A 72,089-nucleotide genomic window follows, 5' to 3' on the forward strand; every position below is an offset into this window, starting at 1 on the left:
TCTGATCTTTGACAAACCTGAGAAAAACAAGCAATGGGGAAAGGATTCCCTATTTAATAAATGGTGCTGGGAAAACTGGCTAGCCATATGTAGAAAGCTGAAACTGGATCCCTTCCTTACCCCTTATACAAAAATTAATTCAAGATGGATTAAAGACTTAAATGTTAGACCTAAAACCATAAAACCATAAAAACCCTAGAAGAAAACCTAGGCATTACCATTCAGGACATAGGCATGGGCAAGGACTTCATGTCTAAAACACCCAAAGCAATGGCAACAAAAGCCAAAATTGACAAATGGGATCTAATTAAACTAAAGAGCTTCTGCACAGCAAAAGAAACTACCATCAGAGTGAACAGGCAACCTACAAAATGGGAGAAAATTTTCGCAACCTACTCATCTGACAAAGGGCTAATATCCAGAATCTACAATGAACTCAAACAAATTTACAAGAAAAAAACAAACAACCCCATCAAAAAGTGGGCAAAGGATATGAACAGACACTTCTCAAAAGAAGACATTTATGCAGCCAAAAGACACATGAAAAAATGCTCATCATCACTGGCCATCAGAGAAATGCAAATCAAAACCACAATGAGATACCATCTCACACCAGTTAGAATGGCAATCATTAAAAAGTCAGGAAACAACAGGTGCTGGAGAGGATGTGGAGAAATGGGAACACTTTTAGACTGTTGGTGGGACTGTAAACTAGTTCAACCCTTGTGGAAGTCAGTGTGGCGATTCCTCAGGGATGTAGAACTAGAAATACCATTTGACCCAGCCATCCCATTACTGGGTATGGGTATACCCAAAGGACTATAAATCATGCTGCTATAAAGACACATGCACACATATGTTTATTGCGGCCCAGTCCTTTTTTAAGTTGTTCTTTAAATTGTAAAGAGCACCTTACCAGCTTCTTGATATGGCTTCTGCTCCAAGAATCTCCTGTTTTATCAGTAGGGATAAGTCATGCTTTTCACACTATCCGCACTATGAAGAGTGCCTTCCAAAAGCATATGCTTAAATAATGTTCAGCAAATAAAGGAGTCAGTGAGGCTTTCTTGTATTCAGAGTTAATTTCTGCTACTTTTTTGAATATGCCAAGCCAAGCAAGGGATACATATTTAATTTTTAAGAACAAGAAAATAAAGGGTATGAGGAGATGCAAATATTAGCCATCCTTCATTTTGTTCAACTATTGAACTGCTGAGTACTTTCACATTTTAAAGAAAATTCCTATTATAATACCACACTATCCTGTTACAGATCACAAAATAAGAGAAGGTTTTCCCATCTTTTTAACAAAATATAAAATTCTTACTTTTAAGTCAGATAAATGGCAATACGTAAATAATATTAATAAACGAAGATTCTGAAACCAATTAAACCTGCTATTAAAATAAAAGCATTTGAAAATAACCAAAAGAAAAACAGGTAAATCTATAAACCACCCACATGAAACAGAAATGCAGAGAACGCTGTTTTCTCTCCAGCTCCACCTGGGCCCTTCACTATGTAGGACCTCAACTGCCTTCTTCAAACACAAAGGGAAGAAACTACCCCAGACTTCATTCAGGACAGGAGAAGTTGCTGGACATGAAACTGAAGCTTGCACTGGGCATGGCAGTGGCATCATCTGTGGTGGAAATTATGGCCTGGGCTCTCTCTTCCACATCTTTCAAAGCATCCTTGTACCAGGATGGAAAGGAAATAGGGATACTATTGTATAGCTTGGCCAAAAACTCTAGTACTTTCTGCTTGGTGCTTTCTGAATGGGCTCTTGGACCCCACAGGAATTCATAACGTGGAGGAGAACTGTTGGGCACCTCCCAATACTCCAGGTAATGTTCCTGCACCCAAACTTTAGTGAGGAGCTCCCTGGGCTCCCCATAGACGAAGTGCTCCCTCCCAGCATACACCCCTATTGCCTTCAGCACTTCCCAGATGACCTCCTCAGGGGCACAGCTGCCCGTTATGAAGATCACACTCAGAATAAGAATCAGGAGGCAGTTCTCAGGCCTGCCCGTGTCATCACTACCCTCATCGGCGAGGTCTACTGTGTTTGCAAACACATAGAAATGGTCAGGGCCCACTTCTATCAGGGAAAGGCCAAAAAGAAGCTCTATGAACTCACAGGCTTTCTCGAGTATCACAGGAAAGTAGTCTTTGTACTTGGTGATGACAATCGTCAGCATCTCTGACTCTGTTATAGGCTCCTTTGTTTGATATTTGAGGAGCAGGAACTCCACTCACTCGGCCACCTTTTCATCTAGTGTATATGTGAAAAAGAACTCACTGTCTGGCAGGCCAGGACAGGTCCTGCATCCTCCTCTTTTTGGCTGCTGGACTCTTCATTCATTGGGCTGCATGAAACAGAGGAAGAGCAGGAGCTCAGAGGATTCTGGGGAGGACATTGGGAAGGACCCTGTGGAGGACTCTTGGGAGTGCTCTGGAGAAGACTTGACATCCCAGCAGAGTGCACCTCCTCCTCCTCAGGGCCACCAAGAATCAGAGAAGAGGATGAGGAGGAGGAAGAGGAGGAAAATACTAAGTAGAAAGTAGAAGAGGAAATGGAGGCTTCCTCCTCTTCCTCATCTGTGGGATCCTGTGCATCTATCCAATCCTCTATTACAACTGGGTACTGGGAGTCTTCCGCAAAGTTGGGGAATGGAACGCTTGGAAAGAGAGGCATAACGACTTCTTCAGGAGCAGCAGGTAAACATATCAACAGGGATACGGATGATGGGATCCAACAGGCCTGTGGAAGAGAGTGACGCTGTGCGTGGCCTCAGCTGATAAACTCACCCATGATGGCTCTGCCAAAGGCCGACTTACAGCTCCTCTTCTCTTAAGGTCGTGCTTCAGGGCCTCACAGGTCGCCTGTCTTCCTAGAGAGATTGTCCCCTGGGCACCTGTAAGAGGATGTGAGAAATCACCTCAGGGTACAGCTGAAAGGCGGAGCCTGAGGCACCAGGAATGACAGTAGGTGGTTACGGCTGGGTGCTGAAGAGTCTCCTCTGTTTGTAGGGGTAGAGCCTTTGTAACAAAGTTAGGGTGTGCACTCACCTTGACTCCTGGCACTTCCTGGGCCTCCCCTGCTGTGCTGACTTTAGGAAGTGCAACTCAGACCCAGGTCTTCACATCCTGGTTCCTGGAGCACCTGCAAGAGGAAGTGAGGGAGCCCCTCAGGCTAAAGACTGCAAGCAGAGCCTTGGGTCTCCCAGGGCTGACAGCTGGGGCTGGCCAGACTCACAGAGCTCCATCGTTCTGGGCTGCATGGCTCCCTCAGAATTTAATTAGCAACCTCACAGCTTCTTAGACAGGGCCAGACCCCCACCACTCTGCTGGTCTGAGGCAAAACCTCAGAGCAAATTCCACATCCCTGAGAGCAGTGGGAGGTGGTGCGGTGGCAGCCTCTGCCAACTGCCAAGCGGAGGCAGCTCCCCTGCTGACTTGCCATGGGACCCCCAGACCAAGGCCTCCCCCCTCCCCTCCACCCCTCACCCAGAAATGAGAGGGCTGCGGCTCAGCCTGAGCTGACTGGGGAGCTCTAAGAGGGCTGATACGACGAGCAGGGTGGGAATCTCCAGGAATCTGTCCTCTGAGGTGGGGGTTCCCCGACTCTTCCTCAAAGTCTTCCTATTTATTCCCTAGAGGGCCGGCACCTCCTCCCTTCTTCTATCGTGAGGACCCCTCAGCCCCCAGCGGCCATTTTCCTCTCTGGGACCTACAAGTCCCACGGCAGGGGCAGCACCCGCTACGGTTTCTTCTCTCTGTGGTGGGAGTTCGCTCAGTTCTTCCTCAGGGCCCTTACCTTGAGGATTGGCCAGGTCTAAGACTTCTCTCTGCTGAACTGAGACGAGCCTCCTCACAAAGTGCCTCATGTCCTTCGGACTCACAAAATGCAAGTCGGGAAAGCACATCCAGGAACCCTGCCGGGGTTGACCAGAGCTGACAGCAGGGGCAGCGTGTGGCGGGGCCTCCACTCTGCAGAGGAGCCAACCCCCACGTGTCAGTCTCCTTCCACCCTTTCCTGACCACTTCCTGGTCGCCCTCCACCCCTTCCTGCTCACTCCCTAAGCCTTGCTGACCTCTTCCCTCCCACCTCCCCAGTCCCTGACACCCTCCTCCTGCCCCTTTTCCCAGGGCTGACAGCAGGGAGTGTCTCTTTGCAGCCTGGGCCTCCCCTCCCTGGTGGGAGGTCATCGTCCTTCCACAGAGTTCTCTTCTTGATTGTTGGCCAGTCCTGGAGCTTCTCCATCTGCTTAACTGAAGCTGCTCTCCTCAGAGAAAACCTCCCCTCCGGCTGACTCCCAAAGTGGAAGTCAGAAAATTGTACATTTGGGGACCCTGATGGGCTCCTCCAGAGCTGGCAGCAGGCACAGGGACAGGACAGGGGGCACTACTAGTCATGGGTGTTCTCTTCCTGCCTTCCTGAGAGGCTGTGCCTGGACTCCTGATACTGCCTGGGATGCCTGACCCTGTGCATCTGAGTCTTTCACCTCCATATAAGCCCCTCCAATCCCTGAGACCTGCAAGGTGCAAGAGAGGGAGAATCACATCCATCCACAGTGGTATAAGACCTCCCATGCCCAACGCAGGGCTCCACTGCTCCTGTCTGAAATGGAGTAGGAAGGCCCCTCAGTCTTCCTCAAGGTATTAGTTCTTAAGGGGCCTCCACTCCCTCCCTCACCTGTCCAGACAGCAACATTTGTTCCTTCAGCCGCTAAAATCCATTCCAAATTTTTCCACTTTACTGCTGAGTGTGAAGTTAACATCATCGCTCCCATAGCCTATGTTAAAGGCTTCATTATTGTTGCTTCTTTTCCTATCCTTGTTTCTGAAAAAACCATTGTCTTTTCAGCAGCCCGTGATCCTTTTGAAAACCAATACGTGATTTTCGTTTTAAATACACACATCAGATTTAACTAGAATGTGAAGTTATATGTATTTTGGAAAATGCATGGAGTCCCATATCTACCAACCAAGTATCATACTGACCAGTTCCATCTGCCTAAAATTCTCCTGTGCATCCCGTTTGAAGTCAATCACTGCACTCCACAAAGCTCCTGGCAACTCTCTTCCGTTTTCAGTTCCTGTAGTTTTAACTCTTCCAATTTGTCATATGACTAGGTTCATAAGATACTGACTTAACAGTGCGCCTGTACTCTTCTTTATCACAACTAGCAAGGAATGAGAATTTCTGTTATCCTATATCCTCTCTTACATTTAGTATTTTAGATTTTCAGGTTTTAGCCATTCTCATAAGCATGTATTGGAATCTTCTTTGGTTTTCGTTTGCATCTTCCTAATGACATATGAAATTTGTCATCTTTTTATATGCTTTTTTTCCCATTGGTATAGCCTCTTTGGTAAAGTGTCTATTCAAATCATTTGCATCTTTTTGTAGATGAATAAACTTCATTTTGAGAGCATTGCTAATCCAAAAATACAAAGAGAAAACTTCATCAAATTTAGAGTTCTTGTATCTACACCACCGCCCTGCCCTGCTTGCTGTACACACACACAAAGTGTCTCTTTTTATTTATATTTTGTGTTATTATGACATGTTTGCTGCAACTGATGGAACTGTATTACCTCATTATTAAGTCCACGGTTTATGTCAGGACTCACTCTTAACGCTGAGGATACTATAGATTTTGATAAGGGTGTAATGGCAAGTATGCATCATTAGAGTATTACACAGAATTGTTTCAGCATCTTAGATCTCCTGTGTGTTCCACCTAATGATCAATCCCCCGTACACCAACACCAACCATCAGCTCCTGGAAAGCAGTCATATTTTTAGTGTATTCATCGTTGCCTGTTCCAGAATATGATATGATTGAAATTGTACATTATGTAGCCTTTTTAGAATGTTCTTCTTTCACTTAGCAATAGGCTTTCACGATTCCTCCAGGTCCATCCCACTAACAACCACTGAAAGTTCCTGTTGCTCAACATGCATGTCAACGTTTGATGTTGCAGTGTTTTGGATGTCAGCCGTTCTCCTGGGGGTAGAGGGCTATCTCCTAGTTGTTTTAATTTGCATATCTATAATGACATAGGACATTTGACAGTGTTATGTGCTTATTTTCCATTCCTATATATTCTTTGCTGGCGTATCTTTTCAGATTATCTGGCCCATTTTATATTTGGTTTTCTTTTTTCTCATGATTGGATTTCCAGAGTTTTGTGACTTTCTCACAGTTTTGGAATCTGGTAGTCCAAGAGCAAGGTGTATACAAGGTTGTTTCCTGCTGAGGGCTGTGAGGGCAGGATGTTTTCCAGTCTCTCTCCTTGCCTTGTAGACGGCTGTCTTCACTCCATGTATGTTCACGTTGTCATCACTCTACTCATAGCACTGTGTCCAAATTTTCCCTTTGTATGATGACTCCCATCATATTGGATTAGGGCCGGCATTAATAACCACATTTTTTAACTATTAGTTTAAGTTCATGATACATGTGCAGGATGTGCAGGCTTTTACGTATGCAAATGTGTGTCATGAAGGTTTGTTGTACATATTATTTCATCACCCAGGTATTAAGCCAATATCAATTAGTTATTTTTTCCTGAGCCTCTCCCTCTTCCCACCCTCTGCCCTCTGGTAGGCCTTAGTGTGCATTGTTCCCCTCTACGTGTCCTTGTGTTCACAACATTTAGCTCCCATTTATAAGTGAGAACATTTGACATTTTGTTTTCTGTTCCTCTGTTACTTTGCCAAGGATAATGCCTCCAGCTTCATCTATTTTCCTGCAAAACACCTGATCTCCTTCCTTTTTATGGCTGCATAGTATTCCATGGTGTATATATACCACATTTTCTTTATCCAGTCTATCATTGATGGGCATTTAGGTTGATTCTGTGTCTTTGCTATTGTGAATAGTGCCTCATTGAACATACACTTGCATGTGTCTTAATAACAGAACCATTTATATTCCTTTAAATGTATACCCAGTAATTGGTTTGCTGGCTGGGGTGAATGCTATTTCAGTCTCTACATCTTTGAGAATTTGACAGACTATTTTCCACAATGGTTGAACTAATTGACACTTCCGCCAACAGAGTAAAAATATTCCTTTTTCTCCACAACCTCACCACGATCTCTTATTTTTTGACATTTTAGTAATAGCCATTCTGTCTGGTGTGAGGTGGTGTCTCACTGTACTTTTGTTTGGCATTTCTCTAGTGATTAGTGATGTTAAGCTTGTTTTCATATGCTTGTTGGCAGCATGTATGTCTTCTTTTGGAAAGTGTGCATGTCCTTTGCCCACCTTTTAATGGGTTTTTTTTTTTCATTTAAATTTGTTTAAATTCTTTATAGATGCTGGATATAGATCTTCATCAGATGCACAGATTGCAAAAAATTTCTCCCATTCTGTAGGCTGTCTGTTTAATCTGTTGATAGTTTCTCTTGCTCTGCAGAAGTTCTTTACTTTAAATACATCCCGTTTGTCAATGCTTGCTTTTGTTGCAACTATTTTTAGCATCTTTGTCATGAAACTTTCTCCCGTGCCTATGTCCTGAATGGTATTGCCTAGGGTTTTTCTAAGGTTTTTATGGTTTTGGGTTTTACATTTAAGTCTTTAATCCACCTTGAGTTATTTTTGTATATGGTGTAAGGAAGGGATGTGGTTTCAATTTTCTGCTTAAGGCTAGCTGGTTCTTCCATCACCATTTATTAAATAGGGAGTTCTTTACCAATTGGTTGTTTTTGTCACGTTTGTCAAAGATCAGATGGTTTTAGGTGTGCAGTCTTATTTCTGGGTTCTCTATTATTTTCCATTGGTCTATGTGTCAGTTCTTGTACCAGTACCATGCTGTTTGGTTACTGTAGCCTTGTAGTACAGTTTGAAGTGAGGTAGCATGATGCCTCCAGCTTTATTCTTTTTGCTTAGGATTGCCTTGGCTATTTGGGCTCTTTTTTGGTTACATACAAATTTCAAAATAGATTTTTGTTTCTAGTTGTGTGAAGAATGTCAGTGAAAGTTTAGTGGGAATAGCACTGAATCTATAAATTGCTTTGGGCAGTATGGCCATTTTCACGATACTGATTCTTCCTATCCATTAGGATGGAATGTTTTTCCATTTGCTTGTGTCATCCCTGATTTGTTTGAGCAGGGATTTGTCTTTCTCCTTGTAGAGATACTTCACTTCCCTTGTTAGTTGTATTCCTAGCTATATTATTCCTTTTGTGGCAATTCGGAATGAAAGTTCATTCATGATTTGGCTCTCAGCTTGCCTGTTGTTGGTGTATACAAATGTTCGTGATTTCTGTACGTTGATTTTGTATCCCGAGACTTTGCTGAAGTTGCTTATCAGCTTAAGAAGCTTTTGACCTGAGACAATGGGGTTTTCTAGATATATGATCATGTCATCTGCAAACAAAAATAGTTTGACTTCCTCTCTTCCTATTTGAATACACTTTATTTATTTCTCTTGCCTGAGTGTCCTGGCTAGAACTCCCAACACTATGTTGAATAAGAGTGGTGAGAGAGGGCATCCCTGTCTTTTGTTAATTTTCAAGAGGAATACTTCCAGCTTTTGTCCATTCAGTATAATATTGGCTGTGAGTTTGTCATATACGGTTCTTATTATTTTGAGGTATGTTCCCTCAACACCTAATTTATTGAGAGTATTTAATAAGAAAAAATGTTGAATTTTATCAAAAGCTTTTCTGCATCAATTGAGAAAATCATGTGGTTTTTATCTTTATTTCTGTTTATTTGATGAATCACATTTGTTGATTTGCATATGTTGAACCAACCTTGCATCCCAGAAATCAAGCCTACTTGATCCTGGTGGATAAGCTTTTTGATGTGCTGCTGGATATGGTTTGCCAGCATTTTGATGAGCATTTTTGCATCACTGTTTGTTAAGGATATTGGCCTGATGTTTCTTTTCTTTTTTTTTTTTTTTTTTTGTCTCTGCCAGGTTTTGGTATGAGGATGGTGTTGGCCTCATAGAACGAGTTAGGGAGACGTTCCTCCTTTTCAATTTTTTTGGAATGATTTCAGTTGGAATAGTACCAGCTCTTCTTTAATAACCACATTTTTAACTTACTTGCCTCTGAGGTAATCCTGTCTCCAAATAATGCCACATGTAAATTTCAACGTAAGATTTTAGCGGGGATGCAACTGAACCTATAATAGTGGAAAAGGAAGTGGCAGACCTATATGTATATTATTACCCATGTGTAGTTATAAACACACACGCATTCTCATATATGTATAGATTATATTAAAAAACCACATCTATCTTTCTCAAAATTCTAAATCAGCTTTTAAATTTAAACACTACAGGGTTAATTGTGGAGACTTCTGAATAGGGGGATGAGTTTTGGAGGAACTTTCCAAAGGGGAGAATTGTGATTTCTACCTATTTTTTAAATTTTGTATCAGAAATATATGCAGTATTTATTTGTAGGGAAAGTATTGAAATAAGCCTAAGAAAAGCATGAGGAGCAGTCCAGTAGGAAGATAAAGTATCAGTAAGCTCATGGAACACCAAGAAGAAAAATCCTTGAAATTTATGTGACTTAACACGACAAGTTTATTTTTTGGCACGTAAATTCTGATTTAGTTGGCAGGGTGTTATGGGCTGAATTGTGACTCACCCCAAAAATTCATATATCCAAGTCTTAAAACTCAGTATCCCAGAATGTGACTGTATTTGAAGACAGAAACTTTGAAGAGGTAATTAAGGTAAAATGAGGTCTTAAGTTTAGGTTCATATTCAATATAACAGGTATCCTCATAAGAAGTGCAGATTAAGATACAGACACACAGACCAAGGAACAACCATGTAAGAATTCAGTGAGAAAGTGGCTGTCTGCAAGCCACAGAGAGGCCAGAGAAGAAATCAAACCAGCCAACATCTTGATCTTGAAGTTATTATTTTGTAAATTTTCTGTGAATCTAAAACTATCCTAAAGCAAAAACTTTATGTAAAAATTGTAAATAGAAGCAGGATAATTAGGTAAGGAGACTAGAATTCAAAGTAATTTTTTGATAGGGTGGTTAGTTTCCTTTACTTTTTTTCCTTCTCTGTCTTCTAGCCTGGACTTAAAGGCATACAAAATTGAAGAATTGCACATGATACAGAGACAGAAAGTGTTCTAAGGCAATTAATGTTTTCATTTTTTCTAGAAAAACTTTTGTGTTTGAAGAACTAGGATAGGAGATTCCTAAAAGACAAAGAGAACATGAGAAATTCCTTTCTTCTTCAAGGTTGGCCTCCAGGCAAGCCAACCCCATTCCTGAAGGTGTAATCGTCCAATGAGAGCACTAGCACCAGCTGCTCAGGCATCTAAAACTCTGAGTGAGGAACATCCTTCCCTCTGTCAAGAAGACCTTTGTTTGAAAAAGTACGGGAGAAAACTTCGCTGTTATTTTTCTCTTTATATGCTCTCACTATTTTAGCCAGGGAGGCAGACCCATACAAAGCAGGTGGATGGCATAATGGACTGTACTAAAAGCCCAATTTCTAGTGAGAGTACTAGAAAGAGAGTCAGAGAATATAGAGGAGTGTGGTAGTCAGTTTGGGTTGCCATAACAAAAATGTCAAATATTGGGGATTAGGTTACAACCTATGTGTTTTGATCGGGGACGTGCACAAACAAAAAAGTCAATGTAAGAATGAGATTGTATCAAATATAATTGACGTCTTGGATCAATCCAAACTTGTCATGCAGGAATCTTTTTACTTTTTATTTATTTTTTATTTTATTTATTTATTTATTTATTTAAGATGGAGTCTCGCTCTATCGCCCAGGTTGGAGTGTAATGGCGTGATCTCGGCTCACTACAACCTCCGCCTCCCGGGTTCAAGCGATTCTTGTGCCTCAGCCTCAGGAGTGGCTGCGATTACAGGTGCATGCCACCACAGCTGGCTAATTTTTTTTTTTTTTTGTATTTTTAGTAGAGACGGGGTTTCACCATACTGAATAGGCTGGTCTTGAACTCCTGACCTCTGGTGATCCGCCTACCTCAGCCTCCCAAAGTGCTGGGATTACAGGCATGAGCCACCGCGCCTGGCCAGGAATCTTAACATAAAAAGGACACCATAGCTCGGATAACTGAAATAGGAGTAATTTATAACCATGGTATCAGATTAACTTCTTTCCCTTAGCAACATGCTTTTTATGTTCATCCCTGTCTTTCCATGGCTGATAGGCCTTTTCTTCTTATGGCTGCATAGTAATCCATTGTATAGGTGTATCACAGTTTGTTTATACTGTTGGTGGGAATGCACGTTGCTAAAACCACTATGGAGAACAGCTTGGAGACTCTTCTAAAAATGAAAACAAAACTCCCATACTATCCAGTAATCCCACTCCTTGGTATTTACCCAAAATGAAGGAAATCAGTACACTGAAGTGATACCTGCACAACCATGTTCACTGCAGCACGATTAACAATAGCCAATATGAGGAAGCAACCAAAGTGTCCATCAGCAGATGACTGGATAAAGAAATTGTATTTACATATACACATTGGAGTACTATTCAGCCATAAAAGCAATGAGACCCTGTCATTTGCATCCACATGGATGGCACTGGAGGTCATTATGATAAGTGAAATAAGCCGGGCACAGAAAGACAAACTTCACATGTTCTCGCTTATATGTGGAAGCTAAAAATCAAAACAGTGGAATTTGTGGACATAGAGTGTGGAAGGATGGTTACCTGAGGCTGAGAAATGTACAGGATGTGGGGGAGAAGTGAGGATGGCTGATGTTTACAAAAAACTGTTAGAGAGAATCAATAAGACCTAGTATTTGAGATCACAACAGGGTGACCATAGTCAAAATGATTTAATTGTACTTTTTGAAATAACTGAAAGAGTGTAATTGGATTGTTTGAAACACAAAGGATAAATGTCTATGCTGATGGATCACCCATTTACCCTGATGTGATTATTACACATAGCAAGCCTATAACAAAATACCTCATGTAACCCATAAACATATGTAAGTACTATGTAAAGGATTATTTACTCAGGGAGTAGTGTTGATATTTACCAGGATAAATATCACCTGGCATTTATCCACCCTGATGACCACTCTGATGACATTCCTTTTGTTGGTGACCTGTTCTTTCTCTCTAGCTGCCTTTGATATTTTTTCTTTCATCTTGACATTGGAGAATATGATGACCATGTGACTTGGGGATGGTTGTCTTGTACAGTATCTCACAGGGATTCTCTGGATTTCCTGAATTTAAATGTTGACCATCCAACAAGGGTGGAGTAATTTTTGTGAATGATACCTTCAAATTTGTTTTCCAAGTTGCTTGTTCTTTCTCCCTGTCTTTTAGCGATGCCAATAGGTTGCAGGATTGGTCTCACTACATAATCTCAAATTTCTTGGAGGTTTGAGGCATTCTTTTATATTCTTTTTTCTATATAATTTTTTTCTGACTGAGTTGATTCAGAGAACTAGTTTTCAGGCTCAGAGATTTTTCCTCTGCTGGGTTAATTCTGTTGTTCCTACTTTTAGTTGTATTATGAGATTCCTTCAGTAAGTTTTTCAGCCTTATCTGTTCTGCTTGGTTCCTTCTTAAAATGGCGATTTCATCTTTCAGCTTTTCTGTCATTTTATTGGATTCCTTAGATTCCTTGGATTTGGTTTTGACTTTCTCCTGAATCTCAATGATCTGTGTCCCTATCCAGATTCTAAACTCTCCGTCTCTCATTGTGGCCATTTCACCCTGCTTTAGAACCATTGCTGGAGAACTAGTGTGGTAGTGAGGAAGGAAGAAGATGCTCTGGTTTTTGGAGTTGCTAGAGTTCTTGTGCTGGTTCTTTCTTATCTGTGTGGGCTGATGTTCCTTTACTATTTGAAGTTACTAGACCTTGAATGGGTTTTTTATTCTTTTATACTCGTTGAAGCCCTTGAGTGTTTGACGGTGGTGGGTTCTGTCAAGAGGCTTCATTTCTAGAAGATGTTATGGGCAAAAGCTCAGGTCAGTACTCTTGGGCTGTATGCTCAACGTTTGGGGACTGATACGAGGCCCATGTCATTGTTCTCTGTCGCTGTGATGTAAAGCAACTGCTCTGCTAGAGACACCGGGGTGTTCCTTGTCCACTGACAACGACACTCTGATGGGAGTTGCTGTCTGAAGTGCTTCACTGGGGCAGAAGCAGCAGAGTCTATGCTCAAATGGGCATACCACCAGCAAGAGCAGAATACCACCACCAACAAGCATACCACCCAGCTTGTCAATAGATGAAAATATATAAGTTTCCTAAGTATAAAATCAACATGGGAAAAATAAACTTTGTTTTCTTGCAGCAACAATGAATATGAAAATAAAGAAAATATAACCTCTAACCTATCATTCCAAACATTAAGTACCTCAAAAAAACTAACCAACAAAATTAAAACATTACAGAAAAACCATTAACACGTTATTTAAAAATATTAATGAAGACCGACAGGAACAGAAAATAAATTCATGGGAATGAAGTTTCAATAGTTTTCCTTAAAACGGAATCGATAGAATAATTGTAATCCCAAATCAAAACAACCGAATGCCTTTGCACGTGAAGGCATCTATGAATCACCTGATTCTAAAATGTAAAGACATGCAAACCGCCAAGCATAGTCAATACACTCTTGAGAAAGTGCAATTCATCCAACAGATAGTAAGAATTACAAAGGAGCTATTGTATGAAGCGTTGGAGGTCTGGGTGCATGGATTAACAGATAGACCAATGGAACTGAATGGAAAGTCCTGAAAAACAAAACCAACAAAACATGTATAAAAGCAAGCTTAATTGATTAAAATGTGTTGCAGCTTTAGAACTGGAGACTGTCTTGTTGAAATAAGTATCAGTGGAACAACTAAATATCCATATAAAAAACCTTAATGTAAGTGGAACCCTTTTTCATATTATACAAAAATGCAATTACAGGGAAATTCAAAACCTACTTTTAAAATGTTCATTATAATAACTTTGAAAACACAGAAATGCACAGAATAATAAGTCTTTGTATAGATTATGTAAGGCTGGAGTTGAAAGAACTGAAAGACTCTGAGGTCAATGGTCACTTCAGTAGCAAGAGGAGCGAGATGATATGAGTCAAAGAGGAACACAGGAAATGGCACCTCCTCTCTCCCCCTTGTCTCACCCATAGAAGGTCTAGCTGCTTTCATAAGCCTGTGCTTTTTGAGAGTAGAACTTAGATCTCAATAGTAGCTGGGGGAAGGCTACCTGGGACAATGATGGATTTATCCCCCTCTTACTTGAACCATCCTCCTGCTGACCTCTGGAACTCTGGTGAGTCAAGAAATATAACCAGAACAGTTCTATTCCAGAAAGTCCTGATGGAGGGCTGTTGTGTTGATGACAGACACCCTGACCAGATCCACAAACACTTTACTAACTTAGTGGCAGTGCCAGGTTGCTCACATGATAGGAGTAGAGGCCCATCTCCCTCTCCACATGGATAAGAGATCCACATACTTCTTTTCAGATGCTCTTACTCCTGACAGGACCCTCAGAAGGATTCTTGCGCCCTGAGATTTCAAAAAAGGTTGATTTGTGGCTTTGCCAGAGATTACCCTGAGGATTGGGGTTCTCTGCACCCACTATGGTCAGGATCAACTCAGCTGTTCATGAGCTGACTTCCTTCCTTAGCTTTGTCGCCGTTTCCCAGGGGCAGTTGGCCTCTGCTCACAGCCAGGATTGGTGGATCATCAAACCTCAGCACTCAAGGTGGAAACCCACAGACAAGGAAGCTCTTCTCCCAGATTGGGAGGCAGCTGGTGGGTAAACTCCAGCTCTGGCCCACATGTCCTTGGGAATTATCCTCATGGAGCTTTTCTTCTGAGGTCCCAAGAAGGGAGCATTTCTTATGGATGGTAAAAAGAAAATGGCAGCCTATCCTTTTACCTCCTGGTATTGGAAATAAGTGTCCCTTCCAGAAGAGAGAGGGACTAATGTTCTTGGAATTGAATCAGTGGGGAGTGTCAGGGGCCTTTTAAACGAGTAAACACACCCCTTCTCCAAACATGCCCCAGATGACTCACCTTCAGTTCCTATTTCTCACTTAGATTCAGCCTTCACTGAACATGCTGCCACTGACAGTGGAGGTTTACCATAGGTGCCATGAATGTAGAATTGTTGGGCACCAGGTTGAAGGAGGGGACGGCATTCCCAGATTTCAAGGAATAAGAAATGTTTGTGCATGTGTCAGAGTGATTACAAAATACACATGAAGGCTGTCAAAAAATTGAAAAACCAAAGTATGTCTTCATTTGATATTTGTTACCATCAAAGGGGCACAATTTTTACTTTTGTGCTTGATTTCTCCCTTCATCTTATCCCAAATCCAATCCAACAGCAACTTTTTTTCCTTCCACCTCTAAAATCCATTCCAAATCCTTCCACTTTTTCAATCTCCATTACTACTGCTGTATGTGATGTTAACATTCTCTCTCAGCTAGACTAGGTTAAAGTCTTCTTTATTGTTGCTACTTAAAAAAAATCCCAATCCATGGCATGGATGGAGCTAGAGGCCATTATTCTAAGTGAACTAACACAGTAACAGAAAACCAAATACTATGTGTTCTCACTTATAAGTGGGAGCTAGAGAGGAGAACACATGGACACATAGAAGGGAGCAACACACATTGGGGCCTTGCAGAGGGTGGAGAGTGGGAGGAGGGAGAGGATCAGGAAAAATAACAAATGGGTACTAGGCTTAATAGATGGGTGGTAAAATAATCTGTACAAGAAACCCCCATGACACAATTTACCTATGTAACACACCTGCACTTCTATCTCTGAAAGTAAAAGTTAAAATGTTTTTTCAAAAACACACATCAAATGTAACTATTTTGTGAAGTTATACGTATTTTGGCGAATGCATGGCATCCCATATGTACCACCCGAGTATCGTAATGACCAGTATGATCAACTTAAAATTCTCCTGTGCATCCCATTTGAGGTCAGTCACTGCACTTCTGCAAAGCCCCTGGCAACTATGTTCTTCTTTCAGTTCCTATACTTTTAGCTTTCACCATGTCATAAGAGGAGGTGCATAAAATACTGATTTAAAAGTGCAGCTGTATCAGTTTTCATCACAACTAGCAAGGAATGAGAATTCCTGTTGTTCCATATCCTCTCTTACATTGGGTATTTTAGACTGTTGGATTTTAGCCATTGTAATAAGTGTGTATTGCAAACTTCTTTGGTTTTTGTTTGCATCTCCCTAATGACAAATGACATTACATGCCTCTTTCCAATATGTATATTCTCTTTGGTAAAGTGTTTGTTCAAATTATTTACATTTTTTTTAAAAAAATAGGCTTCATTTTTAGAGCATTGCTAATCCAAAAATACAGAGAGAAAACTTCGTCAAAATTAGAGTTCCCACAGATCTACACCACCCTCCCTGCTCTGCCTCACACGCACACACACCCACACACACACACATGAACACACACACACACAGTGTCTCCTATTATTTACAATTTGTATTATTATAGCATGTTTGCTACAACTGATGGATCTGTATTGATACCTATTTAGTAAGTAAATTCCACAGTTTACATCAGGACTCATTCCACATTGTGGATGCTATGGTTTTTGATGAGTGTGCAATGGCAAGTATTCATCATTACAGTATCATACAGAATTGTTTCACCAACCTAAATCTCCTGTGTACTCCACCTATTGATTAATCCTCCATTCCTCAACTCCAACCCCTCAGCCCTCGGAAACCACTAGTATTTTTAGTGTATTCATCTTGCCTGTTCCAGAATATCGTATGACCGGAATCATATATTATGTCGCCTTTTTATATTTTCTTCTTTCACTTAGCAATAGGCTTTCACAATTCCTTCAGGTCTGTCCCACTAACAATGATTGAAAGTTCCTGTTGCTCAACACACGTGTGAACACTTGTTGGTTCAGTGTTTTGGGTTTCAGCCACTCTTCTGGGTCTGTAGTGTTATATCTTAGTTGTTTCAATTTGCGATTCTTTAATGATATATGTCATTGTATTATTCTGTTTCCACATGGCTATAAAGAAATGCCTGAGACTGAATAATTTATAAAAGAAAGAGGTTTAGTTGACTCCCAGTTCCACACGGCTGCGGGAGGCTTCAGGAAACTTATGATCATGGTGGAATGCGAAGGGGAAGCAGGTACCTTTTTCTCAAGGTGGCAGGAGGAAGAAGCACGAAGGAGGAACTTCGAAACACATACAAAACAATCAGATCTCGTGAGAACTCACTCACTACAAGGGGAACAGCATGGGTGAAACTGCCCCCATGATCCAATCATGTCCCTCCCTGGACATGTGGGGATGAAAATTTGAGTTCAGATTTCGGTGGGGACACAGAGCCAAACCATATCAGAAATTGGACAGTTGTATCCGATTACTTTCTATTCACATATATCTTTGGTGGGGTACCTGTTTAGAATTTTTGGCCATTTTCAATTAGGTTTTCTGTTTTCTTATGATTGGGTTTTAGCATTTTGTGCATATTTAAATATATATCTTTTATCAGTTATGTGTTTCAGAAAACATTTATCCCAGTCTCTGTCTTTCTTTTCTCTTAGCAGTCTTTTAGAGTAGAAGTTGTTAATTTTAATGAAGTCCAATTTATATCTCTTTTCTTAGATGTTGGCACTTTTGGTGTTGCATCTGAAAAAGTCACCACCAAACTTAAGGTCAACTAGGGTTTGCACCTATAAGTTTGACCAAAATTTTGGTGATGCATCTGAAAATGTCATTACCAAAACCAAACTCCCCTAGGACTTTCACCCATAAGTTTCAGTAAGGTTTAAAATTCTGATAAAATATGTTTGTCAACAAATGAATCATTTCCACATCAACAAATGTGTAGGGAAACTAATTGGTGAGACCTTTGGTGGAAAGAGTCAGCAACATTTGAAAAAGTATAAAATTATTCATACCCTGTTCACTTCTACACAACTTCTACATTGAAATGTATTCCTTATAAGGAATTTTATGCATTTGTCCCAGAATTTATGCTCAAATATATTGATTATATTTATACTAATTTTAGCCACAAAGAAAAAGCAAATATGTGTTCATCAGGAGGAGGTTGGTTCAGTTTGTTAATGCACAGAAATAAATTGGCATTCTCGGGAAAAGTCCCCAAAGTAAGGCAGATCTCTATGTGCTGACATGGAAAGATGCTGGATACATTTTAATAAGTGAGTATCATGGCATGTTAGGGTTGCAATAGCAAAGTACCACAACCTGGATGACAAAACAACAGAATTTCATTGTCTCACAGTTTTGGAATCTGGTAGCCCAAGAGCAAGGTGTACACAAGATTGATTCCTTATGAGGCTGTGATTGGGGGATGCTTTCCAGGCCTCTCTCATTGCCTTGTACCTAGCTGTCTTCCCTCCATGTCTACTCACATTGTCATCTCCATACTCATATCTCTATGTCCAAATATCCCCTTTTTATACTGGCTTCCAATACGGCCAGCATTAATAACCTCATTTTAACTTGATTGCCTTTGAAATAATCCTATCTCGAAATCAATGCCACATTTTAATTTCAGTGTAGAATTTTGTGGAAGAGGCAATTGAATCTATTATAGTGGCAGAGGTAAGTGGCAGATCTATATGTATATCATTATATCATTACACATGTGTGTATATATGTACATATATGTGTATATATAAAATAGCACATCTATCTTTATGAAAGCCTGAAATCGAAAATCATATTTTAAAATTTACACGGCCACATTGTTACTTGTGGAAATTTCTGAGTAGGAGGCTGAGTTTTGGAGGAACTTTGTAAAGAAAGCAATGCAATTTCTATGTCTTTTTAGAATTTTTTTGCAACAAAAATACATGCACTATTTACTTTTAAGTCAAATACTGAAATGACCCTAAGAAAAGGAAGAGGAGCACTCCAGTAGTCACATTAACAGTAACCTGATGGAAAAGAAAAAACTCCCTGAAAGTTAAATGGCTTCACACGAGTTGATTTTTGTGCACATAAATTCTGATTTAAGTTGGCAGGGTGTTATGGGCTGAATTGCGCCCCTTTCCGAGTTCATATATCCAAGCCTCAACCCCCAGTACTGCAGAATATCACTGTATTTGGAGACAGAACCTTTGAAGAGGCAGCTAAGGTAAAATGAGATCTTATGATTAGGATCATATTCAAGATGACTGGTGTTCTCATAAAAGAGCAGATTAAGATACCGACACACAGACCAAAGAACATCCATGTCAGAATTCAGTGAGAAAGTGGTCATCAGCAAGCCACGGGGAGGCCAGGGAAGAAATCAAACTGGCCCACATCTTGATCTTAGATATTTAGCCTCCAGAAATGGGAGAAAATACAATTCTATTGTTTAAGTCACCCAGTCTGTGGTATTGTTATGGCATAATAAACTAATCCACAGCAGGCCCTCACTTTCCCCTCAGCCAACAATCCAAGCTGCTTTCACCTTGCCCCTCCATGTCACAACAGATGTTTAGCGCTGAACAGAAACGAAAGCATGGGAATGATGCACTGGCTTCTGTCTAACTACAAATGAACCCGCCAGGAAGGCGAGCTAGACAAGGTGGAGATGGGCACTTGTAGTCTCTCCCATATGTCATTACGGTGCTCAAAGAAAAGCAACTATTATACTTGAGGACAGTAATTCTCTTCATGTCTTGGAATTGTTTCTGGGAATGTCCGCATAGCCTTGAAATCTTCCAACTTTTTCTTGCACCTACGAGGTGACTGGTGGTTTCAAATTCAGGATTACATCCAGTTTTAAGACAATTCTGTAAGTCTTTGCAGGGAGGGTCAACCTTAATCCCTCAATATCACTTGGCACTGTCCTTTTAATAACCTATATAATTTCTTTAGACTGAGAATTCTCTCATATTTTTGGTGTGTGAAAAATAACCTACCCTGTGAGCCTCTGCTACCCTCCATATGACGGAACATTCCTGAACAGCTATACACGTGCCTGTGGCTCACTGCAAGCCACGATTTTCCTGTGGGGCAGGTACACAGACGAGAGACAGTGGAAGGATGTTTAATTATTGTTTATTTCTCATCAGAGATGGCATGTCCCCCAAAGTACCCTTGTCACCTCCTAGGCAGTCTTCAAGATTTTGTTACCGTTTTGTTTTTTTAGAAATTCACCTTCCTGTAGATCATTTAGAAAGCGATGTCTATAGCCTTTCCTCACCTACAAAGTTTATGAAGGAAAGATTGGCATTTGATCATCTACACAAACTTATTCATCTCTGTTTGTGTTCAGTGCCCTGTTTCAGATAATGCATCTCATTAAAATCATACTACAAGTATCAAGTATTAGGAAGATTTCAAATAGGCTATATCTGACCTTAGGATTACATCCCTAAACCCCATATGTTATGTGACAATCAGATTTTACTCTGCGGCCTATTTGGAAATATGTGGAGAGTGTGTTGAAGATGCCCAGCGTAGGTATGGAAATGTCACTATCCAAAGTGGATATTCACATCGAGGGCCGTTATCACAGAGGAGCCAGCGGGAGGGATGGATCGGTCAGGGAACTTCTCCAGTGACAAACAGTGGTCTATGTCAGGGGAAGGGCAGATGTCTCTGGGCTCTTGCACTGAGGGCTGGGCACAGGCTTCAGAGTGCGAGACCACAGTGAGAAGTTACTCAGCAGGCCAGGGTCCAGAGTTACACAGGAGAGCGCCCAGGGGAGATCAAATGGAGGGTGTTGTAAGGTGGGAAAGCCCTGCGGCTGGACAAAAGTACTGCCACCCAGACAGAGTCAGCTCTCAAGAAACCTAGGGCTCATAACAGGAAGAATTTATGTAAAGAAAGCCCAAAACGATCCTTGAAAGGTATTGATTCTCATTGTCACCTTTCTTCTCTAGGCCTATCTAAATACTTTGTCACAGGTTTCTCCTTTATGTTACCTGAAAGACATTAGGAAGTGTGAAGAGAAGTGACTTAACAGGAAGAAGGCTATGCTCAGGCTGAGAGGAGTGGGGACAGTGTGGGTCTAGATGAATTCAGAACTCAAGTCCCAGCCCAGTCACTTTCTAATCATGTGATCATCACGTGATCTTCGGGAATTTGTCATGAACTATAAACCTCAGCTTCTTCGTCTGTAAAATGGGTTTGATAATCCCTGTTCTGCAGAATGGCTGGAATGTATGTAGTGTGAGCAAAACACCTGGCACACAGCTTGGCATACCTTGGAATTTTAATAAATGGCAGTTGTCATCAATATGATTATAACCCCAAAGTCTACTACTGTCTTTTGAGAAAAATTCAGCTCTTGTTTTCATTATCCAAAACGTCTCATAGAACATCTAGCTGAATATGTCAAGGAATATAAACTGAACCAAAAGTTTGGCTTCATAAATATACCTCAGGGCATTTTCTTTCTAAAAGGATATATTGTATCATTCAAGAAAGGAGAGGCTTCCACAACTGAATGCAACTCAAAGATTATAGATTTTAAGTTAAGGACCAACTCCTTTTCACCTTCCCCACTGATCATCCATCCAAACCACTAGTTTTATTTAAGTTCCACGAGAAATCTAGACCTTGCTTAGACTTGTCCACATTACATTCAAAAGAACCCAACTAAAAGTCCTGTCAATGGAATGGGCTTGGGCTCTCCCAGGCCTGGCAAATGAGTGCCAGCCTAGAGGCTTCTGAGCACCACATCAAGGAATTATCACCACATTTCTCAGGAAAACTTGCAGATGATGGGTATCAATCACCTAGTCCTTGCACTGTGTTCAGGCTCACCAGTTAGAGAGCCACAGAACACCTTCCATGACTTCCCCAGGTGGAGACTCCTCTCTGCTTCATCCTCCACCCAGAGGGAACTACAGAAGTAGTTTTCCATTCCAGGCTTTTCTCTCACCTTCTGAGGGTCTGGGCCCTGCCACCACCCAGCTTCATGACAATCAGCCCTCACAGAATCACCTGCAGTTTCCTGAAGCCCCAAACTGCCTTAGCTCAGGGACTTTTTACTTGAAGGCCCCAACTAAAGTCTCATGTCCCCACTGTTTAAACTCATTCTTTAGATCATAGAGAAAATCTTACCCTTCCTGATATGGCTTCTGAACCTAGACTTTACCGTGTTATGGTAGGAATAAACCTTTTTTTGATAGTATCCCCACTAAGAACAGTGCTTTCCACAAGCAAATGCTGAAGTAACGTTCAGCAAGTGAAGGAGTCAGTGGTGCTTTTATTTATTAGAGATTTAAATTCGGCCAGGCGCCGTGGCTCACGCCTGTAATCCTAGCACTTTGGGAGGCCGAGACGGGCAGATCACGAGGTTAGGAGATCGAGACCATCCTGGCTAACACGGTGAAACCCCGTCTCTACTAAAAATACAAAAAAAATAGCCGGGCGTGTTGGCGGGCGCCTGTAGCCCCAGCTACTCTGGAGGCTGCGGCAGGAGAATGGCGTGAACCCGGGAGGCGGAGCTTGCAGTGAGCCGAGATCGCGCCACTGCACGCCAGCCTAGGCGACAGAGCCAGACTCCGTCTCAAAAAAAAAACAAAAAAACAAAACAAAAAAAATTAAATTATGCTACTTTCTTGATTAAGCCAAACAAACCCAGATATATAGCTTTAATTGTCTAGAACAACACAATAAGGAGGATGAGGAATGTCAAAAATTAACAATCCTTTATTTTGTTCCATGATTTAAATACGGAGTTCTTTCACATTTCAAAGAAAATTCCAATCCAATCCCGACACCACATTCTACTGTTCCAGATCATAAGACAGGTTTTCAATTTTTTTCCTTACAAACTATGAAATCCTTACTCTTAAACCAGATAAACAGCAGTACATGTGTGACGATTTTCATGAACTAAGATTCTGAAGTGAATTAAGCCAACCAAAAGGGGAAGCATTTGAAAAATACTGCCCCCCCCCCCCCGCCCACACACACAAAATGTTAAATTCTAAGTCACTCATATGAAACAGGAACACAAAGAACACTGTGGTCCCTCCAGCTCCACTCTCGTCCTCCCCTGCCTAGAACCTTGACTGCCCTCTTCAAACACAGAGGGGGAATCTGCCTCAGACTTGACTCAGGACAGAAGTTGGTGGACATGATAGTGGGCTTGCATGGGCCATGGAAGTAGCCTCATCTGTGGTGTCAATGACGGCCTGGGCTCTGCCTTCCACATCTTTCAAAGCATCCATGTACCAGGATGGAAAGGAACTAGCAATGGTACTGTCTAGCTGCCTAAACACTCTAGGACTTTCGTCTTGCTGATTTCTGAATGGGCTCTTAGACCTCACAATAATTCATACTCTGGACGAGCATTGTAGGGCACCTCCCGGTACTCCAGATACTTTCTCTGCACCCAATCTATAGTGAGGAGCTCCCTGGGCTTCCCATAAATGAAGGGCTCCCTCCCAGCATACACCCCTATCGAATTCAGCACTTCCCAAATGACCTTCTCAGAGGCACAGCTGCCCTTTATGAAGACCACACTCAGAATAAGAATTAGGAGGTGGTTCTTGGACATTCCCTGGCCATCACTCAGCCTCCCTTGGTCGCAGAGTTCTACTGTGTTTTCAAAGACATAGGAGTGGTTGTTGGTGTCCATCTCAGTCAGGGCAATGCCAAACATTAGTTCCATGAACTCATGAGCTTTCCTGAAGATCACAGGAAAGCAGTCCTTATACTTCTTGATGACAGTCGTCAGCATCTCAGCCTTTGTGACAGGCTCCTTTATTTGATAATTGAGGAGAAGAAACTGCACCAACTCAGGCACCTTTTCATCCAGTGCATATGTGAGCAAGGATTCACTGTCTGACAAGGCATGCCATGTAGCTGCATCCTCCACTTTTTGCCTGCTGGACTCCTCATCCAATGGGCCTCACAAAGAGGAGAAAGAGCAGGAGCTCAGAGGTCTCTGGGTAGGATCATGAAGAGGAATCCTGGGAGCACTCTGGGGAAGAATTGGAAACCCAGCAGCAGGCATGTCCTTGTCCTCTGGAGCATCCAGAATCAGAGTAGAGAATGAGGAAGAGGAGGAGGAGGAAGAGCAGGAGGGGAATAAAAAGTGGAAAGAGGAAGAGGAAATGGAGGAGGCTTCCTCCTCCTCCTCTTCTGTGGAATCCTGTGCAGATTCTACCAAGACCTGTATCAGAATTGCGGTCTGGAAGTCTTGCTCAAAGTTGAGGCGGGGAAGGATTGGGAAGAGAGGTGTGACGACTCTTGTTCAGAAGTAGCATCCTTTGAGCAGGGATGGGGAGGATGGGATCCCAGAGGCATGAGGGAGGGAGGGACAGTATGAGTGGCCTCAGCTGAGAAACTCACCCATGATGGCTCTGACAAAGGCCAACTTACAGCTCTTCTTCTCTTAAGGTGGTGCTCTAGGGCCTCACAGGTGTCCTGTCTTCATAAGGGGTTTGTTCCCTAGGAACCTGTAGGAGGATGTGAGACAGCACCTCGGGGCACAGATGGCAGGCAGAGCCCCAGACTCGGAAACTGGAAGTAGGTGAGTAGTGCCGGGTGCTTCGTGGTGGGAGGTCACTGTCCTTCCACAGAGTTCTCTTCTCGTTGAATGGCCAGCCCTGGGATTCCTCCCTCTGCTTGACTGAAGCTGCCCTCCTCTGAGAAATAGTCCCCTCTGGCTGACCCCTAAAATGGAAGTCAGAAAGTTGTACATCTGGCATCCCTGATGTCCTCCAGAGCTGGCTGCAGGCACAGGGACAGGGGAGGGGCACTGTCATCCATGGCATTCCCTTCCAACTTTGCTAGGGGCTGCGCCTGGACTCCTGAAACTGCCTGGGCTGCCTGCCTCTGGCCATCTGAGTCTTTCACCTCTGAATAAGCCCCTCCCATCCCTAAGACCTGCAAGGTAGAAGAGAGGGAGAATCGCATCCATCCACAGTGGGAATGGGCCTCCCAGGGCCTGTACTCCCTCCCTCTTCTGTCCAGACAGCAACCTTTCTTCTAAAATCCATTACAAATCCTTCCACTTTACTGCTGTGTGTGAAGTTAATATCAGCTCTCACCTAGCCTATGTCAAAGGCTTCCTTATTGTTGCTTCTTTTCTTATTCTTGTCCCAGAAAAACCCATCATCTGTTCAGCAGCCCGGGATCCTTTTAAAAATCCAATTCGTGATTATTTTTTTAATATACACATATCAGATTTAACTATGATGTGAAGTTATATGTGTTTTGGCAAATGCATTGAGTCCTACATCTACCTCCCAAGTATCATACTGACCAGTTCCATCACCCTCAAAGTCCCATGTGCATCCGGTTTGAGGTCAGTCACTACATTTCTCCACAGCTCCTAGTAACTATGCACTCTTTTCAGTTCACATTGTTTTAACCTTCACAATTTGTCATATGAATAAGTCCATAAAATATGAGTTTAAAAGTGTGGCTGTATCATTTTTCATCACAACTAGCAAGGAGTGAGAATTCCCGTTGTTCCATATCCTCTCTTACATTTGGCATTTTAGATTGTCAGATTGCAGTCATTCAAATAAGTATACATTCCAATTTTTTTTGTTTTTTGTTTGCATCTCCCTAATGACAAATGACGTTATATGCCTCTTTGCAATGGGTGTACCCTCTTGGGTAAAATGTCTGTTCAAATCATTTGCATCTTTTAAAAAACGAATAGACTTCATTTTTACAGCATTGTTAATCCAAAAATACAAAGAGAAAACCTCTTCAAAAGTACAGAGAATTCCTACATATCTACACCATCCTCCTGCCCTGCCCCATGTGTGCACGCACGCGCGCGCGCGCACACACACACACACACACACACACACACACACACAGTCTCCTATTATTTACATTTTGTATTATTATGGCATGTTTGTTACAGTTGATTTGACCTCCACTGATGCCTCATTATTAAGTAAAGTCCACAGTTTACATCAGGACTCACTCAACATTGGGGATGCTATACGTTTTGATACGTGTGTAATGGCAAGTATTCATGATTCCAGTATCATACAGAGTTGTTTCACCATCCTAAATCTCCTGCGTACTCCACCTATTTATCAATCCCCCATGTCCTACCCCCAACCCATCAGCCCGTGGAAACTACTGATATTCATAGTTGCCTGTTCAACAATATTGTATGAGTGGAATCATACATTACGTCTCCTTTTTAGCTATTCTTCTTTCACTTAGCAATATGCATTCACGATTCCTCCAGGTCTATCTCACTAACAGTGCCTGAAAGTTCCTGTTGTTCAACATGCATGTCAACATTTGATGTTTCAGTGTTTGGGAATTCAGCCATTCTCCTGGGTGTAGAGTGCTATCTCCTAGGTGCTTTAATTTGCAATTCTCTAATGCCATATGACATTGAACAGTTTTCTTATACATGCTTATTTTCCATCCCTATATAGTTATTCTTTGGTGGGGTGCCTGTTCAGACTTTTTTTGCCCATTTTAAATTGGGTTTCTGTTTTCTTATGATTGGGTTTTCAGAGTTTTGTGCATATTAAAATACATATCTTTTATCAGATATATGTATCAAAGAATACTTATCCCTTTCTCTTGCTTGTCTTTTCATTATCTTAGCAGTATCTTTTCACAGTGGAAGTATTTAATTTTATTAGAGTCCATTTTTTCTCTTTATCTTAGATTGCTGGTATTTTTAGTGTTTCATCTGAAAAATTCCTCATCACACCCAAGGTCACCTAGTGTTTGCACCCATAAGTTTGACCAACATTTAACATTGTGATAAAATGCTTGTAAAAATGGATCATTTCCCCATGGACAAATGTGTGAGGAAATTAACTGGTGAAACATTTTGGGAGAAAGCCCTCAACATTATAAAAAATACAAAATATTCATACTCTGTTCACACTCACTCAGTTTTCACATTAATATGCATTCCTTATAAGTAATTGTATGCATTTATCCCAGAATTTATGCTTAAATATGCTGATTGTATTTATTATAGCTGCAAAAGAGAAGCACATGTGTGTTCATGAGGAGGAGATTTGTTCAGTGTGTTAATGCAAGAAATAAATGGGAATTCTAGGGAGTAGGTCCGAAAGTAAGATAAATGTATATGTGCTGTGAGGCAAAGATTTTGGATCCATTTGAATAAGTGAGTATATTGGTTTGTTAGGCCTGCCATAGCAAAGTACCTCAACCTGGATGACATAAACAACAGACATTTATTGTCTCATAGTTTTGGAGTCTGGTAGTCAAAGAGCAAGGCGTTCACAAGGTTGGTTCCTGCTGAGGGCTGTGAGGGAAGAATGTTTTCCGGGCCTCTCTCCTTGCCTTGTAGATGGCTGTCTTCAATCCATACATGCTCACATTGTCATCCCTCTACTCATATCTCTATGTCCAAATTTCTCTTCTTAATAATGACTCCCATGATATTTAATTAGGGCCAGCATTAATAACCTCATTTTAACTTGATTGCCTCTGAAATAATCCTATCTCCAAATAATGCCACATTTTAATATAAACGGAATTTAACCTATGATAGTGCAAAGGTAACTCACATATCTATATGTATATCATTACCCATGTATAGTTATATTTATAGACACACATATATTAACATATATGTAATCTCTGTGTGTGTGTTTCTGTATTACCACATCTGTCATTTAAAATCTTGAAATCAGCTTCTAAAATTTACACACCACATTGTTAATTGTGCGAACTTCTGAGTAAGAGCTGAATCTTGGAGAAACTTAACAAAGGGAAGAAATGTGGTTTCTGTGTATTTTTAGAATTTTTTGCAACAATAATATATGCAGTATTTATTTGTGAGAAAAGCATTAAAGTAAGCCTAAGAAAAGGAAGAGTAGTGGTGTAGTAGTCAGATAAAGTAATAGTAAGCTGATGAAATGAAAAAATTTCCTGAAATTTACATAGCCTAACATGTTTAAATTCCGATTTTAGTTGACAGCGTGTTATGGGCTGAGTTCCACCTCTCCCTCCAAAGGCATATATCCAAGTCTTAAACCCCCAGTACCTCAGAATGTCACTGTATTTGGAGACAGAGCCTTTGAAGAGGTAATTAAGTTAAAATGAGGTCTTATTACTAGAGTCTTATTCAATATTACTGGTAGGTGTCCTCATAAGAAGAGGCGATTAGGATACAGACACACAGACCAAGGGACAACCATGTAAAAATTCAGTGAGAAAGTGGCCATCTGCAAGTCAAGGAGAGGCCACAGAAGAAATCAACTGGCAAAAATCTTGTTGTTGGATTTTTAGCCTCCAGAAATGTGAGAAAATACATGGGTGTTGTTTAAGTCACCCAGTCTGTGGTATGTTGTTATGGTATAATAAACTAATACACAGTGAGTCTTGGCTCTCACATTACCCAGGTATCCTAGCTGCTTTCAACTTGTAGCTTTACATCATAACAGATGTTAACTGCTGAAAAGAAACAAAAGCATTGGAAGGATACACTGGCTTCTGTCTAATTGCAAATGAACCAATCAGGAAGACAAGTTAGACAAGAAGGAGATTGGCAATTGTAATGTCTCACATAAGCCATTATGGTGCGCAATTAAAAGCACCTATTATAATTTATGACAGTAAGTCTTTTAATTTCTTGGAATTGTTTATGAGAAAGCCAGCATTGCCTTGAAATGTTCCCCTTTTTATTGCACCTACTAGGTGATTGGCGGTTTCAAAGAAAGCATTACAACAATAGGTTTTAAAACAATTCTGTAAGTCTTGGCAAGGAGGTCAACCTTATTCTCTCAGCACTTTACTGCACTGTCCTTTTTATAACAAACATGATTTCTTTAGGCTGAGAATCCTCTCATGCCTTTTGGTGTATATCCTACCCTGAGAGCCTCTGCTACCCTTCATATAACTGAACATTCTTGAACAACTGCACATGTGCCTGTGGCGCACTGCAAACCAGGATTTTCCTGTGCGGCAGGTATGCAAAGGACAATGGAAAGATGGTCAACCATTGTTTCCTTTGCTCATCAGAGCTAGCCAAGGAACCATTGTCACCTCCTAGGCAGTATTCAGGATTTTGTTATTTTTCTATTTTTCAGAAATTCAACTCCTTGTCATTTATTTACAAAGTGATTCCCATAGTCTCATCTCATATACCAAGTTTATGAAGGAAGCTTTGGCTTTTGACCACCTAGTATAGCTCATTCATCTGTGTATCTCTTCAGTGGCCTGTTTCAAACAATGTTACTACAAATATCATATATTAAAATCCTAATACAAATATCAAATATTAGGATGATCTCAAAAACTCTCTTACCCTAGGATTACATGTCTAGAATCAGTATATTATGTGGCAAATCAGATTCTACTCACCACCCTATGTGGGAGTATTTTGAGAGTGTTTGAAGATGCCCAGAATAGATATGGAATTGTCACTATCCAAACTGAAAATTTACATCGAATTACTTTTATCACACAGGAGCCGGCAGGGAGGGATGGATCAGTCAGGGAACTTCTGCAGGGATGAGGAGGCGTCTATGTCAGGGGAAGGACTGCGATTCTGGGCTGTTCACTGGAAGCGGCGCACAGCCTTCACAGAGAGATTGTAGGGACGAGCTGGTCAGCAGGACAGGTTCCAGAGTTACTCAAGAGAGCACACAGGAGAGATCAGAAGGAGGATGCTGTTAAGTGGGAAAGTGCTGAGGCTGGACAGTCAGCTCTCAAGAAACCTAGGGCTCAGAATAGGAGCAGGTAAACAAAGCCCACAATGATCCCCAAATTGTATTTATTCTCATTGTCACCATTCTTCTCCCAGACTACCTGAATACCTTGGACACAGGGTTCATCTTTATGTCATCTGAGAGATGATAGCAAGTGTGCAGAGAAGTGTAGCTTAAAACGCAAAGGCCTTCCTCAGGCTGGGAAGAGAGGAACAGTATGAATCAAGATGAATTCAGAGCAAGGCTCAAGTGCCAGCACTGTCACTTTCTAGCCGTGTGATCTTACTGAATTTATCAAGGACTATGAGCCTCAGGTTCTTCATCTATAAAAGGGGTTTCATAAGCCCTGCCTTAGAATTGCTGGATGTTTATAATGTGAGTAAAACACCTGGCACAGTGCCAAGCATATACTGGAATTTTAACAAATGGCAGTTGTTATCAATATGATTATAACCTCAAGGGTACCACTGTCTTTTATGAAAAATTTCACTCCTGTTTTATGATCCAAAACATCTCAGAGCATATTTAGCTGACTACGTCATGGAGTACCAACTCAACCAAAAATCTGGCTTCATAAATAAAACTCAGTACATTTTCTTTCCAAAATGATATACTGTATAACTTGGGTAAGTGGAGAATTACCCAAGTGGAATGCAACTCAATGATCCCGGAATTTGAGTCAAGGACCAACTCCTTTTTGCCTTCCCCAGTGCTCGTCGATCCAAAGCACTATTTTTATGTATCCTCCACTAAAAATCTAGCCCTTGCTTGGAGTTGCCCACATTAAATTCAAAATAACCTAATTCAGTGGCCTTTCCATGGAGTAGGCTCTGGCTCTCCCATGCCAGGTAAGTGAGTGCCAGCCTAGAGGCTTCTGGGCACCACTTCAAGGAATTATCACCACATTTCTCAGGAAACTCTTGCAGATGATGGGTATCAATCACCTAGTCCTTGCACTGTGTTCAAGCTCACCAGTTACAGAGCCACAGGACACCTTCCATGACTTCCCCAGGTGGATACTCCTCTCTGCTTCATCCTCCACCCAGAAGCAACTGCTCAGAGCAATTTTCCATTCCAGGCTCTTCCCTCACCCTCTGAGAGTCTGGTCCCTGCCACCACCCAGCTTCGTAACTACCACCTCCCAGAGAAGCAACTGCAGTTTTCCAAAGCCCCAAGCTGCCTTATCTCAAGACCTTTATACTTGAAGGCTTGCATCTGGAGTCTCACCTCCCCAGCCCCTTTTTAACTTGTTCTTTAGATTGTAGAGAACATCTTACCACCTTCTTAATATGGCTTCTGCTCCTAGACTCTACTGTTTTACGGGTAGAGATAAGTCATGCTTTTATTAGTATCCCCAATACTAACAGTGACTTCCACAAGCAAATACTAAAAGAATGTTCAGCAAATAAAGGAGTCAGTGGGGCTTTCTTTTATTAAGATTTAATTTCTGCTACTTTCTTCAACAAGCTAAGCAAAGCCAGGTATATATAATTTTCAAGAACAAAAGAATAAGCAGGACAAGGAAATGAAACTACTGACCACCCTTCAATTTTGTTCCACTATTTAACTGCTGAGTTATTGCACATTGTAAAAAAAAAAAAAAATGCCTATTACAATACCACACTACCCTGTTACAGATCACAAAATAAGGGAGAAGGTATTTCCATTTTTTTAACAAAATATCAAACTGTTACTCTTAAACCAGATAAAGAGCAATACATGTGCGACTAATATTCATAAATTAACACTCTGAAGCTAACTACCTGCTATTCAAAGGAAAAGCATTTAGAAAATACTGAAAAACAGGTAAATCTCTACATCACCCATATGGGACAGAAATGCAAAGAACACTACGTTCCTCGAGCCCCACCTGGCCCTCCACTACCTAGAACCTAAACTGCCCTGTTCAAACACAAGGGGAAGAAACTATCCTAGACTTCACTCAGAAAAGGAGACGTTGCTGGACATGACACTGAGGCTTTCACTGGCCATGACAGTGGCATCATCTGCGGTATCAATTGTGGCCTGGACTCTCTCTTCCACATCTTTCAAAGCATCCTTGTACCAGGATGGAAAGGAACTAGGAACAGTGTTGTTCAGCTTGGCTAAAAACTCTAGTACTTTCTTCTTGATGCTTTCTGAATGGGCTCTCGGACCCCACAGGAATTCATAATATGGAGGAGAACTGTGGGGCACCTCCCGATACTCCAGGTAATGTCCCTGCACCCAAACTTTAGTGAGGAGCTCCCTAGGCTCCCCATAGACGAAGTGCTCCCTCCCAGCATATACCCCTACTGCATTCAGCACTTCCCAGATGACCTCCTCAGAGGCACAGTTGCCCTTTATGAAGATCACACTCAGAATAATAATCAGGAGGCTGTTCTCGGGCATGCCCTCATCATCACTACCCTCATCGGTGAGGCCTACTGTGTTTGCAAACACACAGAAGTGGTCAGGGCCCACTTCTATCAGGGCAAGGCCAAAAAGAAGCTCCATGAACTCACGGGCTCTCTTGAGTATCACAGGAAAGTAATCTTTGTACTTGATGACAATCATCAGCATCTCTGCCTCTGTTACAGGCTCCTCTGCTTCGTATTTGAGGAGCAGGAACTCCACTAACTCGGCCACCTTTTCATCTAGTGTATATGTGAAAGAGGACTCACTGTCTGGCAGGCCCTGACAGGTGCCTGTATCCTCCCCTTTCTGGCTGCTGGACTCCTCACTGAATGAGCTCCATGAAAAAGAGGAGCAGCAGGAGCTCAGAGGACTCTGGGAAGGACCCTGTGGAGGACCCTGTGGAGGACTACTGGGAATGCTCTCGGTAAGATTTGGTATCACACCAGAGGGCACCTCCTCCTCCTCAGGACCACCAAGAATCAGAGAAGAGGATGTGGAGAAAGAAGAGGGGGAAAATACTAAGTACAAAGTGGAAGAGGCGGAGGAGGCTTCCTCCTCTTCCTCATCTGTGGGATGCTGTGCATCTACCCAGTCTTCTAACTCAACTGAGGTCGGGGAGTCGTTGTCAACGTTGCGGAATGGAACGCCTGGAACGGGAGGCATGACGACTTCTTCAGGAGCAGCAGGTAAACGTATCAACAGGGATATGGATGATGAGATCCAACAGGCCTGTGGAAGAGAGTGACAGTGTGAGTGGCCTCAGCTGAGAAACTCACCCATGATGGCTCTGACAAAGGCCACCTTACAGCTCTTCTTCTCTTAAGGTGGTGCTCTAGGGCCTCACAGGTCTCCTGTCTTCCTAGGGAGTTTGTCTGCTGGGAACCTGTAGGAGGATGTGGGAACACACCTCAGGGCACAGCTGGCAGGCAGAGCCTGAGACCCCAGGAGTGACAATAGGTGGGTAGGGCCGGGTGCTGTGGGGTCTCCTCTGTTTCTGGGGGTAGGGCCCTTGGTACACAGCCAGGGTGTGCACTCACCTTGACTCCTGGCACTGCCTGGGCCTCCTCTGCTGTGCTGACTTTAGGCTGTGTGCCTCACACCCAGTTCGTCACCACCTGGTTCCTGGAGCACCTGCAAGAGGAAGTGAGGGAGCCCCTCAGGCTAAAGACTGCAAGTAGGGTCTTGGGCCTGCTAGGGCTGACAGCTGGGGCTGGCCAGAATCCCAGAGCCTCATAGTTCTGGACTGCATGGCCCCCTCAGAATTTAATTAGCAACTTCACGGCTTCTCAGAGAGGGCCGAGCCTCCACCACTCTGCTGGCCTAAGGCAAAACCTCAGAGCAACCGCCACATCCCTGAGAGCAGTGGGAGGTAGGGCGGTGGCAGCCACCTCCCAGCACTCTACCATGGGGGCAGTCGGGGTAGCCTCACGTCCGTTCTGATGCACATGTGACTCCTCAGTCTTATCCCCAGCAGGGCCTGGGAATCTTCCCTCTGCCAACCAGAGGCAGCTCCCCGTGCTGACTTGCCATGGGACCCTCAGACCAAGGCCTCCGCCTCCCCTACGCCACTCACCCAGGAATAAGATGGCTGCCACCCCGCCTGAGCTGACTGGGGAGCTCTACGAGGGCTGATACTTGAGGAGCAGGGTGGGAATCTCTGGGAATCTGCCCTCTGAGGTGGGGGTTCCCCCAGCCCTCCTCAGTGTCTTCCTATTTATTCCCTAGAGGGCCGGCACCTCCTCCCTTCTTCTGGGGCCATTTCCCTGTCTGGGACCTACCAGTCTCACGGCAGCGCAGTACAGGCCGGGGTTTCTTCTCTCTATGGTGGGAGGTCCCTCAGTTCTTCCTCAGGGCCCTCACCCTGAGGACTGGCCAGGTCTAAGACTCTTCCCCCCGCTAACTTGATTCGCGCCTCCTCACAAATGCCTTCGATCCGTCAGATTCCCAAGATGGCCGTCGGGAAAGCACATCCGGGAACCCTGCCGTGGTTGTCCAGGGCTGACGCAGCGTCAATGTGGGGCGGGGCCTCCTCTCTGAGGAGGAACCACCCCCCACCTCTCTGCTTTTTTTCCATCCCTTCCTCCCCACCTCCCAGCTGCCCTCCAACCCTTCCTGCTCACTCCCTAAGCCTTGCGGACCTCTTCACTCCCACCTCCCCAGTCCTTGACACCCCACTCTCCTTTTTCCAGGGGTGTCAGCAGGGAGTGGCTTGGTGCAGTCTGCGCCTCCCCTCCGTGTTGGGAGGTCACCGTCCTTCCACATCTCTCTTGTTTTTTGGCCAGTTCTGGGACTTCTTTCTCTGCTTAACTGAAGCTGCCCTCCTCAGAGACAACAGCCTCCCCTTCTGCTGACTCTCAAAATGGAAGTCAGAAAATTGTACATCTGGGGACCCTGATGGGGTCCTCCAGAGCTGGCAGCAGGGACAGGGGAGGGGCACTACCAGTCATGGGTGTTCCCTTCCAGCCTTCCTGAGAGGCTGTGCCTGGACTCCTGATACTGCCTGGGATGCCTGACCCTGTGCATCTGAGTCTTTCACCTCCGAATAAGCCCCTCCCATCCCTGAGACCTGCAAGGTGCAAGAGAGGGAGAATCACATCCATCCACAGTGGGATAGGGCCTCCTAGCCCTAAGGCAGGCCTCCACTGCCCTCTGAAATGGGGTGGGAATGCCCCTCTGTCTTTCTCAAGGTATGACTCCTAAAAGAGCCTATACTCCTTCCTTCTCCTGTCCAGACAGCAACATTTGTTCCTTCGACCTCTAAATTCCATTCCAAGTTTTTCCACTTTACTGCTGTGAGTGAAATTAGTGTCATCTCTCCCATACCCTGTGTTAAAGGCTTCCTTATTGTTGCTTCTTTTCCTATCCTAGTCCCTGAAAAAAACCACTGTCTTTTCAGCAACCCGTGACCCTTTAAAAAACCAATACGTGATTAAAGTTTTAAATACACACATCAGATTTAACTAGAATGTGAAGTTATATGTATTTTGGAAAATGCATGGACTCCCATATCTACCAACCAAGTATCATACTGACCAGTTCCACCTGCCTAAACTTCTCCTGTGCATCCCTTTTGAGGTCAATCACCGCACTTCTACAAAGCTCCTAGCAACTGTCTTCTGTTTTCAGTTCCTATACTTTTAACTTTTCCAATTTGTCATATGATTAGCTTCATAAAATACTGACTTAAAAGTGTGCCTGTACTATTTTTTATCACAACTAGCAAGGAATGAGAATTTCTGTTATTCTATATCCTCTCTTACATTGAGTATTTTAGATTTTCAGGTTTTAGCCATTCTCATAAGCATGTATTGGAACCTTCTTTGGTTTTTGTTTGCCTCTTCTTAATGACATATGACATTGGTCATCTTTTTATATGCTTTTTTTCCGTTTGCTATATTCCCTTTCGTAAAGTGTCTATTCAAATCATTTGCATCGTTTTATAGATGAATAAACTTCATTTTTAGAGCATTGCTAATTCAAAAATACAAAGAGAAATCTTCATCAGAATTAGAGTTCCTACATAATCTACACCACCCGCCCTGCCCTGATTGCTGCACACACACACAAAGTCTATCTTTTTATTTACATTTTGTATTATTATGACATGTTTGCTACAACTGATGGAACTGTATTGATACCTCACACTTAAGTCCATGGTTTACATCAGGACTCACTCTTAACGATGGGGATATTATACATTTCGATAAGGGTGTAATGGCAAGTATTCATCATTGTATTGTCCCACAGAATTGTTTCACCATCTTAGAGCTCCTGTGTGTTCCACCTAATGAATCAATTCCCCTTGCCCCAACCCCAGCCCTCAGCCCCTGGAAACCAGTAATATTTTTAGTGTATTCATCATTGCATGTTCCAGAATGTGGTATGCTAGGAAGCCTTTTTAGATTTTCTTCTTTCATTTAGCAATATGCTTTCATGATTCCTCCAGGTCTATCCCACTAACAATGACTGAAAGTTCCTGGTGGTCAACATGCATGTCAACATTTGATGTTTCAGTGTTTTAGATGTCAGCCATTCTCCTGGGTGTAGAGCGCTATACACCCAGCATCGGGGAGGGGGGCCTCCTCTCTGCAGAGGATCCGCCCCCACCTCTCCACCTCTTTCCACCCTTTCCTACCCTCCTCTCCACCTCCATCCACTTTTTCTTGCCCACCTCCCTACTCCATTCCACCCATTACTGTTCACCTTCCGCCCCCTTCTACCGGTTCCTGTCCATCTCCCCACTCCCTCCCACCCTTTCCTACCCACCTCCCTACCCATTCCACCCATTATGGCTCACCTCTTCACCCCCTTCCACCCACTCCTGCCCACTTCCCCAACCCCTTCCACTTCTTCCTATCCACCTCCACGTGGCTGGCCCACTTCTTCCTGCCCACTTCCCTGCCTCCTTCTAGCCCTTCCTGCTTACCTTATGGTCCCCCTCCACCTTTTCTTTGTCACTCCCCAGCCCACCTCTTTCTTCCCACCTCTCTGCTCTCTCCTGGTCACCTCCTTTCTCCAGGTGTTACAGCAGGTTGTGACTGGGCGTGATCTGGGCCTCCCCTCCGTGTTGGGAGGTCACTGTCCTTCCACAGAATTCTCTTCTTGTTGAGTGGCCAGTCCTGGGGCTCCTCTCTCCACTTAACTGAAACTGCCCTCCTCAGAGAAAACTTCCCCTCCGGCAGACTCCCAAAATGGAAATTAGAAAGTTGTACATCTGGGGACCCTGATGGGGTCCTCCAGAGCTGGCAGCAGGCATGGGGGCAGGGGAGGGGCACTACCAGCCATGGGCATTCCCTTCCAGCCTTCCTGAGAGGCTGTGCCTGGACTCCTGAAACTCCCTGGGCTCCCTGCCTCTGTGCATCTGAGTCTTTCACCTCCGAATAAGCCCCTCCCATCCCTGAGACCTGCAAGGTAGAAGAAAGGGAGAATCACATCCATCCACAATAGGATAGGGCCTCCAAAGCCCATGGCAGGGCTCCGGTGCCCTGTGTCTGAAATGGCATGGACAAGACTCTGTCTTCCTGCAATTATTATTCCTGACGGGGCCTCAGAGTCCCTTCCCTTGCTGTCCAGAGACTATGATCTTCAGATCAAGGTTCCCATTTCCATGAGACCCCAAGCCAAGAGGAAGTGAAAAGCCCTAGCATCCCTGCCTGAGGGCCCTGCCCAAGGCCTCTCAGGGGTGAAAACAGGGGCTGGTTTTGTGTGTCCTTCTGTTTCTTGGAAGGGATGTCTCACCAGTCCTTCCTCTATGTCATCCTGGGGATGCCTGGAAGAGCCTGAGTCCCTTCCCCTCTCATGATCTGAAGTGAGACTCACTTGAGCACAGCCCTCTCCTCTTTCTACCCTCTAAGAAGTCAGGGGACACCACAGTGGGCCAGCATGCCCCAGGGCCTCCCATGGCTGACAGCAGGAGGGAAGCTGGATTCTGTGGATCCTCCTCTTTGTGGGCAGGGAGTCTCTGCAGTTCTCCCTCAGAGGCCTCATTTGACTACTGGTTGGTCCTGGGTCTCCCTGTCCTTCCCAGGATGGCAGTATGACACAGGGGAAAAATAATGTGACTTTACCCTGAAGAAAGCTGAACAAACACTACGTTGCCGTGGTGATCGAATTAACATCATCAGTGACAAATTATGTTTGTCCTATATATGGTGGGTATGACGTGGAATACTTGGGAACTTTTTGCACTATCTTAGTAATTTTTCCATACATCTAAAATTAACCTAAAATAACAGGGTTTTTTTTAATGTGATAATGTTAGCAAACTAGGTAAAATTTTATTTAACTCTTGATAGTAAATATTATACTTACCTGGGAAAATTTGAAACTTCTGCTTTGAGATTAGTAACCAAACTAGAATCCTGCTATCACAAATTTCTATTCAATTGTCTAATAAAGGTAGTAGCCAGTGAAGTAATATATAGCAGATATAAAAGCAGTAAGGATGTTAATGTAGAAAATAGTGTTTCCATGAGTAACAGATTATTAGACTGTTTATGAAAAAAAAAATCAGAATTAAAGATAAGCATCCTAATCTATAAATCAGTACATGTGCTTGTCAGATAAAAGATCACTGTACAAAAATGATTCTTGCTTTTTTTACAGGAGCAAAGAGTATGAAAAAAATGGTAAACAAAATGTAACTTGTAACATATCATACCAAAATATCAATTAAAATAAATTTACCAATAAAATTTAACAACTTCACAGAAAATCATAAGTGTAGCATTTAGGTTAATTGATGAACCCTACATAAATTTAGAGTTTTTTTAATTTTAATTTTTAATTTGGGGGTGTATTATAGGTGTATATTTTTATGGGTTACATGAGATATTTTGATACAGGCATGAAATAGGTAATAATTACCACAGGGTAAATGGGGTATACATCAATTTGGTATCCGTTGTGTTACAAACAATCCAATTATGCTGTTTTATTTACTTTAAATGTTCAATTAAATTATTTTTTCACTACTATCACCCCATTGCGCTGGCAATTACTAGGTCTTACTCATTGTTTCTATGTTTTTCTACCCATTAACTCTCCCCACTTTCTCCCCACCCTCACTACCCTTCTCTGATAAGCATCCCTCTACGCTCTATCTCCTTGAATTCAATCGTGTTGATTTTTAGCTCCCACAAATAATGAGAATATACAGTTTGTCTTTTTGTGCCTGACTTATTTCATTGAACATAATGACCTATAGTTTTGTTCATGTGCTGCAAATGACTGTACCTCCTTCTCTTTTATGGCCAAATATTACTCCCTTGTGTATATGTACTGTAGTGAACAGTGCTGCCATAAACATGGGAATGCGGATATCTCTTCAATATACTGATTTCCTTTCTTTTCTGTGTATAGCAAGCAATGGGATTGCTGGATCATACGATAGCTCTATTTTTAGTTTTTGGAGGAACCTCCAAACTGTTCTCCATAGCAGCTGTACTAATTTACATTCCCACCAACAGTATGCAAGTGTTCCCTTTTGTCCAAATCCTCACAAGCATTTGTTACTGATACTGAAGCGGGGCAGGGAAGTGCTGGGTAGAGGAGGGCATGGTCTTTGGCTAGGGCTGTACTCCTGGGCCTGTGCCCAGCAACCTAGGTGAGGACAGTCATGTCTTTCTTCCTGCCCAAATGTTGCATTTCCCAAGACCACCCTGGCCTGCCATGTCCCCATCCTGTGCCTATAAAAACCCCAAGACCCTAGCAGGCAGACACACAAGCGGCTGGACATGGAGAGAAACACATCTGCAGAAGAAGACACAAGTGGCTGGACATTGAGAGGACATCGAGGGGAGCATGCCAGCCGAAGAGCACATGACACACACGGGCCCACCAGCAAGCTATTGACCAGGAGAATGAGGTGGAGTTTGGTTGGGGCAGTCAGAGGAGAGCCCAGGCTGCCGAGCGGCCTGACTCCAAGGGAAAACCATCTCCCTTCTGGCTCCCCCATCTGCTGAGAGCTACTTCCACTCAATAAAACCTTGCACTCATTTTCCAAGCCCTCGTGTAATCCGATTCTTCCAGTACACCAAGGCAAGAACCCCGGGGTACAGAAAGCCCCATCCTTGCAATGAGGCAGGAGTCTAATTGAGCTATCATAAGCCGTCTATGGATAGCTAAACTAAAAAGAACCCTGTAACACATGTCCACTGGGACTTCAGCTATAAATATTCACCCCTAGACACTGCTGTGGGGTTGGAGCCCCACAGACTGACAGTCTGTATGCTCTCCTAGAGGTTTGAGCAGCGGGGCACTTAAGAAATGAGCGACGCCCTCATCGTTTGCCCTGCAATGGGGATAAGGAAACTTTACCCGTTTCATTATTCCTGGACTTTTGGATAAAAACTGTTATAACTGGGATGAGAAATCTCATTGTAGTTTTTATTTGCAATTCTCTAATCAGTGATGTTGAGTACCTTTTGATATACCTGTTTGCCATTTGTATGCCTTCTTTAGAGAAATGTCTATTCAGATGTTTTGCCCATTTTTAATCAGATTATTAGATTTTTCCTATAGATTTTTTCCTATGCCATTATTATATAGTTATATATCCTTGTATATTCTAATTATCAATCCCTTGTCAGATAGGTAATTAGCAAATATATTCTCCAATTCTGTGGGATGCATCTTCACTTTGTTTACTGTTTGCTGTGGAGAATATTTCTAACTTGTTGTGATCCTATTTGTCCATTTTTGCTTTGCTTGCTTGTGCTTATGGGGTATTACTGAAACAATCTTTGCCCAGTCACATGTTCTGGAGAGTTTCCCCAAAGTTTTCTTTTAGTAGTTTCATAGTTTGAGGTCTTATATTTAAGTGGTTACTTCATTTTGATTTGATTTTTGTATATAACAAGAGATAGTAGTACATGGTTTCAATCTTCTGCTTACAAATATGCAGTTTTCTCAGCACCATTTATTGAAGAATTGATGAACCCCTACATAAATTTAGGGTTTTTCTAATTTTAATTTTTAATTTGGGGGTACATTATAGGTGTATATTTTTATGGGTTACATGAGATATTTTGATACAGGCATGAAATAGGTAATAATTACCACAGGGTAAATGGGGTATACATTACATCAATTATGTATCCGTTGTGTTACAAACAATCCAATTATACTCTTTTATTTACTTTAAATGTTCAATTAAATTATTTTTTCACTACTATCCACCTAGGAATTAATTTAACCAAATAATTGAAAGATCTCTATTATGAAAACTATGAAACATGCAGGAAATTGAAAAAGACAAGCAAGAAGTGAAAAAATATTTCATGTTCATGGATTTCAAGAATCAACATTGTTAAAATGTTCATACTACCCAAATCAATCTACATATTTAATGCAATTCCTATAAAACTACCTATGACATTCTTCACAAAAATAGTAAAAACAACCCTAAAATGTATATGGAACCACAAAAGACACAGAATAGCCAAAGACATCCTAAGCAAAAAGAACAAAACTAGAGGAATCACATTACCTGACTTTAAGTTATACTACAGAGTTATAGTAACCAAAATAGCATGGTACAGACATAAAATCAGACAAAAATAGATGAGTAGAACAGAATGGAAAACCCAGATATAAATCCATGCATCTATAGTGAATTCATTTTTGACACAGGTGTCAAGAGTATACATTAGGAAAAGGAGAATGGTGTATCCATTTTTCTTATTTCAAGTTAACATGAGGCTTGCAAATACTATCTTATAACCCGTTATTTTAAACTGATAACAACACTGTTTGCATAGACAAACCAACAAACAAGCAAAAAGGAAACTAATAAAAACTGTACGCCTTAGCTTTATCCCCTTGCTTTTTAACTTTTTGTTTGTTCTATTTACATTTTATTTTACTGTCTGTGTCTTGAAAATTTGTCGTTGTTATTATTCTTGACTGGCTCATCATTTAGTCTTTCTACTTAGAATAAGAGTAGTTTGCACACCAGTTACAGTGTAATACTATTCTGTGTTTTTATGTGTACTTACTATTACTAGTAAGTTCTGTACCTTCAGGTGATTACTTGTTGCTCATTGACATTCTTTTCTTTCTGATCCAAGTACTACGCCCTTTAGCATTTCTTGTAGGACAGGTCTGGTGTTGAAGAAATCCCTCAGCTTTTCTTTGTTTGGTAAAGGCTTTATTTCTTCTTCATGTTTGAAGGATATTTTCACCATGTGTCCTATTCTAAGGTAAAAGTTTGTTTGTTTGTTTCCTTCAGAACTTTAATATGTTTTGCCACTTTTTCCTGGCCTGTAAGATTTCCACGGACAAGACTGCCGTCAAACACGTTGGAGCTCTGAGATATGTTATTTGTTTATTTTCTCCTGCTGCTTTTAGGATCCTTTTATTTTCCTTGACCTTTGGGTGTTTGATTATTAAATGCACTGAGGTAGTGTAGTCTTTGGGTTAAATCTGCTTGGTGATCTATAACTTTCTTGTACTTGGATAGTCACATCTTTCTCTAGGTTTTGGATGTTCTCTGTTACTATCTCTTTGAATACTTTTTCTACCCTTATCTCTTTCTTTTACCTCTTCTTTATTGCTAGTAACTCTTAGGTTTGTCCTTTTTGTGGCTATTTTCTGGACTTCGTAGGTGTACTTCGTTGTTTTATTCTTTTTTTGTTTTCTCCTCTAACTGTATTTTCAAATAGCCTTTCTTTAAGCTCACCAATTCTTTCTTCTGCTTGATCAATTCTGCTTATAAAAAAACGATGCCTTATTCAGTATGTCAGTTGTGTTATTCAACTCCAGAATTTCTGATTAATTGTTTTGAATTATTTCAATTGCTTCGTTAAATGTATGTGATATAATTCTGAATTTCTTCTTTTTATTATATTAAATTTCTTTGAGTTTTCTCAGAACTGCTATTTTGAATTCTCTGTCTGAAAGATCACATTTCTCTGTTTCTCTAGGATTGGTCCCTGGGTGTCTTATTTAGTTTATTTGCTGAGGTCATGTTTTCATAGATGGTTGTGATGCTTATGGATGTTCATCTGTGTCTGGGCACTGAAGAGTTAGATATTTATTACAGTCTTTGCAGTCTAGGCTTGTCTGTATCCATCATTCCTGGGAAGGCTTTACAGATATTTGAAAGAACTGGGGTTTTGTGATCTAGGCCATATCTGCATTAGGTGCACCCCAAGGCCAGTAGCACTGGGGTTTTTGCAGACTCTTAGGGGTATCATCTTTCTCCCGACCAAATGAAGTCTCTCTGTGTGGAGCTGCCTGGAGCTGGGGGTGGGTGACACAAGCTCCCCTCTGGCCACCATCACTAGGACTGTGCTGGGTCTGATCTGAAGCTAGCACAGCACTGGGTCTTGCCCAAGGCCCACTCTAACCACACCAGGCTATTGCCTATATTTTCTCAAAGCCCTGTGGTCTACAATCAGCAGGTAGCAAAGCCAGCCAGACTTGTGTCCTTCCCTTTACGGTGGTGAGTTCCCACAGGACCAGGGCAGGTCCAGACGTGCCACCTGGGATCCAGGAACTAAAAGCAAATACCTTAGAAATCTTCCTGGTGTTTTATTGTACTGCAGTTGAACTGGGACTCAAACCATGAGACACTGCCTTTTCCACTCTTCCATACCTTTTTCGTAGGCAAGGGAGCCTCACCTCATGGCCATTACCCCGACTGCCAGGCTACCGCTGATTTTCCCTGAAGGCCCAAGGGCTCTGCTGTCAGCTTGCAGTGAATGCTGCCTGGCCTGATACTCACTCTTCAGGGAAGTGGGCTTCCTTCTGGCCCAGGGCCTGTCTAGAAATGCTGTTCAAGAGCCAAAGCTTGGAATTGGAGACCCTAAGGTCTCCTGTTTGGTGCTCCTGTTTGGTTTTAGAGCTCCTGTTTGGTGCTCTACCTCTTTTTGGCCAAGATGATACCACAGGTGTAATACAAAGATCCCTTTACTTTTCCCTCTGCTTTTCTCAAGCAGAAGCATTCTCTCCTCGTAGCCTCCACAGCCGTGGATGTGCTGAGTCTCACCTGAAGCTGGCAAGTCTCAGAGTCTCACTCAAGGCCTATGGTGTACTACCTGGGTAATGCTGCTGGTCATTCAGAACCCATTCACCACCTTTACTCAGCAGGTGGTGGATCCTGCCAGGACTGGATCCTTTCCTTTGCTGGTTTCCTCTGGACCAGGGTTTGTCTTGAAATGTCATTTGGGAACTTGCGCCTGGAATGGGGGCCTCATGACTCTGCCCAATTCCCTATTCTACTGTGTCTGAAATAGTATCCAAGATGCATGACAAAGTCCTATTTGGTCTTCCCTCTACTCTCCTCAAGTGGAAGGACGGGATCTCTTTTGGGACCACAAGCTGTGCAGCATGGATTTGAGGGAGGAGTGGAGCAAGCCCTCCTTTAGCCATCCTAGCTGATGTCTCAATAGCTTGCATTCCCCCTAATGCCACTGGCTCTTGTCCCAATTCAGCCATAGGACTCCCCTAGGAGTTGTAGTCCCTGTGGCTTGGACTGCCTTTCAAGTTTATTTACAGCCCCAGAGCACTTTAGCCTATGGTGGCAAGGCTTGCTGGAACTCAAGTTCCAGCTGTTGGGATGGCCATTCCCCTCTGGAAAGGGCTGGTTTAAATATTTTCTCTGTGTGCAGGCATCAGTGGGGTTCAGCCTAGTTTTGCTTTCTGCTATGACAGGACAGCACTGAATTCAATGCATTGTCTCACATTTGTTGTGCTCACCCTCTCCCAAGCACTCAGATTCTCCCCACGCCACACAGCCACTGCCTAGAGATGTGGGAGCAGTGATGTAAGTAATCCAATACTCTTTCCTATCTTCTTCAATGCCTCTTTCAGCAACACAAAGTTAAAAGCAGGTACTGTGAGTGCTCAGCTGATTTTTGGTTCTTATGAAGGTACTTTTTTTGTGCAGATAGTTGTTAAATTGGTATCCTTGCAGGGGAGATGATTACTGGAGCCTTCTACTCCATCATTTAACTCTACTCTTCTCCCCTACAATAATTTAAAACTATATATGTACATAGATATTAAAATTCCCTATTGATATGGTTTGAATCTGTGTCTTCACCCAAATCTCATGTCAACGTGTAATCCCCAATGTTGGAGGTGGAGCCTGGTCAGAGGCGATTGGATCGTGGGGGCAGATTTCTCATAAATGGTTTAGTATCATCTTCTTGGTACTGTTCTCAAAATAGTGAGCTTGAACTCAGTCTGGTCATTTAAAAGCGTGTAGAAACTCATTTCTCTCTCTTTTCCTCCTGTCTGGCCATGTGATGTGTCTTCTTCACCTTCAGCTTCCACCATGATTGTAAGTTTCCTGAGGCCTCTGTAGAAGTCAAGCAGATGCCAGCATCATGCTTGCTGTACAGCCTGCAGAACTGTGAGCCAATGAAACCTTATTTCTTTAAAGTTATCCAGTCCAAGATATTTATTTGTAGCAATGTGAGAACAGCCTAACACATATATTGTAAATATGTTAGTTCTCCTGAAGATTTATCTACAGTTTGATTGCAATGCCAATTTTAAGGAACCAAACTTTGTATGCAAATGTGTGTGTAAACTTAATATGATGATTCTAAAATTTAAAGTTATGCCTATGGTCGAGCATAGCCAAGACACTCTTGAGAAAATAGAATCTAAAAGCAGCAACTTTACCAGAGAGTAGGGATTACTAAAAAGTTATAATGGGATTTTGTGGTTTAGGCACAGGCGTTGAGAAACAGACCACTGGAAACTAATAAGGAGTCACCCAAAACACCTTCTTATGTACCTATACTAGATTGTGACAATAACGTGTTTATCATAAAAAATTTAAAACCTACATAAAATTATATAGAAAAGCAAAGTGGACTTTCTTATATTCTATCATGAAGAAAGCCAGTATTGTGTTCTCACTTATAAATAGGAGTTAAATAATGTGTACCCATGGATGTAGTGTGTAGTATAACAGGCAATCGAGACTTAGAAGGGGAACAGAGCGGGAGAAGATGGATAATGTGAAATTACTTAATGGGTACAATGTACCTTATTCGGGTGATGAATACCCTAAATGCCCTTATTTCACCACTATTAAATCTCTGCATGTAACAAAATTGCATTAGTACCTCATAAATTTATACAAATGAAATAAAAGGAAGTCACCATTATGGGCCAATTAGGGGATCAACAATGCTGCATGAGGAAGGATTGGAATCATCTGGGGCACTGATTCCAATCAGTCAAGTCAGTAACAGAAGGAGTGGAGATGATGTATGGGGGAGGAAGAGGGGAATTGGCAGCTCCTCTTGACCTTATTCTCATACATAGATGGCCTTACTACCTTTATGAATCTTCATTTTCAAAGAGCAAAAGCAAAAACTTAGTGCTGATTTGGGATCAAAGCAACCTGGGCCAATGATATGAGGCCAATGACCTCCCAAACTACCAGTTGGGATGATGATCTTTGGAGCTCTGGGGATCCAAGAAATATAACGTGGACAATACTGTTCCAGGAAAGCATGACAGGGTAACGTTGTTCTGACTACAGACACCTTGAACAGGCCCAAGAACACTTTCCTGACTGGGAAGTGGTGACAGATTGCCCACAGGTGATGGAAGTAGAGGCCTACCTCCTTCCGCATTTTGGCTAGGGAGATTCCAGTGATGGTAGGGTGAACTCCTCTTTTTCCAGCACAACACCAACCAGAAATCTGTCTTGGAATTGGAGGTTAGAAAATACAAAAAAATTCTCACAGTAATCTATGAAAAAGTTAATCATGGCTTAATTTATTTCTATTAATATGAAAGGTGGCAAGATTTTTATTGATGACCTTTATTCCTCTCCTTTCCTTTACTTCCATCTAATCCATCAAAGGATTCTGTTCCATTAACCTCTAAAATCCATTCCAAATCTATCCATTTCAGTCAATTTTCATTACCACTGCTGTGATGAAGCTACCATCATCTCTCAAATAAACTATAGCAATAGCTTCCTTACTGGTGCCTCTTTTTTCCAGATTTACCCTTGTAAAACCCATTCTGCTCAAAGGAGTCAGGGATCCATTTAAAAATGTAATCCCTGGTTGATTTTTTAAAAATTGCATACATGAAAGTTTACTGTAACATGCAACATGAAAGTTGTATGTATTTTAATAAATGTATAGATTCCTATATCTACCACCCAAGAATCATACAAAACATTTCCATCAGCCTAAAATTCCCCAGTGTGTCCCCTTTGTAGTAAAATAGTATACCCTCCTCACTCCCTAACCCTGTGGTTTTTGGTGTACTTATAGTTGTACTTTTTTCCAGAATATGCTATAAACAGAATCATACAATACTATCTTCCAAGAGGCTATATTATTTTTTTATTACAACCAACAAGGAATGAAAGTTCCTGAATCACTATATCGAAGGAACACCTACACTCCGTGTTTATTGCAACACTATTCACAATAGCCAAGATGTGGAATCAATCCAAGTGTCCATCAATGAATAAATGGATAAAGAAAATGTGGTACAGATACACAATGAAATACTATTCGTGCATAGAAAAAAAAAATCCTGTCTTTTGCAGCAACATGGTTGAAACTGAAGGTTATTATGTTAAATGAAATAAGCCAAGCACAGAAAGATAAAGTTCTCATTCATGTGTCGGAGCTAAAAATGTTTATCTCATGGAGATAGAGAATAGAATGACAGTTAATAGAGGTTCAGAATTGTCATGGCAAGGGGGCTGAGATTGAAGAGAGGTTAGTTAATGGGTCCAAACCTACAGTTAGATAGAAGGAATCAGTTCTGGTGTTCAATAGCACAGTAGGGTGACTATATTTAAAAACAATGTATTGTAGTTTTAAAAATAGCTAGAAGAGAGAACTTAAAATATACCAACACATAAACATGATAAATTGGGTGATGTGAGCTCTGTAATTTTGTTCTTTTACTTCAATATTATGTTGGTTATTCTAACTGTTTGCTTTTTCATGTAAACTCTAGAGTATTTTGATGTCTAAAAAATAACTTCCTGGAATTTTGATTGGAATTTCATTGAATCTATGAAGAAATTTGGGAGCAGATGACATACTAACAACATTGGGACTCCTAAATCATGAAAATGGAATAGCTCATCATTTTTAAAAATCTCTTTTCAGTGGTTTTTTATGAGTGTGTTTTTTTTGTTTCCCACATAATAATATAATTTGGACAGAATATAAGAGTTTCCATTTTTTTCCACATAGTCAGGTGCATGTGTTTTTCTTTGATAATAGACATTCGTTGTTGTTTTGAATTGAATTTCCCTGATAACTAGTGATGTTGAGTGTTTTTTCATATTTTTTTTCATATACCATTGGCCATTTGGATGTCTTCGTTCAAGAAATATTTACTCGGATTCTTTACCTATTTTTCAATTGTATTATTTGGTTTGTTGCTGTTGAAATGTGTGGGTATTTTATGTATACTCTTTATTAATCCCTTGTCAAATGGATAGTTTGAAAATATTTTCTCCCATTTTGAAGATTGTCTCTTCACTCTGCTGATTATTTTCTTTGCTATGTAGAAGGGTTTTAGTTTGGTGTAATTCCATTTGTCTATTTTTGTCCTGGTTGTCTGTGCTTCTGCAGTCTTATCCATAAAAGCTTTGCCAAGACATTTTTCCTGAAGCATTTCTTCTCTGCTTTCTTGTAGTAGTTTTCTAGTTTGAATCTTACATTTAAGTTTTTAATCCAGTTTGAGTTGATTTTTGTATATGGTGAGAGATAGGTTGTGTAGTTTCATTTTTCTTCATATATATATATATTCAGTTTTCCCAGCACAAGTTATTGAAGAGGCTATCTTTTCCCTAATGAATTTCTTGGTGCCTTTGCCAAAAACTATTTGGGTGTAAACAAGTATATTCTCTTATTTCTTCTATGGGTTTTGTTTTAGACAGTTTTTACTTCTATTTTACTATTGACGGAGAGTTTTGCTGTGTATAAATTTCTAGGCTTGTGTTTTCTTTTTCTTTCAACACTTTAAATATTACATTTTACTCTATTCTTGCTTGCATGATTTCTGACAAAAGGTCCTCTGTAATTCTTATCCCTGTGTCACTATAAGCAAAGTTCTCTCTCTCTCTCTCTCTCTCTCTCTCTCTCTCTCTCTCTCCTCTCTCTCTCTCTCATTCCTCTTCTGGGATTTTTTTTCCTTTTGTTTTCTCTTTGATTTTCTACGAAAAGAGTCTAAATAGAAGGCTGTTGCTGTAGTCCAGGAGTGAGAAAGCATGGGCCTGACCTGGAATAACATTAGAGAAAAAGGGAAGGAGGCAGAAGTGGCAAAATATATTACCACTGCTTGTATCTGACCAGGAGAACAGAAAAAAAGCTCTCAAATGATGTTAAAACTTGGACCTGGGAAAATTATCAACCTGTCAGATCACGAAAGTTTCACCATAAAATAGGTCTTCACTGAAGGCCTGTGTTATTCAGGAAAAAGATGGCTTCAGTTTGAGACACAATGTCTGGGATGCATGGCAGGTCATCTGCAATCTCTATTGCTATGTCCTCTCTCTGGTAACTGAACCTACAGTGTAGAGTAATATGGTTACAGACACGGGACCTTTACTCAAAATACACCAGTTTGAATCCTAGCTCAACAGTTTACCAGCTCTGTGATCTTGGGCAAGTCGGCCAGTCTCTCTGTGCCTCAGTTTCTGTATCTATAAAACTGAGAAAATAATTGCATATATTTCATATGGCTGTTGTGAGGATTAGATGTGTACGCACACACACATTTATGCAAACATATATAAATGCATCTCTAAAAATTAATATATATACATGTATAACTACATTTATATATTATACATAAAAATGTATATTTAATGTGATATATATTTATTATCTTTATATGTAACTATGTATAACATATGTTATATATTAAATTTTTATATATACATGCATACATACATGCAACATTGTATTCTCATACAAAACCTCAGAGAGTTCCATGTTTATAGGATGTGGTACTATATTCATAAGTTCTATATTAATATAATGTGTATATATATATTTAAACAGGATCTGGGATATTTTGAGTTTTTCCTTTTATTCATTATTATTGTCTCACACAGCTTCAACTACACTGTTTCTATTTTGAGATTCATAAGTAGGACAGGGAGAAAGAAAACGTCTCATTGAATAGGAGGGAAAGAGTATTAAGGAAGGGGAAGGAACCAGCTGAGAAGAGCAGTACAAAATAATGCAGACAATCCCAGGAAAGTGAAAAGACAGTGAACGATGTTGAACTTGGAAGTTATAAAGTTTTCAGAGACTTCAGTAGAGCAATATAAGTAGAGTAATGCGGATAGATAGAAGTCACATTTCAAAAGGGTCAGGAGGAGGTCTGCATCAGAAAATTAGTGAAAAGAAAGCACGGTTTTTCTTTTCATGGATTTTATCCTGAGAGTGTGGATTAATCCAAGGAAATTTTTTATTATTTTGAAAAATAGATGGTTGAGAATTATTTTAAGAAGAGCCAAAGGGCCGGGCGCTGTGGCTCATGCCTGTAATCCCAGCACTTTGGGAGGCCGAGGCGGGTGGATCACGAGCTCAGGAGATCGAGACCATCCTGGCTAACACGGTGAAACCCCGTCTCTACTAAAAAATACAAAAAATTAGCCGGGCATGGTGGCGGGCACCTGTAGCCCCAGCTACTTGGGAGGCTGAGGCAGGAGAATGGCGTGAACCCGGGAGGCGGAGCTTGCAGTGAGCGGAGATCGCGCCACTGCACTCCAGCCTGGGCGACAGAGAGAGACTCCGTCTCAAAAAAAAGAAGAGCCAAAGAATCTGATGACATAAGAAGAATGGTAGAAAAGGAGAGCAGAAAGAGAAGGCAGAGGGGTGAAAATCACATGGAGGACTTAAACTTGCAAAGTGAAGTAAGAGGGGCCCAGAGCTTCTTAACTAGAATCTGAGAGTGAGGTGGACTAGGACTTCAGAAGAATGACGGAGATTTGGCAACTGCAACTGAGGAAAGAAGAGAAATACTCAAAGAGATCAAATTAAAGACTAGTTAAGAGACAGAACGGTGGTCTAAACGGTTTAAGCACAAACACCAAAATGACCCATGGGAATGGAATGCATCTTCTTGAAAACAGTGCTTTGGGCAAGTATCGATTTAATGCCCAGTTTTTCATATATTGGTTTGACAAGGTCGCATTGCTTTCTGTTTTTAAAATATGCTGGTGAAAGTCATAGAATATCAGTTATAAGCAAACAGACTACTAGGGTTTACTCTTTCTAGTTGAAGGCCATGTATCATCCTAGTGAAAAGGATAACTCTAGAGCATGAGTTTTTATCCTGGGATCTGTGGATGGAATTCAAAGAGGTCCTTAACTGGGGTGAGGAAAAGGGCATACATCTTTGTTTTATTAACATTTACTTGAAGTTCAGCATTTCCTTCCAATATGAATATAGGCAACTAAGCAATCATATTAGCAAATGTGTGATTTTTGTCTTCAGTAGAAATTATAGGCATTTTCATATAGCTGTACTGGTATTACAGATATCTCAAAATATTATTCACTTTCATTGTTACTTTGGAAGTGCAGTAGTTATTTGATCTGTCCCTAGATCTTGTTATTTAAAACATTACTAAAGAAGCACATGTTACTATATCCTACATTTATTTTTAAATAACTAAAATAAAATATACATATTATTTTTCCTTTGGAATCTGATGTATTTTATTTTATATACTTACAAGTATTATTCTTAGAAGGGTTCATAGGCTATACCAGATCTTCACAGTTAAGAAAAGGACAAGAAGCACTGAATCTACTGTTCATAGAGACTTGGCTGGCAATCCTGACTTCCTATTCCTAAGTGTGTAAAGTTAGGGAAGTTATTTAATCTCTTTTTATCTCATTTTCGTCATATTTTCAAGAGATGAAATTGTCATAAATGTACTTCTTCTCAGATTTGTTCCTAAGCTTACATAGCAGTCTGTATATTAAGTGTCTCTCACATAGAAAATACTCAAGGGTGGCTGCTTTTTTTTCTTTATTACTTATCCCATGGGTGTACAATCTCTTTGTTTGCTCCCCTGAGCCACGTTGTGTCTTGGGCCACACATATAATACACTAACATTAACAATAGCTGATGAGCTAAAAAAATAAACTGCAAAAAACCTCATAAAGTTTTAAGAAAGCTTACAAATTTTTGTTGGGCCACATTCAAAGCTGTCCTGGGCCTCATACATCCCAGTTGGGTAAGCTTGACTTATGCTATACGAGTGGTTCTCAAATGTTGTTTCGCAGACCACTAGCTGGCTTCGGGCTTATGTGGGGGGTCCATTTAACCTATGGGTTAGTCTCTTGCAGTCCTAAATTCCTGAATCAGAATATGATTTTAAAGTTGTTACTTACCCTTTCTCAAAGCCATGGTGGTGGCTAAATTTCCTCTTTTTAAAAAGGGTCTGAAGAACATTGCTTTATTATCACTTCTACTGAGACGGTAGACGGTCTAACATTGCATACAGTTCAGCTCAGTGATGCAGTGATTTATTTCATTTTTTTACATCTCAATTATATGTATAGATTATATATATATATTCATATGGAGTTATATGTCCAAATATTGTATTTCAGTGACCTTCTGTGTGTGTGTATATATACATATACATATATACATACCTATATGTACATATATACATACCTATATATGTATAAACATATATACTCACTCTATGCATTTTTCACTCCAATATTTCTATTCTATTCTTTTTTATTTAAAATTTTTTTAAGACAGATACTTAACCACTAAAATAGTTTGAAATTATTATTATTATAGTCTCTGGAGTCTTACTGCTTGAAACAACCAAATCTTTCTTGACGTTCTGGTATTACCCAATGGCTACTGGCATCTGAGTCTCAGATTCTGTCTTTATCTTTGAAATCAATCAGGGGAAGAAATAAGAAAACTTTCCTCCTACCTATCCTGTCTCATGCTTTCTTCTGTAGTGTAAGTACTCTCACTAACTTTATTGCAGCATCTCACTTCTCCCACCACAAACACAAGTTCAACACAGTGTCCAGTTTCTTGGAGGAGTTTCTCATGCTTTATTGTTTTGATTTTGCTGTACATATACACACACACATGCACACACGTGTGTGTGTATATATATAGATATGTATACATACACACATGCATATATATATATATATATATATATGTATATATACACACATAATAAATTTCTCCCTTCTACAGTTCTCCAGGGTTGATTTTAGGAGCAGAAGACCACAGCCTGAACTTGATTATCATCTTGGCAGCTACAGGTAAGATACTAAATTTATAAAGAATTTAAGGTTAATTGATATTGTGATAATATTCTGTTCCCAATCAATATATAGGCTTAGTGATTGCCTTGAGGATGATAATTGAAATGTAAATTTATAATAATCTAGTTGGATTAATACCAACTTAACTGTAATAGTATGCAAAATTTTTACCCCTGCATAGCTTTATTTCCTCTCCTCCTTCATGAATTTATTGACATACAAATTGTATCTTCATATACAGTGTACACATCAATACAGATTTATATTTATTGCTTTATCAAGCTGTCTTTTAATCACATAAGGAATTTTAAAAGTTGCAAACAAAATCTACATGTATACTGTCTTTTATATTTACCTGTGTTGTTACCTTTACTGGTGTTCTTTGTTTCTTCATGTGGATTTGATTTACTGTATAGCGCCATTACATTTCATCCTGAAGGACTCACTTTAATGTTCCTTGTTTGACATATTTGCTAGCAACAAATTCTCTCAGTTTAAAAAAAAATATTTGGGAATATTTTTATTTCTACTTCAATGTTGGAGGATACTATGTTGGATATAGTATTCTTAGCTGGTGGCCGTTTTCTTTCAGCATCTTGAACAAGTCATCCCAGTGCCTTTAGACATCTTTGGTTTCCAAATGAAAATCAGCTGTTAATAATGTTGAAGCCTCCTTTTATGTCCTGAGTTGTTTCTTTGCATGTTATCTATTTGTCCTTTTACATTATGTTAATGAAATTTCTAGGTGTGGATCTTTTAGGGATTATCTTACTTGTAGTTTTTTGAGCCTCTTTAATGTGAAGATTGATTGTTTTAACTAAATTTTTAGTGTTTTGGGCCTTTTTTAAAAATACTCTGTTAATTTATCTTTCTTCTTGTGCAACTCCCAGTGTTATGCTGCATGATTGTATCTCACTGATCTCTGAGGTTCTGTTTATTTTCTTCACTCTGTTTTCCTTCTCTCCCTCAAACTTTACAATCTCAATTTTCCCATGTTCAAGTTCACAGGCTTTCTTCTGCTGTTTCTTTTTTCTGAGAGCCTTATGTGAATTTATTTTAATTATTTTGTTTTTCAACTCCAGAGTGTCTGATTTTTTTTCTTAAATAGTTTCTATCTCTTTTTAAATGTTCTCTGTTTCATGAGTTATTTCTGTCATACTTTCATTTGGGTCTTTAGGGATGGTTTTATTTACTTCTTTGCATATAGATTAAATAGCTGGCTCAAAATCATTGTCTAGAACGTCCAACATCTGGGTTTCCTCAGCAACCGTTTCTATAGATTTTTTAACTTTTTTCTTATGTATTGGCCATACTGTCTGGTTTCTTTTTGTGTCTCATAATTTTTGTTGAAAATGTAGCATTTTAAGTAATAAGATGTCACGAATTTGACAACAAGATTCTACTTTCTCTGCAAGATTTTTGTTGTTTCTTTATTGACATTTCTGAATTAATTTTGTAAGATTTATATTCTTTGTTATGTGTAGGTATTGAAGTTTCTGCTCAGTTAGCTTAGTGATCACCCAATAATTGAAAACAGGTGTTTAAAATGCCTGCAACCAACAAGTCCCCAGTCTTTGATGAGGTACTCAGTGTGCATATTTGGCTGGGACTTCTCCACTTAGGTAGTTTACAAATCTGCTTTAGCCTTGAATTCCTGCTTGTACTCAGAGACTCATAGTAATAAGATGTGAGAGTTTAGGGTCTTCTTAAGTGTCTTCTGAGCATGCACACATACACCTATGTACATGTATGGCCTTCTAGATCCCCATAAATACGTTAGTGTTTATCAAACTCCGATGTACATCTTATTCCCCAGCTATTTCTTTAAACTTTTTGTTTATTGTTTGGCCTAAATTATTTTTCACTGCCTTAGGTCGCTGTGGAGTTAAACAATCACCCATAGAGGTTTCAGACAAATGCCCTCAGGGAAAGAACTTTTTCCACTGTGTGAGATCTGATCTCACTGGGTGTGAGATCTTTCAGGGAATCACCACATAGTTCAATTAATGACAAACCTCTGGGAATGGATCTTTAAAGTAGCTTCAACCCTGTTCTTTCCCCTCCCACTAGCTTCCAAGCTGCTGGTTTTCACTATGATTTCAGGCTATTGATATTTATTTTACTCCGAAGCTGGAGAAGAGGGGTTGAAATAGGACAAGTTACAATGCTGTTATAAATAAAGTTTCGGTACCACAAAAGAAATAGCACTTGAGGATAAAATTTTCTTTTTTTCTTCTCAGCAAGGCAATGTACTTCTATAGAAGGGTGCGCCCTCACAGACGGAGCAATGCTGAGCACACACCTGGGCAAGGGAGGGGAAGGGGTTCTTATTCCTGATGCACGTGGCCCCTGCTGCTGTGTTGTTCCCCTATTGGTTAGGGTTAGACCGCACAGGCTACACTGATTCTGATTGGCTAATTTAAAGGCAGTGACGGGGTGAGTGGTTTGGTGGGAAAAATGGTTATTGCAGAGCAGGAAATCAGAATGAGTCAGGGTGGGGAATGAGTCAGGGTGGAGCAGGTAATCGGAATGAGTCAGAGTGGAGCAGGTGATCGAAAAAGGTTGCTTTACAAGGAATTTAAGTTTAAAAGTAGAAGGCAAAGAATTGAACATGGGGACATATTGATTCTTTGACGAGAAATTTGGAATTCATATCTATCAGTACCATTAAACTCATCTTCTTACTTAGATTCAGTCATATTCATTTAATAAACACTCCCTGGATTTTTCCAATCCTTTGGTTAATCTATGGAGTTCTGAAAATGTCAATTCTGACCATTTATGTTAGTGTTCTCTTTGCGTTTATTAATGAGAGTGTTATTGGAAAGGGATCCTGATCCAGACCCCAAGAGATGGTTCTTGGACCTTGTGCAAAAATGAATTCAGGTCAAGTCCGTAGAGTAAAGTAAAAGCAAGTTTATTAAGAAAGCAAATAAATAAAAAAATGGCTACTCCATATGCTGAATAGCAAAATGGGCTGATCAACTAAGAATACTTAAAGTTATTTATTGATTACATGCTAAACAAGGGGTGGATTATTCATGAGTTTTTTGGGAAAGAGGTGGGCAATTCCCAGAACTGAGGGTTCCTCTCCTTTTTAGACCATATGCGATAACTTTCTGACGTTGGCATGGCATTTGTAAACTGTCTTAGCACTGGTGGAAGTGTCTTTTAGCATGCAAATGCATTATAACTCACTTATAATGAGCAGCGAGGATGACCAGAGGTCACTTTCATTGCCATCTCGGTTTTGGCGGGTTTTGGCTGGCTTCTTTACTGCATCCTGTTTTAATGGCAAGTTCTTTGCGACCTGTACCTTGCACTTGTCAGGCCTCTGAGCTCAAGCTAAGCCATAACTTAGTATTTAGTGGCTCCTGGTTTTACCTCAAATCGCCACCCTTAAGTCTCTCTTGAAGTGGATAGAAGATCTTCAGTGGCAAGCACCACCTACCCCTTCTCTCTGTGTCCCTACCCACCCCTTCTCCACTTTCCTGGGGGGCAAACACCTCCCACCCCTTCTCCACTTTCCTGGGGGGCAAGCATCCCCAACCCCTTCTCTCCATGTCTCTACTCTCTCTTTTCTCTCCACTTTCCTGGGGGGCAAGCACCCCCCACCCTTTCTATGTGTCTACCCTTCTCTTTAAACTTGCCTCCTTCACTATGGGCAACTTTCCACCCCCCATTCCCCCTTCTCCCTTAGCCTGTGTTCTCAAGAACTTAAAACCTCTTCAACTCTTGCCTGACCTAAAACTTAAATGCCTTATTTTCTTCTGCAATACGGCTCGGCCCCAGTACCAACTCGACAGTAGTTCCAAGTAGCCAGAAAACGGCATTTTCGATTTTTCCACCCTACAAGATCTAAATAATCCTTGTCATAAAATGGGCAAACGGTCTGAGGTGCCTGATGTCCAGGCATAGTTTTACACATCGGTCCCTCCCTAGTCTCTGTTCCCAATGCAACTCGTCCCAAATCTTCCTTCTTTCCCTCCCGCCTGTTCCCTCAGTCCCAACCCTAAGCGTCGCTGAGTCTTTCCTCTCGTCTTCCTTTTCTACAGACCCATCTGACCTCTCCCCTTCTCCCCAGGCTGCTCATCGCCAGGCCGTGCTAGGTCTCAGTTCTTCCTCAGCCTCTGCTCCCCCACCCTATAATCCTTTTATTACCTCCCCTCTACACACCTGGTCCAGCTTACAGTTTCATTCTGCGACTAGCCCTCCCCCACCTGCCCAGCAATTTCCTCTTAAAAAGGTGGCTGGAGCTAAAGGCATAGTCAAGGTTAATGCTCCTTTTTCTTTATCCGACCTTTCCCAAATCAGTTAGCGTTTAGGCTCTTTTTCATCAAGTATAAAAACCCAGCCCAGTTCATGGCCCGTTTGGCAGCAACCCTGAGACGTTTTACAGCCCTAGACCCTGAAAGGTCAGAAGGCCGTCTTATTCTCAATATGCATTTTATTTTATTACCCAACCTGCTCCTGACATTAAATAAAGCTCCAAAAATTAAATTCCAGCCCTCAAACCCCACAACAGGACTTAATTAACCTTGCCTTCAAGGTGTACAATAATACAGTAGAGGTAGCCAAGTAGCAATGTATTTCTGAGTTGCAGTTCCTTGCTCCACTGTGAGACAATCCCCAGCCACATCTCCAGCACACAAGAACTCCAAACGCCTGAACCACAGCTACCAGGGGTTCCTCCAGAACCTCCTCCCCCAGGAGCTTGCTACAAGTGCCAGAAATCTGGCCACTGGGCTAAGGAATGCCCGCAGCCTGGGCTTCCTCCTAAGCCATGTCCCATCTGTGCAGGAACCCACTGAAAATAGGACTGTTCAACTCACCTGGCAACCACTCCCAGAGCCCCTGGAACTCTGGCCCAAGGCTCTCTGACTGACTCCTTCCCAGATCTTCTCAGCTTAGTGGCTGAAGACTGATGCTGCCCGATAACCTCAGAAGCCTCCTGAACCATCACAGATGCTTTCGGTAACTCTTACAGTGGAAAGTAAGTCCATCCCCTTCTTAATCAATACAGAGGCTACCCACTCCACATTACCTTCTTTTCAAGGGCCTGTTTCCCTTGCCTCCATAACTATTATGGGTATTGACGGCCAGGCTGCTAAACCTCTTAAAACTCCCCAACTCTGGTGCCAACTTAGACAATATTCTTTTATGCACTCCTTTTTAGTTATCCCCACCTGCCCAGTTCCCTTTTTTGGTTGAGACATTTTAACTAAATTATCTGCTTCCCTAACTATTCCTGGACTACAGCCACATCTCATTGCCACCCTTCTTCCCAACCCAAAGCCTCCTTCATGTCTTCCTCTCATATCCCCCCCACCTTAATCCACAAGTATAGGATACCTCTACTCCCTCCTTGGCAACAAATGATGCACCACTTACCCTCTCATTAAAACCTAATCACCCTTACCCAGCTCAATGCCAATATCCCATCCCACAGCATGCTTTAAAAGGATTAAAGCCTGTTATCACTTGCCTGTTACAGCATGGCCTTTTAAAGCCTATAAACTCTCCTTACAATTCCCCCATTTTACCTGTCCAAAAACCGGACATGCCTTACAGGTTAGTTCAGGATCTGTGCCTTATCAACCAAATTGTCTTGCCTATCCACCCCGTGGTGCCAATATACTCTCCTATCCTCAATACCTCCCTCCACAACCCCTCTATAACCCATTATTCTGTTCTGGATCTCAAACATGCTTTCTTTACTATTCCTTTGCACCCTTCATCCCAGCCTCTCTTCGCTTTCGCTTGGACTGACCCTGGCACCCATCAGGCTCAGCAAATTACCTGGGCTGTACTGCCGCAAGGCTTCGCGGACAGCCCCCATTACTTCAGTCAAGCCCAAACTTCTTCTTCATTCATTACCTATCTCAACATAATTCTTCATGAAAACACACATGCTCTTCCTGCTGATCGTGTCCTGCTAATCTCCCAAACCCCAACCCCTTCTACAAAACAACAACTCCTTTCCTTCCTGGGCATGGTTGGATACTTTCACCTTTAGATACCTGGTTTTGCCATCCTAACAAAACCGTTATATAAACTCACAAAACCAAACCTAGCTGATCCCATAGATCCTAAATCCTTTTGCCACTCCTCTTTCTGTTCCTTAAAAACATCCCTAGAAGCTGCCTCCACACTAGCTCTCCCTTACTCAGCCCAACCGTTTTCATCACACACAGCCAAAGTGCAGGGCTGTGTGGTTGGAGTTCTTACACAAGAGCCAGGACCACGCCCTGTAGGCTTTCTGTCCAAACAACTTGACCTTACTGTTTTAGCCTAGCCCTCACGTCTGCATGCGGTGGCTGCTGCTGCCCTAATACTTTTAGAGGCCCTCAAAATCACAAACTCTGCTCAACTCAGTCTCTACAGTTCTCATAACTTCCAAAATCTATTTTCTTCCTCACACCTGACACATATACTTTCTGCTCCCCGGCTCCTTCAGCTATACTCACTCTTTGTTGAGTCTCCCACAGTTACCATTGTTCCTGGCCTGGACATCAATCTGGCCTCCCACACTATTCCGGATAACACTCCTGAACCCCATGACTGTATCTCTCTGATCCACCTGACATTCACTCCATTTCCCCATGTTTCCTTCTTTCCTGTTCCTCACCCTGATCACACTTGGTTTATTGATGGCAGTTCCACTAGGCCTAATTGCCACTCACCAGCAAAGACGGGCTATGCTATAGTATCTTCCACACTTATCATTGACGCTACTGCTCTTCCCCCCTCCACTACCTCTCAGCAAGCCGAACTCATTGCCTTAACTCGAGCCCTCACTCTTGCAAAGGGACTACCCATCAATATTCATACTGACTCTAAATATGCCTTCCATATCCTGCACCACCATGCTGTTATATAGGCAGAAAGAGGTTTCCTCACTATGCAAGGGTCCTTCATCATTAATACCTCTTTAATAAAAACTCTTCTCAAGGCCGCTTTACTTCCAAAGGAAGCTGGAGTCATTCACTGCAAGGGCCATCAAAAGGCATCAGATCCCATCACTCAGGGCAACGCTTATGCTGATAAGGTAGCTAAAAAGCAGCTAGCATTTCAACTTCTGTCCCTCATGGCCAGTTTTTCTCCTTCTCACTGGTCACTCCCACCTACTCTCCCACTGAAACTTCCACCTATCAATCTCTTCCCACACAAGGCAAATGGTTCTTGGACCAAGGAAAATATCTCCTTCCAGCCTCACAGGCCCATTCTATTCTATCATCATTTCATGGCCTCTTCCATGTAGGTTACAAGCTGCTAGCCCGCCTCTTAGAACCTCTCATTTCCTTTCCATCATGGAAATCTGTCCTCAAGAAAATCACTTCTCAGTGTTCCATCTGCTATTCTATTACTCCTCAAGAATTTCTCAGGCCCCCTCCCTTCCCTACACATCAAGCTCGAGGATTTGCCCCCGCCCAGGACTGGCAAATTGACTTTACTCACATGCCCCGAGTCAGGAAACTAAAATACCTCTTGGTCTGGGTAGACACTTTCACTGGGTGGGTAGAGGCCTTTCCCACAGGGTCTGAGAAGGCCACTGCAGTCATTTCTTCCCTTCCGTCAGACGTAATTCCTCGGTTTGGCCTCCCCACCTCTATACAGTCTGATAGCGGACTGGCCTTTATTAGTCAAATCAGCCAAGCAGTTTCTCAGGTGCTTGGTATTCAGTGAAACCTTTATATCCCTTACAGTCCTCAGTCTTCAGGAAAGGTAGAATGGACTAATGGTCTTTTAAGAACACACCTCACCAAGCTCAACCACCAACTTAAAAAGGACTGGACAATACTTTTACCACTTGCCCTTCTCAGAATTTGGGCCTGTCCTCGGAATGCTACAAGGTACAGCCCATTTAAACTCCTGTGTAGATGCTCCTTTTTGTTAGGCCGCAGTCTCATTCCAGACACCAGACCAACTTGGACTGTGCCCCCAAAAGCTTGTCATCCCTACTATCTTCTGTCTAGTCATACTCCTATCCACTATTCTCAACTACTCATAAATGCCCTAATCTTGTTTACACTGCCCATTTACACTGTTTCTCCAAGCCATCACAGCTGATATCTCCTGGCGCTATCCCAAAACCGCCACTCTTAACTCCCTTTTAAAGTAAATAAATAATCTTGGCTGACAGGGCTATGCTGAACCTCCTTAGGGACTCTCTAATTGGATGTCCTGGGTCCTCCCAATTCTTAGTCCTTTAATACCTGTTTTTCTCCTTGTCTTATTCTGTTCTTTTTTCAATTCATACAAAACCGTATCCAGGCCATCACCAATAATTCTATACGACAAAAATGTTTCTTCTAACAACCCCACAATATCGCCCCTTACCACAAAATCTTCCTTCAGCTTAATCTCTCCCACTCTAGGTTCCCACGCCGCCCCTAATCCCGCTCGAAGCAGCCCTAAGAAACATCGCCCATTATCTCTCCATACCACCCCCAAAAATTTTCGCTGCCCCAACACTTCAACATTATTTTATGTTATTTTTCTTATTAATATAAGAAGACAGGAATGTCAGGCCTCTGAGCCCAGGCTAAGCCATCATATCCCCTGTGACCTGCACCTATACATCCAGATGGCTTGAAGCAACTGAGGATCCACAAAAGAAGTGAAAATAGCCTTAACTGATGACATTCCACCATGGTTATTTGTTTCTGCCCCACCCTAACTGATCAATGTATTTTGTAATCTCCCCCACCCTTAAGAAGGTTCTTTGTAATTCTCCCCACCCTTGAGAATGTACTTTGTGAAATCCACCCCCTGCCCGCAAAACATTGCTCCTAACTCCACCGCCTATCCCAAAACCTATAAGAATTAATGATAATCCCACCACGCTTGCTGACTCTCTTTTTGGACTCAGCCCGCCTGCACCCAGGTGAAATAAACAGCTTTATTGCTCACACAAAACCTGTTTGGTGGTCTCTTCACATGGACACGTGAGACAGTACTGACCTCCTGTCTCATCCTGTGACATAGAATGCCTAACCTCCTGGGAATGCAGCCCAGTAGGTCTCAGCCTTATTTTATCCATCCCCTGTTCAAGATGGAGACAATCTATTTTGAATGTCTCTGACAAGAGGATTTCCAGAGTTCCTTTTTTCACCATTTTTACCCACAAGTCTGTCTATTTCAGTTTTTTGAAAAATAAAAAATAATCACTTTCTTTGATATCCTGCATTGAAGTCATTTTTTCCTTAAAATTTTACATAAGGTTTTAATTTGGCCACAATTTTTATTTGTACTTTGTGAAACTAAAACACTTCAGAGCAAAGCAACTCCCTGCGAGGTAACAGGAGCCATGCTTCTCTGAGTGCAGAGTAGAAAAAATGGCCAGAATATATTTCCAATAGACCTCTGAGCAGCCACAAAGAGATAGAAGAATATCTAGCTAAGCAGTACTTGACACCCTGGCTTTCACAGATTCTAAGCGTGCTGTTCCCTCTACCACTGTCCTTTGAAATGCTAATTAGCAGATTAACCACCTTTCACAGATCTTTAAGTACTTTTTCTCCTTAATTTAAAGGTCTTTGTTCTGTGAGATCTAAAACTAAGTCCATGACAGACTCAAAAAATTCACACTTCCTCTTGTTGCTTTTGGGATGCATTTGTTTATGTAAAGGTTGGGGCAGATGTCTGCCTAGAGTTTAAAACAGTTGTAGCCACTTCCTCTGAAAAAGTTTCCTAGCCTCTCAAGACTTTTGTTCACTTTCACCTCCCCAACACATGCTTGCATTGCACTTGGTTATACTCTGTACCTTTTACTACCATTTAAAAATTATCATTTTACTTTTCAGTATTCCCTGGTAGACCATACATTTTTCCAGGTCAGTGGTTATATTTGGTTTTAATCAATGCCCTGAGTATAGTATAAAGTCAGTAAATGACTGTTGATTTACTCCTTCATTGATTAGTTGACTTAAAAAATAGATTTATGAAAGACATAACAATATTTTTGATATTATATTGACAAAATAAAACTCTTCTGACTCCCAGAAATAAAATTCAATTAAAATAATGTCTGACTGGCAATTCTGCTTTGCTTTAGCTGTTATTTAAAAATTTCAAAACTAGAAGTGTTGGAATTTGAAGCAAGGCAACGAGAAAATATAAAACACTTAGAGCATAATTGATAGTTGAATTTGAAACAAAGCTAAACTTTTTTTTTATGAGACAGAGGAAGACATAGACAAAGAAGAGAGAGAGAGAGAAACCAGCAGAAGAGGAAAGAGAGATAACAAATAGATTCCAAATTTAGAGGGGATGGAAATGAAAAGAGAAATAGAAGAGAAACAAAAATGGCTTTAAGTACTTTACTTTAATTTTTAATATTTATTGGTTAGTCATCATTTTAAATTGATTGATGTCTTTCAAAAGTATTTCTATTAACAGTTTAATCTTAAATGTGACAGAATTAGTTAAAACGTACATGGTATAGCTATTGACAAAAGTGTCTTTAAAATCTGGAAAAGCTGATAAATAGAGTGTGATATTAAGACATCCTGAGTACAAGACAAATGTTCCCATGTCTCTTAGCTGTGTCACATCAAATGGTATGTACTTTTAAAAATGTCATTGTTTTATTCTTAATTTATTCTGAAACTTAAAAGAGGAATTCCTGACTCCAAAACAACAGAGAAAAAGCTATATTCTTCCTCAAGCCTAGTTTTATTGTACTGCTTGTGTGGACTCTTAGTCCATTTGGCTCTGGAAGTTGAACACATTCCTACTGATATTTACATGAAAGCTCTTAAATTCTAAGAATTGATTGAGGAAGGGGGACCAGTGTAAACAATGATACTGTTACATGGCAGAATAGGTATTATGAAATGCATTTGCCAAACTGAAATAGTATGAGTTTAACAAAGCTAATAATTACTTCTGAGATCCAAACTGCATGTATGTACCCATGTGTACACACTTTTACGGATGTATTGGCAGGGGGTATGAAAGAGAGCTTCTGAAGTAGGCATGAAAGAAGGCAGAAACAAATATAATTTATAATTTAATTTGCCTGACTTTAAGTTCCTTACCCTTTTGTGCAAAAGGTGAGACAAATACAGAAATGACAATATTAACTGTGCCAGAATATAATGTGAATCAAGATAAACTATAAAGGACAGTGTAAGATCAGAACAGACAAGAGTATAACATCTCCATGGGGACAGAGAGAAAGTTTAATAAAAGACAGGAGTTAGCACTTGGAGTTAGGTAGCATGAAGTGGCCCCATCACAGCATTGTTATTACTTTCTCTAGCAAAGTGCATCAGCCCCAGGTGCTGTACTACAGTAAAATGTTTCTTATGTTTGGAACTCTTTTTTCTAAAAAGCTGATGTAGGAAATTGCCTGTTAACCTCCTCATAGGTTTCTGCAAAATATTGAGTAGATGTAGATAGGAATAGCTTTGCAACTCCTCTTTGCCACCTGCAATATAAGGATCTGAGCCCATTTGACTATAAAACTCCCAAGTACACTTCCTTTCCGTTGTAGCACTTATAAACGAATGACACAGAGGTTTCCCCCAGGTAATTCTGTTTCTTCAAAATTGCTTGGTTGACATGTTATTCTTCCCTCCTTCTCCTCAGAGTTCTTGTGAATTTCTCAACTGGAAGACAGGGACTCTTTACGTAGTTAAATCTGAATACTTATTAGACACTTGGGAGGGGCAATGAAAGAGCTTTTGGGAAACTGGTAATATTTTATGTCCTGATTCATCTTCTCATTGTATGAGTTATGCTTAGCTTGTGAAAAAAATCACTGAGTTTTTCACTTATATGCATATCTTACTGTGCTTTCTGTTGCTTATCACAGAATACCTGAAACTGGGTGATATGGTTTGGCTCTGTGTCCCTACTCAAATCTCACCTTTAATTGTATTAATCCTCATGTGTCATAGGAGGGACCCAGTGAGAGGTAATTGAATCATGGGGGCAGGTTTTTCCCATGCTGTTCTTGTGATAGGGAATAAGTTTCACGAGATGTGATGGTTTTATAAGGGGGGGTTCCCCTGTATACACTCTCTTGCCTGCCACCATGTAAGACATGACTTTGCTCCTCCTTTGCCTTCCGCCATGATTGGGAGGCCTCCCCAACCATGTGGAATTGTGAGTCAATTAAACCTCTTTCCTTTACAAATTACCCAGTCTTGGGTATATCTTTATTAGCAGTGTGAGAACAGACTAATACAGTAAATGGTTATCAGGAATGGGGTGCTGCTGTAAAGATACCCAAAAATGTGGACATGACTTTGGAACTAGGTAGCAAGCAGAGGTGGAACAGATTTGAGGGCTCAGAAGAAGACAGAAAAATGTGGGAAAGTTTGGAACTTCCTAGAGAGTTGGAGGGCTCAGAAGACAGGAAGATGTGGGAAAGCTTGGAACTTCCTAGAGATCTGTGGAACTTTGAACTTGAGAGAGATAATTTAGGGTGTCTTGTGGAAGAAGTTTCTAATCTATAAAGCATTCAACAGGTAGCAGTGCACAAAAGTTTGAAAAATGTGCAGCCTGATGAGGCTATAAAAAAGAAAAACCCATTTTCCAGGGAGAGATTCAAGCCTGCTGCAGAAATTTGCATAAGTAACGAGGAGCCAAATTTTAATCGCAAGACAATGGGAAAAATGTCTTCAGGGCATGTCAGAGGTCTTTGCAGCAAGCCCTCCCATCAGAGGCCTGGAGGCTTAGGAGGGAAAAATGGTTTTATGGGCATGTCGCAGGGCCCCCCTGCTCTATGCAGCCTCAGGACTTGGTGCCCTGCCTCTCAGCTGCTTCAGCTCCAGCTATGGCTAAAAGGGGCCAAGGTACAGTTCAGGCCATTGCTTTAGAGGGTGCAAGACCCAAGCCTTGGCAGCTTCCATTTGGTGTTGAGTCTGTGGGTGCACAGAATCAAGAATTGATGTTTGGGAACCTCTGCCTAGATTTCGGAGGATTTATGGAAATACCTGAATGTCCAGGCAGAAGTTTGCTGCAGGGGCAGGGCCCTCATAGAGAACCTCTGCTAGGGCAGAGCAGAAGGGAAATTTGGGGTGTGAGCCCCCACACAGAGTCCCCACTTGAGGTACTGTCCAGTGGAGCAGTGAGAAGAGGGCCACTGTCCTCCAGATCCTGGAATGGTAGATCCACCAACAGCTTGCACTGTGCACCTGGCAAAGCCGCAGACACTCAACACCAACCTGTGAAAGCAACTGGGAGGGGCGCTGTACTCTGCAAAGCCAAAGGAGCAGAGCTACGCAAGGCCATGGGAACCCACCTCTTGCATTAGGGTGACCTGGATATGAGACATGGAATCAAAGAAGATCATTTTGGAACTTTAAGGTTTAATGAATGCCCTATTGGATTTTGGACTTGTGTGAAGAAATTGTTTTGGCCAATTTGGAAAGGGTATATTTACCCAATGCCTGTACCCCCATTGTATCTGGGAAGTAACTCACTTGCTTATGATTTGACAGGCTCATAGGTGGAAGGGACTTGCTTTGTGTCAGATAAGACTTTGGACTGTGAAGTTTTGAGTTACTGCTGAAATGAGTTCAGACTTTGGGGGACTCTTGGGAAGGCATGATGGTGTTTTGAAATGTGAAAGGGACATGAGATTTGGGAGGGGTGAGGGTGGAATGATATGATGTGGCTCTGTGTCCCCACCCAAATCTCACCTTGAATTGTAATAACCCCCACGTGTGTGGGAGGGACTTGGTGGGAGGTATTTGAATCACAGGGGTGCATTTTTTTTTTAGCTGTTCTCGTGATGGTGAATAAGTTTCACAAGATCTGATGTTTATAAGGGGGAGTTCCCCTGCACACACTCTCTTACCTGCCACCATGTAAGATGTGACTTTGCTCCTTATTTGCCTTCTGCCATGATTGTGAGGCTTCCCTACCCACATGGAACTGTGAGTCCATTAAACCTCTTTTCTTTATAAATTACCCAGTCTCAGCCATGTCTTTATTAGCAGTGTGAGGACAGACTAATATACTGGGTAATTTATAAAGAAAAGGAATTTACTTTTTATAGTTTTGGAGACGGAGATGTCCACGGTTAAGGGGCTGAAGCTGGTGAAGGCCTTCTTGCTGGTGGGGACTCTTTGCAGAGTCTTAATGCAGTGTAGGCCATCACATGATGAAGAGGCTAAACATGCTAGTTCAGGCTTTTCTCCCTCTTCTTACAAAGCCACTGGTCTCACTCCCATGATAACCCATCAATGCATTAACCCATTAACCTATTAATCCATGAATTAATTTATCTATTTATAAGCACAGAGCTGTCAAGACTCAATTACTTCTTAAACGCCCCGCCTCTCAATACTGCCACACTGGGGATTAAGTTTCAGCAAGAGTTTTGATAGGAGACCAATACTTCAACCATAGCAGTACACTCTTCTATCTATAAATTATATTTCACCAAAAAGTTGAAAAGAAAAATTTATTAATAAGAAAACACCAGATAAAATATTATAAATATTTTAATTATAAAAATATAATTAATTCAGCCTTACTTCAGTGGTTGCTATATGAAGTTGTCAAGCCTATGTTTCCATTCTGCCAAAATTTAGATACAGAGTGTCCATTCGTGAATAAACAATGGCTAAATCCTTGGGGAACCTGTACAATGGGGCTTTTTGATTCCTTGTCATGCTCTTGAGAAGATTCACACAGAACCCATATTGTGTGGAGTTTGCTGCTAATGATGACTAGTTGTCTCTGCATTCTACAGACACACTGCCCCCAACTCCCAGGCCTTACAGGCCCATACACACACTTATTTCTGTCAACTATTCCAAAAAGTTGAAAAAAATGTTTCCTTTACCCTGTTACTCCATCTTGTCCCAACCTTTTCCTAGATGCCCTCCACTTGATCCTTTATTGAAATCTAGATTTTTACTTTTAGATCTACCAGAGGTCTTGTGTCTGCACCAAAGCAATTTGCTGGTGGCTCATCTCATGATAGAGAACTGTGGTGTTTGTCTACTCTCCACTGTAGCATTACGTTAGAAAAGAGATTTTGTATAGATTTGTGACATTTTGCTTTCAGTGCACATACGTCTAACTTCTTTGAAGCACTCCCTGCAACTCTCTTCATCCTTTTATTTTTCAGAAATCAGGACCTTCAGAGATGAAGTTTGATTACCCCACAGGTAGCTGAATATTTCATAATCAAATGCCCTTATGAATATTTTCTTTTATTATTTTTTTCATAGATAAGTATCAGTCTACATTAAACTTGGGAAGCAAATCATCCTTAAAGCAGCTATACAAATGAAAACAAAATTTTGGTTCACCTTGCACTTTCCAAAAGTTGTATATTCTTTTTGTTCTCCAATTTATACTTTGCATTGGAACTGCTGCCCCTCTTCCCCTGAAGTATAGCGACTAACACACAGCAGGCCCTCAACAAATGCCTGTTAAGGGTACGAAAGTTTTTCTCCTGTGCTTCTGACTTTGAATTCACTTTCTTTATTCCAAATGATGCTGAAAAACAAGAAAACTAAATAACCTTATCAGTGTGCTGAGAAGTGATCAAAATGAAGATAATGGAGAATATCATACTTTTATTTTTGGAAATCCCTGGGTAAAGAGCTTGAATTAGGGGAGGGATAGAAGGGAGAGTCACAAAGAATGTCTTGGTCCAACCAGTTCTCATCTCTACTGTTGCTGGTTTGCCTTGAGTTTTGGTAACTAGACTAGCAAATATAAAGATACCCCTTTCTGCATGACATTCATATGTGGCTTCATTTCAACATCATTAATATTTTATCACACAATATATTTATTTAAATGTGTAATTTTGGAAGCATTGCTGTATTTTGAATTACAAGTTTAATTGTCCTGGGAACATATATTCCCTGAAAAATAGGTTTGCACAATCTAATGAATGTTATGGAACAAAAAGGTTCTTTTGAGAAGAAAGATAAGAGCTGATATCCTTGTATTCAGACAAAATGCTTTCCAGTGCTTTGCAAATAATTTACTACTTTGCTTCAATCCTTATACTTTTTAACTTCTCTGCGGCGTTTGGCACTATGACCACCTTTTTCTTGCCGGCTACCCTTCCATGGTTTCCAAAATACTTCATTCTCCTATACCTCCTTCTACATCTCTGATAGTGTCTTCTCAGGATTCATCCGTGACTTCTCTAGTCCTCAAAACGTAAGCATTTCCTAAAGTTCTGTCTTTGCATTTTCTTTCTTTCTTTCTTTTTTTGAGACGAAATTTCGCGCTTATCACCCAGGCTGGAGTGCGGTGCTCTCTGATCCCGGCTCACTGCAACCTCTGCCTCCAGGTTCAAGCGATTCTCCTGCCTCAACCTCACAAGTAGCTGGGACTACAGGTGCCCACCACCACACCCAGCTAATTTTTGTATTTTTGGTAGAGGCGGGGTTTCACCATGTTGGCCAGGCTGGTCTCGAACTCCTGACCTTGGGTGATCCGCCCGCCTCAGCCTCCCAAAGTGCTGGGATTACAGGCGTGAGCCGCCGCGGCCAGCCTGCATTTTCTTTCTTATCCCTATGGGCATGTACCTGTTTATCACATGAGAGCGAGTATAGGTTTTATGTAAATGTCCCTCAAATCCATCTCTAGAGTAATTTCCTTGACAAAGCAAAATGAGTATAGTTGTGAATGAAGAGTGAGATTATTTGAGCTTAAGGTTAGAGAAATAAAGCCGTTTCAGGTGTTATAGGCTCATGAGCTATAATTTGCTGACCCCTTAAATAAGGGAGTGACCAATAATTAGTTGGTAGAATAACAAGGAGACTTAAAAGGTGATATAGCTGAATGCCATGAGCCTTCAAAAAGCAATGGTTTTTATATGACCATGGTTGAATACTAGTCTAGAAGTAGGATAAAGACACTTCTTGACCTTGAATTAGTTGGGGTATAGAAAACATAAGCATAATTTATTTTGAGAGGGCTTTAAGAAAAGTGATGAATACCCAGTATCAGTAAAGACAGGAGAGAATATCTAATAAAGAGGTTGAAGATGAGATTGTAAACCGCAGAATGGAGGTATGGATGGCAAGGTCAAGATTTCACTGAAGTCTTCTAAAGCCAATACCAATTCTATTTTCATTACCTTAGAGCTGAAAAACAACTTCTCATTAATTAAATGCTTTCAGTGCTTTGAAAGGTATGCATTCTTCTCATATTGCATCCTGAATATAATTCAAAGTCAGGTAAGTTCTGTCCCTGTTTTGATTTTTTTTAGTACCTTTGCAAGACTCTTTATATCAAGACTCACACAAGAGAAATTTGATTGTCAACGTTTGTTTATATACATATGTATATGCATTACCATACTGCATTCGCTGGCTATTGGTCAATTTGAAATATGTTTCATAATAATTATATAATTTATAATACAGCTTTATTTTAGAATGCATTAGAATTAACCCTCGAGTTCTATTCCATTCACTATGGTAACCATAAGGAAACCTGGCTTTAAACTTTTGGTAAGGTCCACAATGATTTATTATGCAAAACTACAGCAGGGCAAATTTTAGCTATAAAACGTGACCTTTTTAGTGTCCTATTTCCTGAAACATGGCCCAAAGTTATTTGATTTTCCACAGTTATTCAATATCATAAATTGTTGCTGTTCTCTTCAAATTGAAATGTATTGAGCACTGTTATTTTATTGTAGAGCAAAACAATAGCAAGCCAAATTGAATACAAACACGAACACATACATGCACAAACACACAAGCAGGGACATTTGTACAACACGTGCTCAGGGAATATCCTCCCAAGAAGAAAATCTCTGGCAAAGCTCTTATTTAGCTTCCTTGTCTTTTGGATACATGATTTAAGATATTTTCTCCATCCTATTCAATTCCGATAAGATTACTTCTCTTATCTCATGTGGCCATTTTTATCCCATAAGATGAATTTTCGTCCATCTGCATTATTTCCACCACCCAGTGGATTTTGTAATGATCTCTTTGTTTTATATCATTAATATTAATATCTACATGGTTTCAGTACTTTTTAATGTGCTAGGCACTGTGTTATCTTCTTTACACGTACTAATATATTCCTCACAACAGTTCCATGAATTACTTTAATTTTATGAGTGCAGAAACTAAGGCTCAGAGACAGCACATGGCCAGAAAATGCTGGGAACAGATTCTGAACTACAGTTTACCTCACTTCAAAGCAAACGTTCTTTCTACAACACTGAAACCCCAGTGAAGTTTGTAAAATGTCAAGCAATGCATTCTTCTTTTAGAATTATGATAAGGAAGCCATGAGAAGTGAAATTGTTACATAGCAAAATATTTAGAATAAGGAAAAATACAAATAAGGGAAAAGAAGAAAATAAATATTACTTGTAATTCCATTCCGCCAAAATAATTACCTTTACCAATGTAGTGTTTATTGTTTCAGATGCTTTTTCTTATATGTCATAATACAATATTTTAAAATAAAATGGTTATTTTATTGATGTATCCTGTGTTTTTCTCCCCATTAGTAACTAGTGAATATTTCTCAGTGTCAGTAAGTTTATGTTTGTCAGGTTAGATTTCAAAAAAAGCACATCTTTTCATTGTCTAAAAATAGTGTCAGTTTTTAACCAATTCTTCATTGTTGGATATATTCATTACATAAAATATTTTTAAAAATTTGTATTATTAAAATGATATGATCAAAATCTTAGTACATTATAGGTCTTTATACACCCCTAAGTATTATCTTATGATTACAAGAATGATTATTTATTATTCATTGGGATTCAACAATTTTGCATTGAGAGCCTTTGTGCTACCTGGTATGACACTAGAAGACAGAATAGGAGCCCCTGAAAAAGAGCACACTTACTTATATACAGAAACTTGATATATGACAGAAGTGACATTACGTATAACTGGATAGAATTGCTGAAAAAATTAGTTAGCATATAGAAAAATAAAATTAAAGTTTTCCTTAATACAATAACACAAAAATACCTTCCTGGTGGATTAAAGTTGTGTTTGGTAGTAAAGAAGAATCCCTTAAATAAAAACCTAAAAAACACAAACCGTAGCAGACAATATTGATAATTATGACTATAATGACATTTAAACCTTCTGTGTATCAAAAAAACCTTCAGAGTTAAATGTAAGCAAGGCTTTGTAAAAAAGCTCAATGAGAGTGACATCAGCAAGGTCGTGGAATAGGACTCTTCAGCTTGTCCTCTTGCAGAAATATCCATGTAAAAAACAATCAGCCAGGCACGGTGGCTCACGCCTGTAATCCCAGCACCTTGGGAGGCTGAGGTGGGTGGATCACGAGGTCAAGAGATCA

At 41.1% G+C, this 72,089-nt stretch overlaps 1 protein-coding gene and 3 pseudogenes across 1 annotated transcript, besides 2 other annotated features; all 4 read right to left on the reverse strand.

The window, feature by feature from the left end:
• Positions 1–1,378: 1,378 nt before the first annotated feature.
• On the reverse strand, positions 1,379–2,766 carry LOC392555 (MAGE family member C2 pseudogene; annotated as a pseudogene).
• Positions 23,070–24,421, reverse strand: LOC100420228 (MAGE family member C3 pseudogene; annotated as a pseudogene).
• MAGEC2 (MAGE family member C2) lies at positions 31,051–33,999 on the reverse strand. The gene is made up of 3 exons (NM_016249.4): positions 33,812–33,999; positions 33,071–33,164; positions 31,051–32,762 (listed from the first exon to the last, which is right to left on the reverse strand). Exon 3 carries the CDS (start codon positions 32,694–32,696, stop codon positions 31,575–31,577), a length of 1,122 nt encoding a protein of 373 aa, NP_057333.1. The 5' UTR covers positions 32,697–32,762; positions 33,071–33,164; positions 33,812–33,999; the 3' UTR covers positions 31,051–31,574.
• Positions 32,514–33,713: an enhancer, noted in NCBI's record as "CDK7 strongly-dependent group 2 enhancer chrX:141291591-141292790 (GRCh37/hg19 assembly coordinates)". NCBI's record gives its function as "activates an origin of replication core promoter dependent on BRD2, BRD4, P300/CBP, MED14 and CDK7 cofactors, with strong dependence on CDK7, by STARR-seq in HCT116 cells {active_cell/tissue: HCT116}" and the evidence as "EXISTENCE:reporter gene assay evidence [ECO:0000049][PMID:35650434]".
• On the reverse strand, positions 33,883–34,458 carry LOC100420230 (MAGE family member C3 pseudogene; annotated as a pseudogene).
• Positions 61,857–62,648: an enhancer, noted in NCBI's record as "OCT4-NANOG hESC enhancer chrX:141320934-141321725 (GRCh37/hg19 assembly coordinates)". NCBI's record gives its function as "activates a minimal SCP1, AML or CMV promoter by ChIP-STARR-seq in naive and primed H9 embryonic stem cells {active_cell/tissue: H9 hESC(naive and primed)}" and the evidence as "EXISTENCE:reporter gene assay evidence [ECO:0000049][PMID:30033119]".

This window comes from Homo sapiens, chromosome X, assembly GCF_000001405.40.
Source record: "Homo sapiens chromosome X, GRCh38.p14 Primary Assembly".
Lineage (NCBI taxonomy): Eukaryota > Metazoa > Chordata > Mammalia > Primates > Hominidae > Homo > Homo sapiens.

What these genes read in the sequence shown, in the direction of transcription:
- MAGEC2 (NM_016249.4), bottom strand. Translation starts at nt 32,696, where the DNA reads ATGCCTCCCGTTCCAGGCGTTCCATTCCGCAACGTTGACAACGACTCC.